This window comes from Podarcis tiliguerta (assembly GCF_965153285.1).
Source record: "Podarcis tiliguerta genome assembly, chromosome: 14".
Lineage (NCBI taxonomy): Eukaryota > Metazoa > Chordata > Lepidosauria > Squamata > Lacertidae > Podarcis > Podarcis tiliguerta.
The window spans coordinates 570,557-635,919 of NC_139547.1; the positions used below are offsets into that span (position 1 = coordinate 570,557).

General features: G+C 44.4%; 2 protein-coding genes across 6 annotated transcripts; one reads left to right on the forward strand and one right to left on the reverse strand.

The window, feature by feature from the left end:
- The first annotated feature begins 25,519 nt into the window (after window positions 1-25,519).
- SKIC8 (SKI8 subunit of superkiller complex) lies at window positions 25,520-42,044 on the forward strand. 4 transcript variants are annotated; one of them, XM_083412844.1, is made up of 11 exons: window positions 25,520-26,090; window positions 26,789-26,834; window positions 26,919-26,946; window positions 28,295-28,400; window positions 29,006-29,178; window positions 32,486-32,634; window positions 34,252-34,345; window positions 34,594-34,687; window positions 38,017-38,109; window positions 40,904-40,982; window positions 41,782-42,044. In XM_083412844.1, exons 2-11 carry the CDS (start codon window positions 26,823-26,825, stop codon window positions 41,869-41,871), a joined length of 918 nt encoding a protein of 305 aa, XP_083268970.1. In that variant the 5' UTR covers window positions 25,520-26,090; window positions 26,789-26,822; the 3' UTR covers window positions 41,872-42,044. The 4 variants fall into 4 exon arrangements, with proteins under 4 accessions (XP_083268970.1, XP_083268971.1, XP_083268972.1 ...); XM_083412845.1 differs by having other exon boundaries at window positions 25,879-26,090; window positions 26,919-27,010; XM_083412846.1 differs by having other exon boundaries at window positions 25,879-26,090; window positions 26,924-27,010.
- A 356-nt stretch (window positions 42,045-42,400) lies between these two features.
- Window positions 42,401-60,279, reverse strand: DNAJA4 (DnaJ heat shock protein family (Hsp40) member A4). 2 transcript variants are annotated; one of them, XM_083412808.1, is made up of 9 exons: window positions 60,077-60,279; window positions 58,291-58,473; window positions 51,895-52,035; window positions 50,936-51,116; window positions 49,504-49,608; window positions 47,017-47,244; window positions 45,641-45,871; window positions 43,712-43,812; window positions 42,401-42,958 (listed from the first exon to the last, which is right to left on the reverse strand). In XM_083412808.1, exons 2-9 carry the CDS (start codon window positions 58,447-58,449, stop codon window positions 42,743-42,745), a joined length of 1,362 nt encoding a protein of 453 aa, XP_083268934.1. In that variant the 5' UTR covers window positions 58,450-58,473; window positions 60,077-60,279; the 3' UTR covers window positions 42,401-42,742. The 2 variants fall into 2 exon arrangements, with proteins under 2 accessions (XP_083268934.1, XP_083268933.1); XM_083412807.1 differs by lacking the exons at window positions 58,291-58,473; window positions 60,077-60,279 and adding an exon at window positions 54,115-54,375.
- Window positions 60,280-65,363: the final 5,084 nt, after the last annotated feature.

Genomic DNA, 65,363 nt, shown 5'->3' on the forward strand with positions numbered 1-65,363 from the left:
CTGTTCATGCAGAACGCAAAAGCCGTTGACTGTGAAATTACCATTAATTAAATAGGACATCCTCTGAAAGTCAGAATATATGCAGAGATGATGGTGGCAGCGGCGGCTGGGATAGAGCAGAGCAACGCACAGGAAAAGGCAGTAATGAAGTCAGCAGGCAAGAAACATGTGCCAATCAGGCCTGGATCCATGACAGAGGGGAGACGTTAGTTGCTGACCCACAGCCAAATCTCCATGCTCTGTTCCACAGTGTTACAGGCCTCTCCTTTCTTTGGACCAATGCAGCAGCAACTGTCCAAACAACCTCCCAGTGCTAATGACTTCCAGAAGCTTGGTTTCTCTTAGGTTTTCTTCCCAGCTGGATTACTACAATGCACTCTTCCTGGGGCTGCCCTTGAAGAGCATTTTTTATAACATACTTAGATTTTCCTCATTGTAAACCTCTTCAAGATCTGTGGGTAGTAAGTATGAAAAGAAAGAAAGAAAGAAAGAAAGAAAGAAAGAAAGAAAGAAAGAAACTTTAGCCATAGCGGTTGATACCATTGTGCTGTCAATCAAGGATGGAACCGCTCCTCCCCCTTGGAAGTTTTGGCACAGAGAGCAGCTTTCTCCCTGCACCAACACTAGAAATGAGTAAAGCTGACAATTTTGCGTTCTCTCTGTTTCTCATGTATGAAATCTTAAGTTTGGTTCACATTTCCACATGAGCTTTTTTAAGTTCACTTGAAAATTCATCATCATTTTAGTGCAAATTTCTCTTGATTGCAGGTTTTTGTATGCGGTTCTGCCTACTATATGTATTTTTGCAAGGCATATTTACCTAACAATTAGTAAAGGTAAAGGTACCCCTGCCCATACGGGCCAGTCGTGTCCGACTCTAGGGTTGCGCGCTCATCTCGCTCAAGAGGCCGGGAGCCAACGCCGTCCGAAGACACTTCCGGGTCACGTGGCCAGCTGACGAAGCTGCAGCTGGCGAGCCAGCACCAGTGCAGCACACGGAAACACCATTTACCTTCCCACTATAAAGCGGTACCTATTTATCTACTTGCACTTAATGGTGCTTTCGAACTGCTAGGTGGGCAGAAGCAGGGACCGAACAACGGGAGCTCACCCCGTTCTCAGGATTTGAACCGCCGACCATACGATCGGCAAGTCCTAGGCACTGAGGTTTTACCCACAGCGCCACCCACGTCCCTAACAGTTATAACAGTACCTAACAGTTATATGTCCCCTAATATAATGATTGTCTCTCTATTATTTTCACTAAAAGGGCCCACTTTTACCCCTAGTATATGCATTTTTATACTCATTACTTGGCTGGAGATTTTGCAGGATTTTGTTTGGGAAGGTGCAAATTAGGTTGATTTGCTTTTATATGTGAACTGGATCAAGTTCCTTTCTCACTACTCCCCCCACCTCTAACCAATGCATTGAGCCATTCTTCAGGAGCATGAGGACATTTATCTAATTTTTAGCTATATCTTTATCAAGATGCCCACTGTTGGATACTGGTCTCTCTGAGGGCCACCAAATGGCCTCCCTTCCACTTTCCCTAGGAACACTCTGCTTTCCACAAATTATCCCTTCCCTGCCATTCTTTATTCACCTGAATCCCCTCAGGCCATCCTTTTCCTCCACAGATGGATCTCATCCATCTTCCCAAAAGTGTCTCAAAGACAAAGGAAAGGAGCATATGTACAGATGGAGCCAGGGACACTCCATCATCCCTCCAAATCAGCGGCCAATAATGGGACCCCAAGTATCCCCCTGTGTCTATTGACTGACCATCCCAGAACTGCCTAAGATGGCTGTGTGCCCGTGTGTGTGCGTGCAGGAAGGGGAGGCAGGGTCAGAAGAAAACAGCATGTGTAAGTTATTAAGGTGCAAAGGCTGCCGGGGGTGGGGTTTCTGGAGGAGAATTTTAATAAATAGCCTGTGACACAAATAAATTATACATCTGGAAAGCAAATGGCTGTTGTAAATTTAGCTGCCAAATTAAATTGACGGTGGGTCTCCCTACGTGACAATGGGTGAAATGTAACCCGATGGGAGAGGAAGGAAGAGCATAGCCACACTCATGCTTCATATGGTCTATTAGACACTCATTAAAATGTCACCGCATCATTAGGTTTTGCATTTGGGGCATCAGCAGAGCAGGGGGCCCTGCGCTCAAAGCACCAGAGAAAGCGTTAGCCGACCCCGCCCAGAATCTGCGAATCTTCTTATGTGTGATCTTGTAAAGGTGATAATAATAAATAAATAAATAAATTGCAATGCTTCTGCATATATTTTATTCATCAGGAATGTTTTGTTCATCTGTTAAAAATGGCGCAACAGAAACTAAATTGGGGGAGAAGAAATCTCAGAGCGAGGGAGGCAGACCCTACTTTTTCATTTGGCTCAGATGATGCCAAATATGGTAATGCCCCTGCCCCCACCTTCCCATCTCCTCTTCCCGTAAGGAAAGAAGTCACCCCAGTATTCCTAAAACAAATCCATGAGGAAATGGGACCATTCTGCTGCCTCCTTCAGGGCTGGGGGAACATAAAGGACACTGTCTATGTTTAAACGGAACTGACTACCCTTAATGCTGTGTCTTGAGACTTCCCAAAATTGACTGGAAGGTTGCAGGCAAGGAGGAGGGGAGGAGGAAGGAAGGTGACTCGTCTCTCTCTTTTCCAATGTGCAACATCCTTCTCTGATCTTGCATATGGTTCACTGGTCACAAAACATACAGGGGACATCTGTGGAAAAGAACATCACCCAAATGCCCCAGTTTCCCCCTTTGGTTTGCAAAGCACATTTCCCCATTCTTATTTTCTGTTTGTTTGTTTGTTTGTTTGTTTGTTTGTTTTATTTTCATTATTAACCCTCCCATTTGATGTCATAAATAACCACACAGAGAAAAAGAGAGAGAAAACAAAAAAGAACAAATCACATCCTCTCGTTTCCAGATTCGCAACACAATCCTATGCATGTTTATTCAGGGGCTAAGTCCCACCGTGTTCATTGAGGCTTTCATCCAGGAACATGTACAGAGGACGGCAGCCTTGGAGTGGGATTCCATTTGCCTCTTTCCAGCAGTTCACCAGGCCAAAGCTTGACATGAGCCAACAGTGTGACGCGGCAGCTAAAAAAGCCAATGCAATTCTGGGCTGCATCAATAGGAATATAGCATCTAGATCAAGGGAAGTAATAGTGCCACTGTATTCTGCTCTGGTCAGACCTCACCTGGAGTACTGTGCCCAGTTCTGGGCACCACAGTTCAAGAAGGACACTGACAAACTGGAACGTGTCCAGAGGAGGGCAACCAAAATGGTCAAAGGCCTGGAAACGATGCCTTATGAGGAACGGCTAAGGGAGCTGGGCATGTTTAGCCTGGAGAAGAGGAGGCTAAGGGGTGATATGATAGCCATGTTCAAATATATAAAAGGATGTCACATAGAGGAGGGAGAAAGGTTGTTTTCTGCTGCTCCAGAGAAGCGGACACGGAGCAATGGATCCAAACTACAAGAAAGAAGATTCCACCTAAACATTAGGAAGAACTTCCTGACAGTAAGAGCTGTTCGACAGTGGAATTTGCTGCCAAGGAGTGTGGTGGAGTCTCCTTCTTTGGAGGTCTTTAAGCAGAGGCTTGACAACCATATGTCAGGAGTGCTCTGATGGTGTTTCCTGCTTGGCAGGGGGTTGGACTCGATGGCCCTTGTGGTCTCTTCCAACTCTATGATTCTATGAGTCTATTCTATGAAAGCTCTGGGCTTTGAGCGGGCCATTTAGGCTGCAGCATTGCCTGGCTGAGCATGCTGCCAGCTGACCCTCCCATAGGAACAAAAAATGAACCTAGACTACTAGCAGGTGGTGGAGAAATGTGAATAAGTTTGCATCCAAAGGCCAACCTACCTAATCCATACGTTCAGAAAAAGACATGCAGACTACAGCACATACATACATCAAACCTCATACTCCTCTGAATTTTGTGTGTACAAAAATGCTCAGACTAGGTGTGCATGAAAATGCATATATTTGAGAAGATAACATTTGGGAAGATAAAGATTACAGTTGGGGAAATAGCTTTGCTATTTGGACAAATATAGCTTCACTATTTTAGACAAATCTGCATATAAAAGCATGTAGATTACAGGAAGTTAGCACTAAAATGCTGATGAATTTTCATGAGTGCTTTTAATGAGGATGAGGGTGATAATGATAATAATGAACCCAAACTGATTTGGAAATGTGGGGAAGGAAGGCTTAAGATTAGGAAAATGAGAAATGGTGAGAAACTGGAAGGGGCTGATCATCCATCCATGCAGACCATCCCTGGACTCTGGACTGTGTGAAAGGAAGCGTGATCTTGCACTCTCTGGAAATATGAATAAGTGCTAACAAAAAACCTAAGTTCCCCGAGAATGAGGTGGAAACATGGAATCCACTTTTCTAGGGGAAGAAAAATTTGCAGACTATGCTAGGACAGGTTTCTTCAAGGAGCTCCAGGTGGTGTACAGGCAAGGCTAAGAAGCAGCGACTGGCCCAAGTTCACCTCAAGTGAGCTTCCTTGCTGAGTAGGGATTCGAATCCTGGTCTCCCAGGTCAAAGCCCAACACTCTAACCATTATACTGCACTTCTTCCTTCAATATCCCTGAAGACGTTTAGTTAAGTAGGTAGGAGCAGCACTGCACGGGTGAGTGGTCTCCTTAGGGGGCTGCTAAGAGGCAAAGGGGTAGCAGGAGGGCTGGAGGTATAAATGACTACCAGGCTTTGAAAAGCTGGTGTCACTGGGGCAAGTTCATCAGGGTTTTTTTTAATTAATTCAACTGAATAGATTTATTTGGATTTTGAATCAATATGCAATTGTTAGTGTTTGGAATTTCATGATGTTATTATGTTCCTTAGTGGGTCATGCAACATGCTATTCTGGTTCATGTTTTTTATAGGATAGGGGAGTGGGCACAGGGATTGAGTTTATGGAACCAAAGGAGGAGTGGCCCCAAAATATTTGAGAACAACTGAAGGTCAAACAACCACCTTTATACCATAGTATTATTTACTGAATTTATATACCACCCTATACGCATAGGTCTCAGGGTGGTTCACAACGTAAAGTACAATGCAAAAAGGACAAGGTACATAATAAAAATAATTAAAACAGTTAACAATACTAATATATACAAAAACCCCCAAAACCATTCCCCAGCAAAGCCCCTAAATAACAATACCCCACCCCACAAATACCAGGCTCTCCAAGTCTCCCTGTTTTCCAGGGACGGCCCTGATTTAGAGAAGCAGTCCCGGTTTCTGATTTGATCCTGGAATGTCCCACTTTTCCTTAGGATGTCCTTATTTTTATTGGAGAAATGTTGGAGGGTATGGAGTTATCTGACCTCCAAGCTGTCTAGGGAAGTTTTTAAAAAATGTTTAATGTGAAATCCAGATACAAAATCCAAATTAACATATAACATTTAACAACAATTTAAAACAACCCATCCCCAATAAAACAACACCCCCCATCCCACCCCCAAAGGGCAGCCCCCAAAGGGACGACTCCTTCGGGGCAGCCCCAACCTTGGGCAGGCAGGCAGGTGTTTCCAATGCTGGCTGCCCGCCCAGGGTGTTGGTTCCTGCCCTACCTGCCCAGCTGCAGGCAGGTGCTGGTCTGGAAGTCCACTTGAGGCCACAGGTCCAGCAGGTGGGGGGGGGGGGGCGGAGATCAGATCAAGTGCTGGAAATCTTTGCAGGCCCTCTTGGAGGAAACCGATTTTCTAGATGCATTTCAATCAGGATTTAGGTCCAGTTTTAGTGCAGAAACTGCTTTGGTCATCCTATTTGGTGACCTTTGTCAGGAGAGAAAGAGGGGAAATGTGCCCTTGTTAATTCTCCTTGAGCTCTCAGTGGCTTTCAATACCATCGACCATGGTATCCTTCTGGAGTGACACTCCAAACTAGGGGTGGGTGCCTTTAGGTGCCAGGCAAAAACATTCCTCTTCTCCCAGACTTTTGGCTAATTAAGCAATCTATGGCATTTTAAACTGGGGAGGGGGCATTGTTTTTGTTTGTTACTATGTTGTGCATTTTTCTGTTATTATATTGTAAACTGTGCTGTGATCCTCGGATGAAGGGTGGTATGGAAATTTAATAAATATTAACAAATAATAATTTTGTCTTCTGGAGCCCAGGCACAAACAGAATGCAGATGTGAAACAGGATAATCTACTATAAAAAGCAGATCTAATGCCAAGTGCCCCTTCATGTTTGAGCTCCATAAATGAGGTTTGTCAGTGAAAGGTTAGCTGATTGTCCCATCCTAATTAGAAACCACATCAGCCAATTATCTCAATTATCGTGCATTTGGAAAGATCTGCTGCATCCCCACAGGGAGGGCAGGAATGTCTTAAAAATTAATAATAATAACCCAACCAACTCAGTTGTTAGAAGCAATTTGAATTACACAGATTTAAGCATCCATGTTCAGTGCGTAATAAGACAAGCGCGATGGGGCACTCCTCTGTAAACTCAGCATGATTTGCAATTTTAAAAAATTCCATTGATCATGACAATCAGGAAATGGGTAGAACTATGTGGGGGGAAAAGCTGACATTTGGATTTGAGAATTGAAGGTAATGGTTTCTAGAAAGTAGCTTTATTAGGTGTTATACTGGAGAGGGTGAAGTGAATAATGTTTATATATAGCAGACAGATGAAGAATTGGAAGTTCTTTAGCTTCTTAACTTTTTTCTCTACCCCCCCCCTTTTCTCTTCTCTCTCTCTCTCTCTCTCTCCCTCCTTCTACTTTTTCTTTCTATTCGCTTTCCTTTATCTCTTCCTCTTTCCTTCTTTCTTTGCCCCCCGACTTTCTCTATCTTTTTTGCTTCTTGATTTTACTTTATACATTCTAATAAAATTCATTTTTTAAAAAAGAAATGGGTAGAACTGAATTTCAGATTGGAAGAATGAAAACCTGAAAGAAACCAAAATTGACACATTTGTCCATCTCTAATCCCCGTTTTATATTTTTTACTGTAATTATTGGTATCTTTTAAACACATTTTATATAGGGACGCGGGTGGCGCTGTGGGTTAAACCACAGAGCCTAGGGCTTGCCAATCAGAAGGTCGGCGGTTCGAATCCCTGCGATGGGGTAAGCTCCTGTTGCTCGGTCCCTGCTCCTGCCCACCTAGCAGTTCGAAAGCATGTCAAAGTGCAAGTAGATAAACGGGTACTGCTCTGGCAGGAAGGTAAACGGCGTTTCTGTGTGCTGCTCTGGTTCACCAGAAGTGGCTTAGTCATGCTGGCCACATGACCTGGAAGCTGTCTGAGGACAAATGGCAGCTCCCTCGGCCTATAGAGCAAGATGAGCGCTGCAACCCCAGAGTCGTCCGCGACTGGACTTAATGATCAGGGGTACCTTTACCTTTATAGATGTATATAGTTTTCATTCTATCAAAGTTTAATTGTATTTTAATGATTGATTTTTCTATACTTTTCTAACAGGTCTTGTTCTTATCTATAAGCTACCTTGTGTCCCATCAGGAAAAATGCAGAGTATAAACCAACCAACCAACCAACCAACCAACCAACCAACCAACCAATGAGTGGTTTCCAATATCAAAGAGGCTGCAATATTCTGAAAAGAGCAATTTTGACAGGGTTCCTCCTACATTCTGATGTCTAATGCCCTTTCGAGTGGGACACAGGAAATCAAGAGTCGCCTGTTTGTACTTGCAGGACTTTTTATTATTGTTATTTTAAAGTTTTTAAAAGTTTGTGCAAAATATAATGAAAGAAGAGAGAAGAAGGTACAATATATGCTGATGTATATATGATTCTTATATATGCTAATGCCTATATAATAACCAACTGTATTCTGCAAAAGAGCTGTGGGTAGAGCTGTGGTCTAAACCACTGGTTAAGAATCATAGAATCATAGAATCATAGAATCGGAATAGACCACAAGGGCCATCGAGTCCAACCCCCTGCCAAGCAGGAAACACCATCAGAGCACTCCTGACATATGGTTGTCAAGCCTCTGCTTAAAGACCTCCAAAGAAGGAGACTCCACCACACTCCTTGGCAGCAAATTCCACTGTCGAACAGCTCTTACTGTCAGGAAGTTCTTCCTAATGTTTAGGTGGAATCTTCTTTCTTGTAGTTTGGATCCATTGCTCCGTGTCCGCTTCTCTGGAGCAGCAGAAAACAACCTTTCTCCCTCCTCTATGTGACATCCTTTTATATATTTGAACATGGCTATCATATCACCCCTTAGCCTCCTCTTCTCCAGGCTAAACATGCCCAGCTCCCTTAGCCGTTCCTCATAAGGCATCGTTTCCAGGCCTTTGACCATTTTGGTTGCCCTCCTCTGGACACGTTCCAGTTTGTCAGTGTCCTTCTTGAACTGTGGTGCCCAGAACTGGGCACAGTACTCCAGGTGAGGTCTGACCAGAGCAGAATACAGTGGCACTATTACTTCCTCTGATCTAGATGCTATACTCCTATTGATGCAGCCCAGAATTGCATTGGCTTTTTTAGCTGCCGCGTCACACTGTTGGCTCATGTCAAGTTTGTGGTCAACCAAGACTCCTAGATCCTTTTCACATGTACTGCTCTCAAGCCAGGTGTCACCCATCTTGTATTGGTGTCTCTCTTTTTTTTTTTGCCCAAGTGCAATACTTTACATTTCTCCCTGTTAAAGTTCATCTTGTTTGTTTTGGCCCAGTTCTCTAATCTGTCAAGGTCATTTTGATGTGTGATCCTGTCCTCTGGGGTGTTAGCCACCCCTCCCAGTTTGGTGTCATCTGCAAATTTGATCAGGATGCCCTTGAGTCCATCATCCAAGTCGCTGATAAAGATGTTGAATAAGACCGGGCCCAAGACAGAACCCTGTGGCACCCCACTAGTCACTCTTCTCCAGGATGAAGAGGAACCATTGATGAGCACCCTTTGGGTCCGGTCAGTCAGCCAGTTACAAATCCACTGAGTGGTAGCATAGTCAAGACCGCATTTTACCAGCTTCTTTACAAGAATATCATGGGGCACCTTGTCAAATGCCTTGCTGAAATCAAGGTAGGCTACATCCACTGCGTTCCCTTCATCTACCAGGCTTGTAATTCTGTCAAAAAATGAGATCAGGTTAGTCTGACATGACTTATTTTTCAGAAATCCATGCTGACTATTGGTGATCACAGCATTCCTTTCTAGGTGCTCACAGGCTGTTTGCTTAACGATCTGCTCCAGAATCTTCCCTGGTATTGATGTCAGACTGACTGGGCGATAATTATTTGGGTCCTCTCTTTTCCCCTTTTTGAAAATAGGGACAACATTTGCCCTCCTCCAGTCTGCCGGGACTTCGCCTGTTCTCCAGGAATTCTCAAAGATGATTGCCAGTGGTTCTGAGATCACATCTGCCAGTTCTTTTAATACTCTTGGATGCAGTTCATCTGGCCCTGGAGACTTGAATACATCTAAACTAGCCAAGTCTTCTTGTACTATCTCCTTAGTTATTCTGGGCTGTGTTTCCTCTGCTGAATCATTTGCTCCAAATTCTTCAGGTCGGGCATTGTTTTCTTTATCGAAGAAGACTGAGGCAAAGAAGGCATTGAGGAGTTCAGCCCTTTCTGTGTCCCCTGTTTGCATTTCACCATCTTCTCCTCTGAGTGACCCCACTGTTTCTTTGTTCTTCCTTTTGCTACGAACATACCCATAAAAGCCCTTTTTGTTGCTTTTAACCTCTCTAGCAAGCCTGAGTTCATTCTGTGCTTTAGCTTTTCTGACTTTGTGTCTACATGTGCTGGCTATTTGTTTGAATTCCTCTTTGGTGGTTTCCCCCCTTTTCCATTTTTTGTACACATCCTTTTTTAATCTTAACTCAGTTAAAAGTTCTTCAGATAGCCACCCTGGCTTCTTTAGGCACCTTCCATGTTTCCGTCTCATTGGTATTGCCTGAAGTTGTGCTTTTACTATCTCCCTCTTAACAAACTCCCAGCCATCATGAACTCCCTTTCCTTTTAGTATTACTGTCCATGGGATCTCACCCAGCACTTCCCTAAGTTTTATGAAGTCGGCTTTCTTAAAGTCAAGAAATTGAGTCCTAGTATGCTTGGCTGCTCCTTTCCGCTGTGTAGTAAACTTCAGAAGAGCATGATCACTCACGCCTAATGATCCTTCCACTTCTACCCCACTAACCAGGTCATCAACATTGGTTAGGACCAGATCTAAAATGGCTGTTCCTCTTGTTGCTTCTCCCACTTTCTGGACAATGAAGTTGTCTGCAAGGCCAGTGAAGAATCTGTTTGACCTTATGCTCTTGGCTGAGTTTGACATCCAACAAATATCCGGGTAATTGAAGTCCCCCATTACTACTATCTCCCTTCCTTTTGCATCTTCCTTTCCAGGAAGGCATCATCTATGTCCTCCGTTTGGCTTCGGGATCTATAGTAAACTCCTACAATGAGGTCTCTGTTATTCTTCTCTCCCTTAATTTTGACCCAAATGCTCTCACTTTGGCTTTGAGGTTCTAAATCTTGGATCTCTTCACAGGTATACACATCCCTGACATATAACGCCACTCCTCCTCCTTTCTTGTCTGGTCTGTTTCTCTGAAATAGATTGTATCCCTCCATTATTACATTCCAATCGTGGGACTTATCCCACCAGGTTTCAGTGATGCCTATTATGTCATATTTAGTTTGCTGTACCAAGAGCTCAAGCTCATCTTGTTTATTTCCCATGCTTTGCGCATTAGTGTACAGACATTGAAGTCCATTAATCATTCCCCCGTGTCTCTTATTTAAGGATTTTTTCCTCCCACCACTAGGTCTGCGTGCTGTTTGCTCCATTTGGTCTATGACATTTGGATGATCATCTTCATCAATTGATAGACTCCTACCTTCAGGAGCACTGAAGTTAAAAGGGAATCATAGTTTTCTACTTCCAGTTCATCAGTACCAGGCTTTTGGCTACAGTTAGGGTACATAGAATCCATTTTTGTTGTTCTGTTTCCAATTTCCATATAATAGGTATATAATTCAAAATAATATTTTCCTCTGAAACATTTAAGTTTTCCCATACACTCAGATTTATACAATCCAACACTTTCTCCCAAAACCTGGTGAGAATAGGACACTCTAAGAACATATGTTTCAAAGAGACATTATCCTTATTCCATCTCCAACAAAGAGCTACATACACCAGACACTAATTTTTTATACAAACATAATGGAATCAAATAGATTCTCAATATTATTTTCTGTTGCATAAGTCTTAGTTTTAGATCCATTTAATATCTCTGCTATCGAAGCTGAGACAGTGTCCCACTGCCAAGGTAGTATTGTTGTTGTTTAGTCGTTTAGTCGTTTCCTACTCTTTGTGACCCCATGGACCAGAGGTCACAAAGAGGCGGACACGAATAACGACTAAGCAACAACAAACAACAACAATACTACCTTGGCAGTGGGTCACTGTCTCAGGTACTCTAGGAACAACCAATTCTTCATTCCAATCATTTTGCAAAGTCTGCATATCAAACTAATTTATTAATAACAAATATCTATAAAAACGATAGTTGGTTTTTTGGTTCAAAATGATTTTATCAATTGTTCTAATATATCTGGTGTCTCAGAGGCTGAAAAAGCTGCCAGTCCAGACATTGTTGTTACAACATGTTGTAACTGCAGATATTGTCATTGGGATGCATCTGATAGATAGTTGTCTCTTAAACCACTCTGCGTATAAAATTCATCTTCTCATTTTGCCCCGCTTGCATCCAATTTTTAAATATTCCCATCTTTTCCTAATTTTTAAAGTTGAGTTTCCCCAGAAAGCCAATTTAGCATGTGAAAATGGATCACATTTTTTCTTAGACATATTCCATAAAAGACCCAGGGCTTGGCTATGCCTGTTTATTTTTATTTTATTTATTTCATAAAATTTATATACCGCTTGAGTATTTTTTTTAATTTAACCCCCCCCCCAAAGCAGTTTGCAAAATGAAGAAAACAATAAAACTATTAGTGAAAACAATTAAAACATTCAGAATAGTAAAACCAGCAATAAACTGTTCTGGGTCAGCTCATCTAAACAGGCATTGAGAAGAACACAGCAATGTCATTAGGCAGGGAGTTCCAAAGCACAGGTATCACCATACTAAAATATTGATTTCTTACAAATGCAGCTGTGTCACTTCAGCTGAGAGGGCCTGTGTGGGGCAAGGGGGTCTCACAGGTGAACTGGTCCCCAGTTGTTAAGGGCTTGGTATGCAAGTAGCAACACTTTGAACTTGGCATTGCAGGGAAGACCCTTTAGTCACCTTCCAACTATACAATTCTCTTATTCTCTGATTCATGGCCCTTCCTTCTGGCCCAGAGAGCAGAACATGGGGCAGTCTGTGGTCCACAGGACCGTTGAGGTGCATGAAATTGCAGGAGAGCAAAGAACAATGAAATGGTCACATATGTCTCCCCCCCCCCCCCAGAGGAAGCCAGAGGACTTCAGCTGCAACTTCATTGAAGCCAAGACCGACCACGGTCGCCATGGGACCGTCTTCATCCAGCAAGAATGGCTTCTTGTAATAACCTCTTGTGTTCAGCTGCTTCATGAGGGCTGCAGCGGCTGCTGTGACTCTTGTCAATGACAATTAATGAACAGCTCGTTAATGCTCGTTTTTGGAGACGGCCCTGCTATTATCATGAATGACTACAATTAGCCACTGGAAATGGAGCAGCTGTGCTGGGTGGGTGGGAGAAAGGGAGAGGAGCAACAAAGAGATGCAAAGTAGCTTATCTGGTTAGCAGGCCTCCTACAGAGCTTTTGCCCCTGGCTATACAAAAACAGGATCCGGATGCATCCTCCAGCCTGGAAGTGGAGGAAAAGAGGCACCATTATCCTGGATGACTTGATTAAGGCGCTCAGAATGTAGAATTTAGTCTGAAGCTGGTCCTTGTCTCTTTCCCTGCAATCGGGGGGGGGGGGGGGGCATGCCTGACATTTAGATGCACAAACTCTACACTTCTGAATTATTTTGCATAGCTTTATTTTGACCTCAGAAATGGTAAGATGCCTCCCATAGGGAGGCTTAGTCACTAATGGGAACACGGGAAGCTGTCTAAGACTATTAATCAGCCTATCTAGTCCAGCATTGTCTACACTGACTGGCAGTGGCACTCCAGGGTTCAGGCAGAAGCCTTTTCCAGTCCTACCTGGAGATGCTGGAACTTGAACCTGGGACCTTCTGTGTGGACAGCAAGCCCTCAACCATTGAGCTTCAGTCCTTCCTGAAGGCACAGAGCTTGAATGAAGCCAGGAGTTTTCTGTGGCTGTTCTGTCCTTGCTTAAGAGAGAAAAGTTCTTGTCTCTACTTACTGGTGTGTCCTATAAGACTTTCCTTCGTTCAAAAGCCAAACCATTTAAAGTAGAGCTCTGTGAGTGTTCTGTGAGCTCTCAAGGAAGTCAAAGTCAAGAGGAGAGCATGCAGGTGCAGGACCTTGGACAGCTCAAAGGGACCCTGCCAGAGGCATCTGCCAGAGCTGTTTCTTCTGCAGTGATCTAGAGGCAACAAAAGCCTTGAGCGCACTGTCCAGACCTAGAGGGGCTGGACTCCACCGTCCTGGAAGAGCTGCCTAGGTGGCAATGTTGGAGAGAGAGGCTTGGAAGACAGATCCCTACTCTCCATTTGCAGAGTTAAGCACAATGGTGATTGCTCCAAGCATTTGAAAACTTAGATTTACATCTGCCCTCACCCACCCTGAAACTAATGTTCCCCATGAAAATACTTGGGCTAGAATACACATCACAGACACTTAGTTTTGCAAATAAGTGAATGCTTTAATCAGATAGTTTCCAGAAGTTACAGCAAACAAGTCTCCATCTGCTGGCAGTATAACAAGGATGGAAACAGGTTCTAAATGACTTAAAAAGAAAAGTTTGGTTTCCTTACAAAAAGGATCATGCCATCTTCAGGTTGGCAAAGATACAGGCTTTAAAATCTCCATTTGGGGAGTTCTGTTCACTTGGATTTTCTTGCAGCTGGGAGTCATTGGCTGCCTGACTCCTTGCTTGTTCTAGGAAGCACAAACAGGGGAAAAGGGCAAAGAGGTAAAAGCTACTGGAAACCAGTTAGGCCACCCTCACTAGCAGCATGAACTCAGGGTTCAGGTTAAGTCTGTTTATGCAGGCAAGTAGGAGTCAGTTACCGCATATTACACCAGGCTAAAGGGTCTTCACATCATTTTGCAGTCTTTGGCTTTGCAAGGCTGGAGAGACTGAGGTACTCCAGGGGACTCATCCTCTAATTCACCCACCAACCTAACCATTTTATTTGTATGTCACTTCCCCACAAAACAAACATGCTCAAAGCTGCTTACAACAAAGAAAAGGGGGGCATTTCAAAACCATTCAATGGCAGAATGATAGAAATGCAGATACTGGCTACCACAGCAGCTCAACACATCTGGCCATTTCCGATGCAAGAGGTAGCTACATCATCTACATCACAGTAATGAACTTGCCCTGAGTCTTGGACTTATAGCCAGACAGGTCATTGGCCCAGTTCCCTGTTACATTCAAGCTTGAGGAACTGTGGCTTGTTCCAACCATAATTTGTTAACAAACTAGAATATCACACTATGGTTTGATCCTAGCTTGTTTTAAATAATCACAGTTCCTTGAAATATGATGTAACAGGGTATGGTGGTTAGTTCAAAAGCAGAATGTTCCAATCTTTTTCTTGCATACTTGAAGTGTCTAAGCTCACATTAGCTTGTTTTTACAATGGAAAACCAGTGTAAAGTGAGCCATTAGCTGGGGAATGGGATGAAATGAAAGCAAATGCATCCAGATTATCTTTCTGACACTGCTGAAAATTCAGGTGTTGAAGCATATTCAAATGGTGGAAGAAATAATTTTCCATATGATTTCATTCCTTCAAGGGAAGAGATGGCTCTGGCAGAGCATGCAGCAACTCTGGGACTTGTCGCATCAGGTTGGATGGCAACGTCATAATGTGACATGACTCAGAAAGGAAAATGCCGTCTGTTGCCTCCTAAAGCAAGGTCTGCTCCAACACATTAAGCAGAAATAGAAATGTAAGTTTGCTGTGCAAAGCTGCCTACCTTGCTGAGGCATAGAAAGTGAATGGATGGATTATTTTCAGGTAGCAACAAAGGGGGCTGGCTTAAACTGAGCCACACCATTGCCCCACCCAACTCTGTATCGTCTACACTGACTGGCAGCATCTCTCCAGGGTCTCAGGAAAGGGACAGTTCCAGACCTACCTGAAGATGCCAAAGATTGAACATGGGAGCTTGTGCAGGCAAAGCAAGTGCTCTTCCAGAGACATCACATTTTATTCACCTCTCGCCAGAGGCAGGCCGTGTGGTGCCCTCTCATTCTCCCTGGTCCCAGGCTGACTGGGGCTGATGAAAGTGATGGTCCACCAACATCTGAAGGGCCTCCTCCCAATTCCCAACTTATTTACAAGGAACGTCACCTGAGTTTAGTAGTATGCGAACAATGAATGACCCTTTGCTCGGCTCCCCTCTCTGCTCTCTTTCCCACCTGACTTGGAAGGGGAGTTTGGAAGGTTTGGGGTTTGCTTTCCCTTAAATGCATCTTGTCATTTTCATCCAAACTGGGGATCATCATTTAACAGGAGCTTTGGGTAGTTTCAAAACAAGCCAGTTTCAAATCAGGCATCATGGAGCTGACTTGGTGAAACTAGCTATAGTTATTGCTAAACTATGGAACCCATTGCATGCAAACCAACCTTGATTCTTAGATTTCAAGCTTCCTTTCTTCTTCTTTGTGCAAGGAGGGAATCAACAGCTCACACTCCTGAGTTTGAACTAACCACAGTTCCTTGTTATGTCAAACTCAAGGAACTGTGGTTTAGATGAAACAAAAGTAAAGACAAGCACATTCCAGAAGATGGCTGGGCAAATAGACATTGTTACAAAGTCTACTGGTAATTTTCCACTGTAACATCTTATTGCAACTTCTTATCGGACTGTCTGTTAGTGTCACAAGCCCAGCTGCAGCTGCAGCCTGACTGTGGCAAAGTTTATCTTATGGCTGAGAAAGAGAGTTATCAGGAAAAGACGACAAGATCAGGCAAATCCTTTCTCCCAGGAAGAAGAGGATCTTTAGACCCTACAGGAGGTACTGCCCCACAACAGAAGGGGAAAGGAATGTCGAGCACAGATGAACTGATAAGTTCTGGCTTTGCAAGGCTACAAGGGGCCATCGATAAACTTACAGCGGAGGTGTCAGGGACGAAAAAGGAGATCTCAGAAATTAAAAATCAGGTGGTAGAAACGAACAAAGGGATTGCAGAAGCATCTTCTAAAATAGATCAAAATACACTGAGCATCCGGCAAAATACAGCTGCAATTCAGAAATTACTGGACGACTCTGACAAAACGCGAAAGATTGCAGAAGAAGCTCGACAGGCTGCAGCAGCTACGGAGGAGAAATTACCATCTATGACCAGACAGTTGGAGGACTATAAGGCTAAGTTTTCCTTAATTGACTTGAAAGAACGAGAGGCAAATCTTAGGATCAGAGGCTTGCCTGAAATTGAGAAGGAGAGCCTGCAGGACTACCTGACACAAGAATTTGTGAAATTTTGGGAATTAGATCCTGAAAAGGAAGAAATAAAAATTTTGAGTGCCTTTCGACTGGGAAGAGCAAGTAAAAAGATCAAAATCAGAGACTGTCTGATCGCATTAAGATCCAAGGAGGAAAGGGATAAGATCCTAGGACTGCATTTTCACAAACCTTTGATAGTTCACCAATCGAGAGCAGAAATTTTTAAAGACATCCCCAAACATTTGCTCGATCTCAGAGCCAGATATAAAGATCTGGTGACTTTGTTGAGGAGAAATAGTATCATCTTCAGGTGGGAATTCCCAGAAGGACTCTCCTTTAATTTCAAAGGACGAAAGATTAAAATAAAGTCAGTGGAAGACAGAGACAGCTTTTTGGAGGCCTGCGGGGAGGACCTACAGAAAGGGACAGTAGACCTACTAGAGGAAAGAAGAAAGAAGACAGCAGAGGCAATATCGAACTTAAATTTGGATGGAAAGGCTCCACCGGGAGCAGAAGAAGACAAGTTATCAGAAGCAACGGGAGGAACAGAATAACAATAATACAACATGTCTCTGCAACTTTTGAGTTAGAATTGTAATGGTTTGAACACTTGTCAGAGGAGGAAATCCATTTTTCACATATTAAAAAAAGAACAGTGGATTTGATTTGCCTGCAAGAAACACATGTGACCAGGCTTCATAGAAAAATTTTAATTAATAAAAAGTTGGGACAAGAATTTATTTCATCGGACAAAGTTAAAAAAAGAGGAGTTGTAATCTATGCTAAAGAAGGCCTGGCACCAAAGTTTATCTTTAAAGACGAGCAAGGAAGATATTTGGCTATTGAAATACAGTACCATGGACAGAAATATTTGATGGTGGGCATATATGCGCCTAATGAAGGGAAATCAGAATTTTTTAAAAGACTGCATGAGACATTGCTGGATTATATGGAGTACAATGTGATTTTAATGGGAGATATGAACGGAGTAGTCTCGACAAATATGGATAAGGCACAAAGACAGGTAGTCACTAAAGATGGGAGACTACCGAAAACTTTTTTTGAAATGACTGATAATCTGGACTTGATTGACATTTGGAGAACAAAGCATCCCCTGGAAAGAGAGGGAACCTTCTTTTCTGAAGCCCAAAAGACCTGGACTAGAATTGACCAAATTTGGACCACTAGAGAACTGGCTCCAAAGATAAAAAAGGTTGAAATCTGCCCAAAGACTTGCTCCGACCACAACGCTGTTAAGATGGTAATGAACCTACAACCAACTGGATCCTTTAGATGGAGGATGAATGACTCTCTTTTTAGAGATGAGGAATTTGTAAGGAAAGCCCAGAAAACTCTGAAAGATTATTTTGAAATAAATTTGAACACTACGGTGGAGAAAAGAATTATATGGGACGCAAGTAAGGCGGTTATGAGAGGATTTCTGATCCAACAAAATGCACTCAAGAGAAGATCACAACAGGAAAAAAGAGAAAAGATCTTGGACAAAATTAAGGAAGGTGAAAAGAGACTGAGAACAAATCCAAAATCACAGGAAATTTTAAGAGAGATAAAGCTGCATCAAGTACAGCACATGCAACTGATAAACCAAGAGATCGAATGGAAAATCAGACAGATGAGACAAAGAACATTCGAATCGGCTAATAAGTCTGGAAAGTTATTGGCATGGCAAATAAAGAAGAGGCAAAAAATGAACACTATTACAAATCTGGAAGTTGAAGGAAGAATGCTGCAACACCCTAATGAGATTAGGAGTGCTTTTCAAAAATACTTTAAAAAGCTTTACTCTCAACAACCACAGAAAGAAACAGAGATAGAAGAATTCCTGAAAGTGAATGGGCTACCAAAAATATCGCAGGAAAGTAAACTGAAACTGAGCTGTAGGATAACAGAACAAGAGGTAGAGAGCGCCGTCCAGAACATGCAATTGGGCAAAGCTCCGGGACCTGATGGGCTGACTGCAAGATATTACAAATCATTGAAAGACTGGCTAACTCAACCCTTAAAGGAAATATGTAATGAAATACTTCAGGGGAAAAAGGCCCCAGAATCGTGGAAAGAAGCTTTCGTGACTCTTATTCCAAAGACAGACACTGAAAAACATCAACTTAGGAACTACCGGCCTATATCATTGTTAAATGTGGATTATAAAATATTTGCAGATATCTTGGCGAGAAGACTGAAGAAGGTATTAACAGAGGAGATTCATAAAGATCAAGCAGGCTTTCTCCCAGGCAGACACTTATCAGAGAACGTAAGAAATATAATTGACATTTTGGAACTGTTACAGGAAAATATAAATACAAAAGCGGCGTTGATATTTGTGGACGCCGAGAAAGCCTTTGACAATACCTCTTGGAGCTTTATGAAGAAGAATCTCCAAGGTATGGGGGTAGGCCAAGAATTTGAAAATGGTATAGGGGCAATCTACTCTGAACAAAAAGCTAAATTAATTGTAAACAATGTTTTGACAGAAGAATTCAGAATAGAAAAAGGAACACGACAAGGGTGCCCAATTTCCCCTTTACTTTTTATATCGGTCCTGGAGGTGTTGCTGAATATGATCAGAAAGGACCAATTGGTTAAAGGGATACAGGTCGGAGCTAAACAATATAAATTAAGAGCATTTGCAGATGACCTGGTTTTGACGTTGCAGGAACCAGAATCTAGTGGGGAAAAAGCTCTAGAACTGATTCAAGAATTTGGTCAATTGGCAGGCTTTAAATTAAATAAGACAAAAACTAAGGTTTTGACAAAAAATTTGTCAGAAACTGAAAACGAAAGGTTTCAGAAAGAAACAGGTTTAACAGTGGTGAAGAAAGTAAAATATTTGGGAATAACTATGACAGCAAAAAACGGGAACCTATTTAAAGATAACTATGAGAAATGCTGGACGGAGATAAAAAAGGATTTAGATATATGGTCTAACTTGAAACTCTCACTACTTGGACGTATCGCTGTAATCAAGATGAATGTATTGCCAAGAATGCTATTTTTGTTTCAGACATTGCAGATTATTGATAAAATTGACTGTTTCAAGAAGTGGCAAAAAGACCTTTCTAAATTTGTCTGGCAGGGCAAAAAGCCAAGGATAAAATTTAAAATACTAACAGACGTTAAAGAAAGAGGGGGCTTTGCCCTGCCAGACTTAAAACTCTATTATGAAGCAGCAGCGTTTTGCTGGTTGAAAGAATGACTACTTCTTGAAAATACAGATATATTGGATTTAGAAGGGTTTAATAATGCATTTGGTTGGCATGCATATTTATGGTATGACAAAGTTAAAGTGCATAGAATGTTTAAAATTCACATTGTCAGAAAAGCACTGTTCAATGTTTGGAGCAGATATAAAGATCTTTTGGAAAATAAAACCCCAAGGTGGGTGTCTCCAATGGAAGCTAAAGCAGTAAAAAGACTCAATATGGAGGCCAATTGGCCAAAGTATTGGGAGATTTTAGAACAGGATGGTGACAAATTGAAATTGCAGAGTTTTGACAAACTAAAAAGTAAAGTCCGAGATTGGCTTCATTATTATCAAATAATGGAGGCATTTAAAATGGACAGAAAAATTGGCTTCCAGGTGGAAAAATCAAAATTGGAAACAGAACTGTTAGAACCCAAAACAAAAATATTGTCTAGAATGTACAATTTGCTGCTGAAATGGAACACACAGGATGAGGAAGTGAAATCGGCTATGATTAAATGGGCTCAAGATGTTGGTCATAATATAATGTTTGCTGACTGGGAAAGGTTGTGGACCACTGGAATAAAGTTTACGGCATGTAATGCCTTAAGAGAGAATATAATGAAAATGATTTATAGGTGGTACATGACACCAGTCAAGCTTGCAAAAATGTATCATATGTCTGATAACAAATGCTGGAAATGTAAAGAAGCAGAAGGTACCTTTTTTCACCTTTGGTGGACGTGCCCAAGGATTAAGGTTTTCTGGGAAATGATTTATAATGAATTGAAAAAAATATTTAAATACACATTTAGAAAGACCCCAGAAGCCTTTCTCCTGGGTATGGTAAACCAACAGGTTCAAGTGAAGGACAGAACTTTCTTTATGTACGCTACAACAGCAGCAAGAATACTCATCGCGCAATACTGGAAGACGCAAGATCTACCCACGCTGGAAGAATGGCAAATGAAGCTCATCGACTATATGGAACTTGCAGAAATGACTGGCAGAATCAGAAACCAGGGAGAAGAGATGGTGAAGGAAGATTGGAGGAAATTCAAAGACTATTTACAGAAGCATTATAAAATTATGAACGTTTGAGGTTATCAGATTGAATGTAAAAGAATGTTATTATAAAAATGACAATGTTAAAGAAAGTATATTTAATAAGACATAGGGAAATGTAAGGATAAATAAGACAATAATATTAATCTGAACCAAAGATACGCCAAAGGGAAAGAGCTTACTACCAGAATATAAGACCTAGAATACAGAGTGGGAAGGCATGGGGAAGTCGCAGACCTAAGTTAATGCTGAAGAATACAATGACACAATATTTGTTTTTAATTCTTTTATTCTTACCGTTTTCATTTTTCTTTTTGTCTTTGTACAATGTATGTATTGTTTTTCTTTTGCTTTTTTCTTTTTGATGTGTTTGTCGATTTGTTCTTTTTTGTTTATTGAATGTGGAAAATAAAATATTATTTAAAAAAAAAAACCAGAAGATGGCTGGGCAACTGATACCACACCAAGGGTTAGCTGTTGGGCAGCAGACTTCCACTAGAGTAACTGTTACATTGGATTCCTATGTCATGAACCAAGAACTCCAGATACGGCCTAGCATTTCTCAGCCTAATCTACCTTGCAGGGTTGTTGTGAGTATTTTAGCAGGGCAGGGAAGAGGAATGTCTGCTGCCCGGAGGTCCTTGGAGAAAGCATGGGGAAAAAGTAATAAATGACATTTGGGGTGTGGGGAGAAGGAGTAAGTCTTCTAAAAATGGTTCTCTTACTCTTGAGGATAACATTGCGTGCATTTCTGAGAGGTTGCAAAAGTTCACTGTTGATTTTTCTGCTTAGAGGTTGTCTATTTTTGTTTTGCTTTCATGCCAAAGGAGGCTTGATGCATGGCTTATTTTGGATCCTTTGGCTTCTGAAAATCCCCAGGTGTCATCCCAGCGAGGTCGCTCTGCATGGCTTCATGCAGCCTCTGCAAAGTCTGCGGCTGAGGGAAACTGGGTCATGTTGACAAACTCATAAGAACATAACAGCACAAAAAGAGCCTGCTGGAACCAGCCAGTGGCCCATCTAGTCCAGCCTCCTGTTCTTGCAGTGGCCAGCCAGATACCCCAATGGGACCCCCTGGGCACAAGAGCACTCTCACCCATGCCATGGTTTCCAGCAACTGAAATTCAGAAGCATTGATGCTTCCAACATTGGAAGCAGAGCAGAGCCATCCTGGCTAGTGGCCATCAATAGCCCTCTTGTCAGCCATGAATTGGTCTAATTCTCCTTTAAAGCTAGGTTTAAGGTTGGTGGCCGCCCCTGCCTCCTGGGGAGTAAGTTCCCTCGTTTAGTTATGTGCTGCATGAAGAAGGGCTTCCTTCTATGTGTCCTGAATCTCCAAACATTCAGCTTCAAAACTCAGCAGTACCTTCCCCCCTATTCAGCCACAGCAAACAATTTTAGCTGTGATCCTAAACATGTTGACTAGGAAGCAAGCTCCATTCTGCTCAGGGAGACCAATTTCTGAGCAAACATGTGTAGGATTTTGCTGCTTGTCTGAGGAACACCACAAGGAACAGCCACCCACCCAGGATCATGAGTGCCCTCATAACTTGGAATAGAGGAGCTGTAAACTGCAGACACCACACCATGTTATTTGTTTGGGATACAAGCACCCCCCCCCCACCACTCACACAGGGGTCACATTCTGGGCCCCCAAGCAGAAGCAAAAATCATGTAGGTGGGGAGCACCCTCTAAAAAGCCTCCAAACACCCATTTTAACCCTGCTCTCCAGCTCTCTCCCCTGCTCTCTCTCCACACAACTGGAGTTGAAGCTCTGGAGTCGGCTGGAGGATGTGCAGGAAAAGGGCCGCTGTGGCTGCTGCGCTATGCTGTACATCAGCTGTTAGGCTGTTAAGGGTGCGGAGCATTCTTGTTGTTGTTGTTTAGTCGTTTAGTCGTGTCCGACTCTTCGTGACCCCATGGACCAGAGCACGCCAGGCACTCCTATCTTCCACTGCCTCCCGCAGTTTGGTCAGACTCATGTTTGTGGCTTCGAGAACACTGTCCAACCATCTCGTCTTCCAGCGTCATAACTTTCATATGCCTGTTGTCTTTGTCCATGGAGTTTTCTTGGCAGGGATACTGGAGTGGCTTGCCGGTTCCTGCTCCAGGTGGATCACGTTTGGTCAAAACTCTCCACTATGACCTGTCCATCTTGGGTGGCCCTGCATGGCATAGCTCACAGCTTCTCTGAGTTATTCAAGCCCCTTCGCTACGGCAAGGCAGTGATCTATGAAGGGGCAGAGCATTCTTAGGAAGCCCCTATTCCCTCTCCCAGAGCTGCCATTCCCTAGTAAGAGAGATTGATGGTTAAACAGCTCTGTGAGAGGGAATAGGGGCTTCCTAAGAAGGGATGCAGGTGGTGCTGTGGATTAAACCACAGAGCCTAGGACTTGCCGATCAGAAGGTTGGCGGTTCGAATCCCTGTGATGGGGTGAGCTCCCATTGCTCGGTCCCTGCTCCTTCCAACTTAGCAGTTTGAAAGCACGTCAAAGTGCAAGTAGATAAATAGGTACCGCTCCGGCGGGAAGGTAAACGGTGTTTCCATGTGCTGCTCTAGTTCGCCAGAAGCGGCTTACTCATGCTGGCCACATGACCCGGAAGCTGTACACCGCCCCCTTGGCCAATAAAGCGAGATGAGCGCTGCAACCCCTGAGTCAGCCACGACTGGACCTAATGGACAGGGGTCCCTTTACCTTTAAGAACGTTCAGAATCTTTAACAAACTGCGGCTCCCAGAATTCTCTGGGGGAAGCCCTGACTGTTTAAAGTGGCATCATAGTGCTTTTGGTGCCTGGTGTGGATGCAGCCAATGTACCTGCTTTCAGAACCGCAAGGGTAGTGCCTCCTGATTCCTAGCTGGGCCTTCTTTGGATGTGTTGAAATGACCTGGAAAAGTGGAGCTAAATGCTTCTGGGGCTTTTCCACACGGCGACAGCTTTGCCTTCTACAGCAGCTTGTCCTGGGGGTATATCAGGCCTGCTCAAGCGCAGGACTCCCCCCCCCCCCCGCTTCAGAGGCTCAGCCTTGGCCTATCAAGCCTCACACAGGTTCCTTGGAGAGGATGTGGTCGGCCACTGCGAGAGCCGGATGCTGGAGTCGAGGGGCTGAGCTCTGCTTGCTTGAGCCAAGGCCCTGCAAAACGCCCTTCCTTGTTCCCAGTTCATGTCCTCCAGGTCTGATCCACTGCACAAGGAGGAAGCAACCCATCCTAAGTGAGGCCCTCAATCCAGTGATCCCGTATTGCTCTTAGCACAGAAGGTTTCAGACAGAGGATATCCCCAGCCTTACTGGGAGACGCAGGGATTGCGCCTTCTGTGTGCAGAGCAGATGCTTGGCCCCTGAGACGCTGCCTCCCCCTGCCTGGCACCTCGCTGCCCTCTGGGTGGGATGAAATTAAGCCTGGCTTCTCAGGAACTCTGAAAGATGAACTGAGTCATAAAAGATGTAGGAACTGGCCTCCGCTCTCACTCAGCACATCCCAAAACACAATGATGAACTTCTTTTAAGGCTAAAGTTTCCATAGGGGAAAACAAAACACCAAACAAAGACTGATGACAGCAAGTGTGTTAGTGTGTGTGCACATAGGGTGAAGTCAAGCCAGTACATCATTTAAAAAGATATCAAAGCGGTTTACAGTAATATAAGCATAAAAGCATACAATACAACCTACAAACAGTTAAAAGCAGACATCAATTAACTATTGTGGAAGGATGTATTTGTAATTCTCTGCATGGGTGTGGCAGAATAAAAAAAGTTTTCAGCAAGCATTTTAAAGTTAGCACAGAAAGCACCTACTGAATCTCTAGTGGCAGAGAGTTCCACAGGACTGGGCCAGTGACACTAAAGGCTCAGTTTTTTGATGTTGTCAAAGGAGCCTCACCAACTTGGGAAATGACCAAAGAAGCTTCTGCAGATGTCCTCAGTGACTGAGCTGGAGTATCAGTCTGCACTCTGTTGGGCTTCCCACTTGCAGCGTCCAGGGAAGAGCTAAACTGTGACAGGGTTAGCAAGTTCACAAGTATACACACAGAAACATATATCCAAATTAAACGCACTTCTTCAGTGCCTTGATTTAAATGGTTTTACTCGGAGTATGTCTTCATTTAGGGGCAGGAAAACTCTGGCCCTCTCGATGTTGTTGGAGCCCAGTGTCCATCCGCCTCTGCCAGCATGTCCACTGCTTAGGGACAAGAGGAGTTGGGGTCTAACAGCATTGGGAGGGGAGCAGGTTGCCCCTCCCCGACGTAGTTGGCTATCACTCATATATTTTGTGGGGAGAATTGCCAGTCCTGTATTAGGAGCCCTCTTTCTTTCTCCTAAGAAAAATAAGATATGAATTGATTTGTTAATAAGACAATACTTACGCCTTCAGGAAATCACAGCAACTGACATTAAGGGCAGATCACAACTGTACATTTAATGCACACCCAACAAACAGTTAAGCCATATGATCCCCACCCCCAATAATCTTGAGAACTGTCTTTGGTTAAGGGTGCTGAGATTTGTAGCTCTGAGAGGGAAACATGTGACTTTCTCCAAAGAATCCTGGGAACCATAGTTCCCTCGGCAGCTTTGTGGGCTTTTTAGCACGAGGGCTGCAGAAACACCACCCTTGGCAAACTACAGTTCCCAGCATTCATTTTTGGGAGGGGGGGCATGCACGAGAAGTGGGTGAAGCTACAGAACATGCAGTGTTTGGAAATAAAGTAGGACGCTTGTCCCCCAAACCTTTTCAGCTTAGCGGTTGCGCAGAAAAGAAAGGAAAAGAGTGGCTGATGGTTGGAGTTTTGGAAGTTCCCAGGAAGGCAATGAAACGAAAGGAGGGTGAAAACCACGTCTGATGGTCTTAGCAAAGTCAGTGCAAAAGGATATGGGACGTGTGAGGCCCCCTTTTTGTGTTTGCAAACCGCGCTGCCCCCCCCCCCCGCCAAGAGTTGCTTGGCGACGGAGCCCCCGCGCGCCCCGGGGCGCCAGCAGCCCGACGCCCTCTCCGCAGCCACAAGGGGCAGCAGCGAGCGGAAAGCGCAAAGGACGCCGCCCGGCAAACGGCCTCCTGCCCACCAGGTGGCGGCAGAGAAGCCCCTCTCGGGGCCTGCCAGGACTTCCCCGCCCTCCTCCACGACCTCCTGGCGGCGGGCGGCGCGTCATCGTCTGCGTCACCAGGAGGCGCCGGAAGTGCTGCGGGGAGCCTTGGAGACGGATTGAACTATCGCTATATCCGTCGAGACAAAGATCTCTGAATTAGAGGCGAGCACTGCGCGCGGGGAAGGCGAGGGAGGGGGCGGCGGCCGTGGGGCGCGGGGTTTGCTAGGCCGCGTTTCCATAGCAACATCCCTTTCGCCTCCCTCGGCGGCTCCCTCTGCAGAGCGAGGAAGGGGGTCTCCCCCCCCCTCAGGGTGGGCCTCTTGCCCGGGGAGGCGCTGGATGCGGCCGCCCTTGCGCTGCTGCCTCGGGCGCCTTGGGGCAAACTTTGGGCCATTGGCTGGGATGGGAAGCCGAGGGGAAAGGCCTCCCCTTCCGCCACCTCGGCGGCGGCTCCCTCGGCTGCTATTTTTATATTTCTTTGGACTCGCTTTTTTTCCATGACAGGAACTCCAGGCGGCTTACAGATAAAATAGAAACAGCTGAAAATAAAGAGGGGTGGGTGGGAAGAGCCATTAAAAGGCAATTAAACAATAAAAGTGAAGCTATCTATCTCTCTATCTGATATATGAGAACATACAGATCATTATAGTAAAAACATCACAGCACCAACCTTTTAGGACTTGGAAATCATGACCTAGTGAATTTATGGCAGAGGTGAAATTAGAACATGTAGCTTGTTTTCTTGCTCTCTACATTGTTTATTATTTTATTGCTTTCCTTGTAACTTGATCTTACGCACATTTATTTTTTCACTGGGAATGTTTCTACCTTGGTTTGACTACCCCTCTTTCCTTCCCCAGACCAATTCTGTGTGTCCTCAGTTTGTATGAAGAAATGACTACGCAAGTAAGTGTATCAGAGCCACAACCTTTAATTTTATGATTTAAATTTTATTACTTTATAACAGGGATATTCCTTTTTCTCCCCTAGTACAGTATTCTCTTCAAGCAAGAACAAGGTGAGGAAATAATCCTACTTTGTGTCTGATTAACAAAAGCTGGCAAATTGAATGTATGAGAAAGGTATAGACTTTTAACATAAGTTATGAATTCCATCTTAACTGTTCAAAGAAAGAAAGAAAAAAAGAATTTATGAAAGAAATGTTCTAGTTGTCGTGATTTCTGGTATGTTTGAAATATGAAGACACAAAATTAAGGACCAGAAAAGGGAAAATTGTGAAAAATGAATCCAATTTGTATCCAGCTGTCATAATTTCTGATACCATAGGGATAGGGTACCTTTGGCACATCACATGTTCTTGGGCTCCAATTCCCTTCAGTCCCAGTCAGCATGGTCACTGGTCAGGATGATGGGATTTGTAGTCTCTAGGTTGGAGAAATTATGTACAGTCTTGAGAAGAGACAAACGGGGTGGTGGGAGAGACATCCTAACACTCTTCAAATGGCTTCCTAAATAAAAGCTGGCAAAGGCTTAAACTCTGCTGTTCAAGAGGACATGATTAGATCTAATGGGCTTAAATTGCAGGAGAGTAGATTTTGGTTGTACCGTTCTTGAGAACGAGCAGTTTGACAATGGAACCAGTTTCCTAGAGCAATGATAGTGTGTCAGACCTAGTCACTTTGGATATCATCATCAACCTTTATTACAGTCCAGAGACTCAACAAATCGTTACAAGGCAATACACAATTCATACAGCCTACCTCCAAGTTAAACAAGCATTTTGTTCATAATATAGGGATCATTGGTTCTTGCAACCACCGATAAAAACTTTGCCACTGCTAATGTTCTAGCATTTGTCCGGTCTTCCAATAGGAACCTGATATAGTAAGCCTCTGATTTTCCCAGGAAGGGTACCAGCAAGGGTAATATCAGTTCAGCCCTGGCTTGCTCATATTTTGCACAGTGCAACAAAATATGTTTTATGGAATTGATGTCTTGAGCACACGAGCAAAGTCTGTCCTGGTAGGGAACTCCTCTCAACCTGCCATCCAACACTGCAGAAGGAAAGACGTTTAGTCTGGCTTTGGTGAAAAGCCTTCGATAATTTGGTACTATCAGGTTTTTAATGTGAGATGTTAACTTAAAGACACTTTGGATATGGAGCCAGATTTTCTGTTACTCCATTCACCCCTACCCCACCTCACTAGCTGAGTAAAACAAAGGAGAAATATATCTACTTCTAAAATTGTGTCCAGAGTGGACTAATGGATATTAGGGCAGAATTGATACTATCTGTGACACCTTGCTGTTATCCAGTAAAACTTAAGATAACCACAGCTGTTAAACTGCATTCCTTTTTGGAATCATCTTGCATTCATCTTTCAATCAGTTATTTTCTTTCCCAGCACATGACGATGCCATCTGGTCAGTGGCCTGGGGGAAGAATAGAAACGATGGCTCAGAAACAGTCATCTCAGGCTCTTTGGATGACATGGTGAAAGTCTGGAAATGGTGAGTTCCAAAAAAGAAAGAAAGAAAAAGAATTGGTTAAACTGAATTCTCGAGAAGCCAGGAGCATGATGTAAACATGTGCTGGTCTGTTTGGCATCATAACTAGTTGCTGCTGATATAACTTCTGTGAACTTGTCTAATCCTTTTTATTTTAGCTCTGATATAATTTGGTTTCCTGTGTATACACGCTGTAGTTCAACACAAATTCAGATTTGATTTTTAAGCTGTGCTTTGATTTACCCAAGCAAGCCTTGCAAAAAATTGTTTTCATTGTGCTGTTAGTAACTTGTGGTTTCGAAAGTGTTGACAGAGGGTTTCAGACAAGGGTGTTTCTTTCCTGGAAATGCCAGGGATTGAATGTGGGATCCTTGCCACTGAGCTAAGGCCTTTCCCATTGACTTTCTTGGGACTTCTATGTGCATAATTATTTCATCTCCTTTTCATGTGGAAGACTGAAATTTGGGGAGGGCAATGGATTGTGAAAACCAAAATTAATATGGAAATGGAAAAATATGCAGAACAGAATTTCAGAATGTGGTGATAAGTGTGCCATATGAAGAAACATGTATTGTTTTTAAATTTTTGTTTCCTTTTATTTTGCAAAGGAACGGAGAGAAGCTGGATCTCAAGTGGACATTAGAAGGTCATCAGCTGGGTGTAGTTTCGGTGGATATTAGTCACACGGGTACCATTGCTGCGTCAAGTTCTTTAGATGCTCACATTCGTATTTGGGATTTAGACACTGGCAAACAGATCAAGTCAATAGATGCTGGACCTGGTAAAGTTCAAAAGTTCTCTGACTACTAAGAATATACGGTTCAAGGGCTGCAAGTGTTCTAATGAGTAGTTAATATTTATTTTTAGCATACTGTTTCTAGTATTTGTGTTATGAAATTTATATGAGAGTTATACATTGCTCTGAACCCTTTGAGAGGAAGGTAATTAATAGGTGTTTCAACAACAGAATACCAGATAAAGATATTTGGCCACTAACTTGGTGAGCTCCTGGTCATTCTCCAATAGTAGAAAGTGTATGACCACTGACTCTGGTTTCTATTTGGGGATGCAGAGTTGCTCTAAGAATTGCTGGTGGAGATCAGCATATAGTTTACATTTAAGAACCATATAAGTAAGAGTTTCCACCAGGTGGTCATCACATGGGCAGATTCTACCTCACTCCACCTTGCCCGAGAACGTTTCTCCAAAGGAGGTTTGATGGGTTTGAGTTGAACCTGGCCAGCGAAAATGCCCTTCTTTCTTGAGGGTTAAACAAAAATTTGAGATAGTTGTGGTTAGTTTCATGTGCCCAAGAAAGTAAAGAGGGGAGCATGTTTTTTGTGCTGCTACTGTTAGATCTGGCTTTCATTGTCCCACAACCTAGCCTTGGCAGATGGTAGGGACATTGAACGCAGAAGTTCCATTGACAGCCCAAGTTGCTGTACCTTTGTGTTAAACTGTTGTAGCCCTGGGGGAAGAAAGGGATCTAGCAACACTTCACTAGGGAGAGGATCTCTATCTGTTGTGAGGCAGATGTTTAACCAGCATAGAGGAAATCTCGTCCAGGCTATGGTCTCTACCTTGTGTTGACCTCCCTCTAGACACAAGGCTGCATAGGGTACACAGCGTGGGACAGCAAAAATCTTAAAAAGGAAAGCTGCCTGCACTTGTTCAACCATCTGGGTAAACCCTGGCAGCCAGATTGGAATTCCATAGAGCAATTGAGCTATAATTTTGGTGTTGAAGACCTTAAGGGTCATATGTTCCATAAAAATCTAGTCACAACTAACTGCAATCATATGCATGCTGACTGTAGTTCATCACATTAAACTCTTCAGGACTGACTTCTGAATAACTTGACACAGTATCAGGCTGTGGATCCCATAGAAGTCAATGGGGAGTTAGTTAGTAATTTGTGCCATTAGGAAGTAGAGCTCTGCATGTTTGCTCAGATGGTTTGTTCATTGGGACAGTTCCAAGGTGACTGAGCTGGTGATGATTCAGTAAGGGGCCCCAGTTTTAACCTTGTCACTGTGATAAAGTTCACTAGCTGAATTTCAGGTAAGCCACTTCTTCTCAGCTTCTTTTTCTCCATCTGCAGAATGGAGGATAGTAATCCTGACTAGTGATGTGAGGTGAGAATATTCTCCGGAGAATATTATCGAGAATGAGAATACAGTGGTACCTTGGGTTAAAGACGCTTCAGGTTACAGACTCCGCTAACCCAGAAATATTACCTTGGGTTAAGAACTTTGCTTCAGGATGAGAACAGAAGTCATGCTGCGGCGGCAGCAGGAGGCCCCATTAGCTAAAGTGGTGCTTCAGGTTAAGAACGGACCTCCGGAATGAATTAAGTACTTAACCCAAGGTACCACTGTATTCTCTGCTAGAAAATTCTCTGGAGAATATTCTCCTCAAATTATAAATTTGAATGTAAGAACCAGTTTTACAACCCACATTTAAAAAATCTAGTAAATAGTCAAGCCAGTGTAAGTAATGAATAATGATTTTTTTGATCCAGTTACATTACTGGGCATTGTGTCATTCACCACTGGCAGTTCTGAAATGTGAGCATTTTTTATTTATTTTTTAGTTTTAAAAATGCTATTCATTTAATCTGATGTGCATTTTAATTCGCATGCATTTCAACTACATGTAATAGCCTTTTTTCTATTTTGGTGTGACCTTATTCTTAACAATTCTGTACCCTTGGCCATACAGTGCTATTTTTTTTACAGAAAGTAGCTTTAATGCTTTATACACTTAAAAGTACCTAGGCTTATACAATTATGTGTAACAGCATGTGAGGTGGCTTTGATTTAAACAGTTGGTGTTTCTATATTTTTATTTAGTGCCAGTAACTGGTTTTTGCAGTGCCATTCAATGGTACAAGGTGCCATTTAGCAGGGATTGACATACTGAAATATATTATCATTTTTATATGTATGCATATAGTTTTGTTTATCAAGCTGTGTTTTAGTCACCAAAACAGTTATTAAGTGTTAGAGCTATTAGAAGCACAAGATAGCCTATTACTGAATTTACTTGTATCAGACCTTAACATGCCAATTGGATTTTTTGACTAGTCCTGTAACATATACAATACGTGTTCTAATGGAAGAATAAAATATGATTTAACTACTGAGTTTCCTTATGCCAAACCTTAACATGACCATTAGTGGTGCCATCAGCTTAGAGTGGTTTAACTTTAATTATAATGAATATTCTATTTTAAATGAAAATTCTCATTAATAAAGAATATTCTCAAGAATATTCTCCAAAAGATTATTCTCAAGAATTTAGCATCACTAATCCTGACTCACCTTATTGGATTGTTTGTAAGGATTACAAGCTCCATCTGGTACGCAGGCTGAGACCCTACCTGCCTGTGGACTGTCTTGCCAGAGTGGTGCATGCTCTAGTTATCTCCCGCTTGGACTACTACAAATGTGCTCTACATGGGGCTACCTTTGAAGGTGACTCGGAAACCGCAATTAATCCAGAATGCGGCTAGACTGGTGACTGGGAGTGGCCAACAAGACCACATAACACTGGTCCTGAAAGACCTGTATTGGTTCCCAGTCGTTCCGAGCAGAATTCAAAGTGTTGGTGCTGACCTTTAAAGCTCTAAATGGCCTTGGTCCTGTATCCCTGTCTCCTTCTGCCTGGACACTGAGGTCCAGCTCCCAGGGCCTTCTGGTGGTTCCCGCCTTGCAAGAAGTGAGGTTATAGGAAACCAGGCAGAGGGCCTTCTCGGTAGTGGCGCCGGCCCTGTGGAACGCCCTCCTGTCAGATGTCAAGAAAGTGAGCAACTACAGTGGTACCTCTAGTTGCGTGCACCTCTGGATACGAATCCTAGGGTTACGCACATAGCAAACCCAGAAGTATTTCCCCAGGTTTCGCCATGTGCACATGCACAGAGCAGGCACCTCCGGTTGTGAAAACCTCAGGATCCAACTGGAGCTCCGGAACACATCCTGTCCGCAACTGGAGGTACCACTGTATCTTACTTTTAAAAGGCATCTGAAGGCATCCCTGTTTAAGGAAGTTTTTAATGTTTTAACTTTTCCCTCCTTCTCCTCTCACAGTGGATGCCTGGTCACTCGCTTTTTCGCCTGACTCCCAGTATGTTGCAACAGGAAGCCACATAGGGAAAGTGAACATTTTTGGTGTCGAGACTGGAAAAAAAGAATATTCCTTGGATACAAGAGGCAAATTCATCCTGAGTATTGCATATGTAAGAATCCTGTGTGTTAATTGACCTTTGGTGCAATCTCTTTTACTATCTCCACCACTTACTAATTTGTCCTGAATGCCCTGTGTTTTGCTAGCATTTAAAAAGTGGTGCCAAGGGAGAGATGAGCAGGCCCCAGACCCCTGCTGTGCTAGGTCATTAATGGTTTCAAAATGCTGATCAATAAGTGCTGCTTAAGAAGATTTTCAAATCCAGCACCTCTTACTCCGTTTTCTTCTTCCCAAGGCTGTGTGTGCAAATCTAAACCAGATAAAATGCTATGCTTTCACACTATATGGGGCCCACAGTAGGAAAAGTGTATGGGTGCCCAGAGACATTAAAACACAGGCCCAGATAAATTGAATGTGACAAGAATATAACTGTGTACTTGTCAACAATCAGTGTTTGTTTTTTCATGGGATTTATAGGTGTGTCCCCACTAGCTGATCCTAGAATGTGTTCTTGATAAGGATCTGGCCCATACCACCAAAAAGGTTCACCACCCTTGTGATATAGCCTGAAATCAGAAGTTGGCACATTTTATGCCCCGGACCAATTGGTGCACTTGATTAGGGATTAGGGATCCACCTCTGGGTTTTCTTGCAGGAAAATCAGAGCCTTGTTGAAGTGAGACTGATATCCTCTGGTGGAGTGTAGACCAGTACTGCAAAGCATCTAGTGCTCTGCAGACTTGCCTAATGCTGCCAAACTAGCCCCAAGCAGGATGATTTGTAAGAGACCTGCAATGTCAAGCTGCAGCTTGAAGCCTTTCCCATCACTGGATCTGCTTGATATACCCACAGGCATATTTAATCTTCGTGCAGAGAGGGCTGCCTTTCTCATCTTTGTCCCAGAAAGAAATTGGCTGATGTTGGCGAGGCTTAGGTATAGCTGACTTTTTCTGGGTTCCACAACCTCTGGTCTGAATCCCTGTTGCTGGGGAGAGTGCTGCTGCTCTCGGGCTTCCCATAGGCACCTGATGGGCCATTGTCAGAACAAGATGCTGGACTTGATTAGACTGTGGCCTGATGCAACTGTGCTCTTTTGACGTAATGTTCTTATAACGTGACCACAGTATTCAAGGCATTGGTGACTTCAAGGTTGGATTACTGCAAAGAACTTGGGGCAGGGGGTCCTTGCCATTGGTTTGAATACTGCAGTTGTTGAGAGCAGCATATTATAGCTCAAGATTTGCACTGGGTGCCAGTTTGTTACTCAGACAAGTTCAAGGTTTACTCTTATTACATAAAGCTGTTGAGAACTTCAGACCAGTTTACATGAAAGATCACCTTACCCCTTGCATGCGTACTTGACCACTTTGATCTGTGGAACTTGCACTTTCACAAAATGCCACATCATGTTCATTCCTCATCTGTTTGGACTCATCCAGTCTATGCTTTGGAGCAACCTTCCTAACATTAATACAGGCAGGCATCTTTTCTATGCTGTTGTAGATGCTTTCAAAAAACTTTTTATTTCAACTTAGTGCTGGTTGTTTTGATTAGGTGGTCTGTAAATTTCTCTAAATAGAATATGTTTTCCCTTTATGCCTGCTTGCACTTGGGGATGGAGGAAGATAGTACTTTTTTAAAAAAATAGCAAATTCTCTGTTATTTGCAGAGCCCGGATGGAAAATATCTTGCCAGTGGAGCTATAGATGGAATTATCAATATCTTTGATATTGCGACTGGAAAACTTCTTCACACGTTGGAAGGTAAGGCTTGGAATGCTTGCAGCAGATTGCTCTCCATCTCTGGGAAGCGGTCTGAAGCCTCCAAATATAGAGGCTGTGCTTTGCTTTCTTCCCTCGTTTTCAGGTTCCCAGCAGAGCTTCTCCTGCCCATGCTTCCAGAAACAGTTCAGGAAAGGAGCTGGTCAAACAGGGTTGCAGGGGTGGGGGCAGTACAAGATGTGATATCTTCAGGCCTTCATGGATGAAAGTGGGATTCTTTTATATTTCAGGGCACGCTATGCCAATCCGTTCCTTGACATTCTCCCCAGACTCCCAATTACTTGTCACAGCTTCAGATGATGGCTACATCAAGATTTATGACGTGTAAGTGCTAATCCTTCTCTGTCCAGAGCATGGCAATGTCTCTCAAAACTGATTCAGTGGTAATGTAATGGTAAAATCTTACCTTTTGGAGATAAAAAAGTCAATTTTCCCTTGACTCTTGTAAACCTTTCTACCTCCTTGTATCTCCTCTTAACTGCTCCTCAGTTTCCCAAACCAACAGGAAGTTTCCAAACTTGCCAGGATGTATGTTGATAGCATGTCCTTCAGAGGTTGTTGGACTCCAATTCCTGTGTCAGCGCCAGCCTGCAAGGCCAATGGTCAGGACCGGTGGGAGTTGTAATCCAACATCTGGAAGGCCCCAGGATGAGGAAGGCTGTCTGAATCACTTACGTCAGTGACAAACTTTGGCTTTCATAGAAAAGAGCAAACAGCCCCAGAAGACAACCCTAATCTAGTGTTACCAGTTTCTTACAGTGGCCAACAGAGTTAGAAACTCAGATATACAAACTAGGCATCACATGGCACCTTAAGCCTAGGTTATGGTCAAAACAATGGAAAGTCTAGCCACCCCCCCCCCCCATTACAAAGCTGAAAATGAATTGTGTATATCATCAAGCAGAATCAAATTTAACAGTGGTGGTTCCCCACCTTTTTGCTGCTGTTTTGATTCCTTTGGGTTATTCCAGGTGTCTTTTGTGGCCTTTTGAACATTGGAAGCAATTAACCATTCTAAAAAGAAAGCATCAAAAATAAAATGAGCACCCCAGACCATACCTTTGTGTTTTGGGCAAATAAATCCAGAGTAACTACCATTTCCTGATTCTGTTCTAACCAACAACACCACTTACTACAGCCTACGCAACTGATGGCAGAGAGGCCCAATGCATGCATGTGCATGTATTGCTTGCTAGCTTTTTAATCCAATGGATTCACAAGTTAGTTTACAATTGAGACAAACAATTATAAGTGAGCCAGAACATCATCAGAAAAACTACCAAATAAAACAAGTATCAATAGAATCGATATGGAAGCGGGCCATTTTTCAGATTGTTAGATGGCAATGGCAATGGCAAGGAAATCTGCATCCTTCCCATGGCTTCCTCCACTAAAGAAAGGCTGTGTTAAATTTTCACCTACAAAGCTGGCCAGGCCAAATTTAGGGTGCAGAAAAGTCAAAAAGAAAGAAAGAAAAACGAAATAGGCCATCACCATGATAGGGTAGGTTTGGTGGCCTAGATTTGAAAGAAAATGGGAAGGATCTTACAAGAGTTGGGGAGATGAGGGGGGGGGGGAAAGGGGCCATTGCATTTTAAGATAAAGGAGGAAGGAAGGAGGAGAGCAGAATGGAGCCTGCAGAGACAGGATTCAAACACAGAACACTGTCCCTTTAGAAGGGGTCTGGGTGGTCAGAAGGGAAGAAATGGGGGAAATATCCAGACAATGAAAAGGAAAATGATCCGGTGGGGCGGAGGGAGGAAGAGGTCATGAGAAAGCTGGGATTCCTCCCCATAGGCAGAAACGGTGGGGTGGTGAGTGGGCAAGATAAACTGCAGGAGGCAGTAGAGTGAACATGGTATACTTTAAAACATACACAACCCCTAGCCGGCCAGGCAGCACTGACCCTGGAGGAGACGTTACCTTCATATGTTCACTCCAGCCTTAACAGTCACACACGGCTTCAGCCATTCAAGCACAGGCAACCCATGCACGTTTTACTTTGGAAGAAGCCCCATGGAGCTCTGTTGCAAGTAGAAGACAAACACCAGAACAGGGATGGAAACAACCCTTTTCTCCAAATGGCACACACATGCATACCTCTTCTCCCTCCCTCCCTCTGCCGTCGGAGAGATCTCAACCTCCATCCCTCCTCCCACAGTGGTGGCTCCTTCCCTCCCAGCACTCAAGACAGGCTCTCTGAAGTGCAGATTTAATCCTGAATAAAAGCCTCACCTATGGCACCCTCCCACCCTTGCTTGTTCTTTTTCAGCCTCCTGTGTCTGGTGGAGAAACACACTCAAATGCAGCTGAGCAGCAGAGACACACCAGCAGCAGGCAGCCGCCTTCTCTCTAGAGAGCCAGTGTGGCGTAGTGGTTAAGAGCGGTAGTCTCGTAATCTGGTGAACCAGGTTCGCGTCTCCGCTCCTCCACATGCAGCTGCTGGGTGACCTTGGGCCAGTCACACTTTGTTGAAGTCTCTCAGCCCCACTCACCTCACAGAGTGTTTGTTGTGGGGGAGGAAGGGAAAGGAGAATGTTAGCTGATTTGAGACTCCTTCGGGTAGTGATAAAGCAAGATATCAAATCCAAACTCCTTCTCTTCTTCTTTCTTCTTTCTTTCTTCTTCTTTCTCATGTCTTTCTAATGTAGGTGAATTTAGCATTCACGTGTGCAAGTAGATCCAAGCGGCAGCCAGCAACAGGCAACAGCCTCTTAGAAGCGCCAGCAATTTAAATTAGTTGCAGTACACGGCGACAAGACATAAGAAATTCCTCACAATCAGCCTATTCTCTGTTACAGGAGGTGCTTGGTGCCCAGTTAGTTTCAAACACTGGTGGCCACCCAGATGCCTTTGGGTATTCTGCAAGAGCGGCCTTCTATGTCTGAATGGAAGTTCTATTAGGTTGACATGTCTAATAGCTACAAAAAACCTCTTTTTCCTTGGATTTGTTTTGTTCCCATCCGGCCATCAGCCCCTAGGAAGCTGCCTTTATACCAGGTGGTATTGGTTCATCGAGCCCATTTTCCCCCTGGACCACCATAAAAATATTTACCTTCATCCATTTGGCTTCTGCAAAGAAGCATCTTTTGATGTTGTTTGGCCCCTTCCTTTGGAAGACGAAGGTTGTAATTAATGTGACTGATAAAGGCAGCCTTCCTCAGCCTCTTGCCCTCCAGCGGCTGTTGAACCCCATCTCCCATCAGCCCCGGGCTGCATGGCAACTAGTTGGAGATGATGGGGGTTGGAGCCAGACATCTGGAGGGCACCAGGTTGGGGAAGGTTGAATTAAGTCATATCCTGCTAAGTGATGATGTTGTTTGTGTTTCCATGAAGTGTGAACCCTTTCACATGGCAGGAAATATGGGATGCAGTCTAGCACATACATTTTATTCTTTCGGAACGCTAATCTCTTGGACCTTGAATGAAGAATGTGGTAAAACGGACCCATCACTCCCAGGTAGCTGAGAATTGCAAGGAAGATTCATGAGAAGCAACCGTGTTGTCACACATGTCCACAATTGCTCCAACTTTTCATTGAGAATCCTCTGATAAACATCTGAAGAAACTCAGAAGTTCCCTGGAATATTATTTTGAAGAGCCTGTTGTTGAGGGTGTATTTCTAAACTGGAGTCTGTTTTTGAATTCTGCAGGCAGCATGCGAACCTGGCAGGCACCCTGAGCGGCCACGCATCTTGGGTGCTAAATGTAGCGTTTTGTCCTGACGACACCCATTTCGTTTCTAGGTATGTAGAATGTTGACATGACCTGATTTGGTTGGGTTATGCGTTACATGTTCATCTTGCACTTTCTTCATGGAACTCTAGAAAGAAGTATGTCACTGGTGGGTTCATTGTTGAGCAGCACTTAGCCTAATTTCATGTGGGTAGCAAGGAGAGGGGGAAATGGAGGGGAAAGGAGGTGTTGCAGAGAGAGAAAGTGGTGACCCACACTGGGCTTTGACCTTTCCATGCATGCCTGTTGCTTGTATGTGGCCCCCAGCAGAGGGAATGGTTGCCTGCTGCAGGCCTATGCTGGGTTTACTCTCTTCTGCCTCCCCCAAGCCATTCTTTTTAAATCACTAATTTTATAAGGGGCAAGACTACAAACACATCCCCAGAATTACAACAGAGGTAAGTAGAGCACCCTTGTAAAGCAGGCCAGGCTGAGATAGACTCTGGTCCCTCGTCATCTGGTGAACTTCAAGGCTCAGTGTGGATTTGAACTTGCCCCCTGAACCTATGACATTACAGCATGTGGAGAGGAAGGCCTGTTTATAAATGGAGCTTCATAGAGTAAAATTCACATAGTTGTAAAACTGAGTGCATGATTTTCTTAGTTGGGCAGAACTAAGAATTAGCAGCCTTATTTTCAAAAGGTGCCAAGTAGCTGTAGGATTGTATTCAACTAACTTATACTCAGATAGACTCCTTAAAAATTATGGACCTAAGTCATGGCCAGTTAATTACAATCATAGGTCTACTATTGAGTAAAAGTTGGTTGAATACAACCTATGCAACTGCTTCCCCTATTTTTAAGAGGAGTTTTTCACAAATGAATATACTGTATTGGGGGGGGGGGTTGCCCAGAGTTGTTCAGCTTTTTGGGGGCGGGGGGTTGCCAACAATCGCTCCCCCGCCTGACCAACACTCCCAATTGCCAGCAGCCACCAATCACCCACCCAATCGCCACTGACAATCTCCTACTCGCACCTGCAACCAATTGCCCATCCCCCCCTCTGTGTTTAAGACGACCCACTAAAAAAAATAATCGTCTACACGGAAAAATATGTGTTGACGTTAAAAGAAGTCTGATTAAGAGTGTATTGGGATAAATGACAAAGAATTCCTAAGGAAAAATTCTCAAATGGGGTCCGCTGCCCAGAGAAACGTGTATGAGGCATTCCGTTTCTTTACCTTGCTGATCTTGCTCTACTGAGTGTGGGTTTGCTCTACTCTGCTGCAATGTGCTTCAGTGTGTGGCTTTCCCCATAAACAGCAAGGTGTTAGCAGCATGCCTAAGCTCTTGCCCTTGTTCTACTGGGTTTGTTTGTGTGAGTGGAAGATAACTGTTTGTGACATCTTCAAGCATGGCAAAATGAGGGGCATCTATTGCAGGGGTATGAGCCGTGCAGAATTTTTCTGACAGCTGCATTGAGCCACACTTGCCTTGCGGGGTTGTGCAGGACAAAGGAATTGCCTTACGCTGACTCACACCATTGATCTTAGCTTAGGGTTCCCTACACTGACTGGCAGCGGATTTCTGCAAGTGCTGGGGATTGAACTCAGATGCCACACTACTGAGCAAGGTTCTGCATTAGACACAGTTGCAAGCTGTGGGCTCACTTTCTTGCATGTTGTTTGGTAACTGGATAGCTGCTGGTCATCAAGTGTACAGCGAGTGGAATGTGTGAACTGCATTTTGCTGTGGTGAAGGAACATGGATGCTTGAACTTTCAGCTGCCTTGTTGGGTCAGACCAGTGAGTTCTGCAAGTTTGGTCTTGGTTGGAAACTAAATGCACTGTAGTCTATAATCTTGTATTGCTAAGGTCAGTTAGTTACTCTTTACTCATCTGCTTAGTTTTTGTGGTGCTGTGGTGTAAACCACTGAGCCTTGGGCTTGCCGATCAGAAGGTCGGCAGTTCAAATCCTCACAACAGGGTGAGCTCCCGTTGCTCGGTCCCTGCTCCTGCCAACCTTGCAGTTCGAAAGCACGTCAAAGTGCAAGTAGATAAATAGGTACTGCTGTGGTGGGAAGGTAAACAGCGTTTCTGTGCACTGCTGTGGTTTCACCAGAAGTGACTTAGTCATGCTGGCCACATGACCCGGAAAAACTGTCTGCGGACGAATGTCGGCTCCCTCGGCCAGTAAAGCAAGATGAGTGCCACAACCCCAGAGTCATTCGCAACTGGACTTAACTGTCAGGGGTCCTTTATCTTTATTTAGCATGACAGCTTCTGCTTTGTGCTGTCTTGCACAACACATGGACTGAACATTATGCATGGCAAATAAACACTTAGGGGAACAAAAACAATTCTAATGCCAGTCTTCAGATTTTCTGCAGAGTCCCTGCTCCAAGCATCTTCTTTAGTATGCTACACTCTTAAAAGAGGACCTTTTCTGTGTCCGCTCAAGGGACACATCTGGTGCCAACAATGGCACCTTTTTCAATACCAGGGGAAGACCTTTTTGCCCAGACAATTCAGATGGTGGTTTTGTTTTTTTGCTTGCTCTGTTCTGCTTTTCTTTGGGGTTGGAGATGTTAGTCACACTTTTGTACACCAGGCCTGGAACTTTCCAATGAAATATCCTAAATAAACATGACAAAATAGTGAGTACCGTGGCTTCAGGATAGATGAAGTGAGAGATGTGACTTGCAATTTTTTAATTCCCCAAAGAGGGAAGGGTGAGCTCAGGGTTGGAGGCTCACACCAGTGGACTGCACAAATGGTGATGATTCCAGGAAGCAGAGGCCATTTCCTATTTCTGGTGGGTTGGTATTAACAGGGAACAAAATTGTTGATCATTGTTCTTTTCCAGTTCATCAGACAAAACTGTGAAAGTGTGGGATGTACCTTCCAAGACCTGTGCTCATACCTTCTTTGATCATCAAGATCAGGTATATAGAACTTTGTGGCTGTCGGTTGTGGCAGCCTAGGGAACTTTCCTTACATTAAAACCTTTAGTTCAGGCTGCATAGAACTAGTCTTGAGACGTTCCAAAATTTGAAGGGTTACTTCCTGCTATATTTGTGAAGTTTTCTTACAAAAGTAGTATATAAATTTTGTTCCATAAAATAAATGTGAAAGTGTGTCCAATTAATTGTCTATTAGTGCTGTCTACTGAGTTCTCTTAACACCTGAAACGGAAGATTTCCACCCACCCCCAAATAAAACTGGCATTTTAATTCAAGATGCTTGAACCACTCAGCTTGCCTCTGTGCAAAGTGCTGGTAACAGGGGTGTGAGAGACTGAAAGTACAATCCCATTGGCATGCCTTTTTAGCAGAATGAGTGTGCTTTTGGTGGCAGAGGGGCCATAGCTTGGTGGCAGTATATGCCTGGCAAGCAAAGAATGCAGGTCCAATGCTTGGCATCTCCACATCAAGGAGCAAGCGATGGGTAAGCTCTGCCTCAGACTATGAGTTGCTGCTACTCAATATGAGGCAGCTTCTTGTGTTTCAGTTTTACGATTGTCACTGTTTGACTCCTATCAGCCATAGTCAGGCACAGTGGAGTTGCAGCCCAACATCTGAGGGCCCATTGGGTTGGTTTTCTCTTGTGCAGTGGGCGGTACACAGCATATATAAGTTACCTTTAAAGAAATGGACTTGTGATCATTATAATTTTTTTAATGTCTGTTATAAGCTATTGCCTAACTATGCAATCAATCTTAACAGATTTTTGGTTTGTTCACAGGTCTGGGGAGTGCAATACAACGGAAATGGTTCTAAAATTGTATCAGTTGGTGATGATCAAGAAATCCATATTTATGACTGTCCAATTTAAATGTACCTAAATCAATTTGGGTTCCTTTTGAAAGCTGTGGAACTTTCAAAAGGTGTCAAGAAAACCTTTAGATTTTGACAAATGCAAATAATCAATATATATCTAAGTTTGTATGAATTTTGCTATTTATGTTTATAAATGTATTTGTTACTTTAAATTACTTAATTTGCCAACTGGGCTACTGGAGTATCATTTCCCCTATTAGACATTTTTCTGTTTTTGGGGTGGCAGTGCTTGTCATGGACGGCACAGGTGTGACTACAAACAAGAATAAAGGCTGTGCATGTGCTCAGGGGAGCCCTGCAATTTGCAAATAAATGCAATATACAAAGAGTTTCTTTCCAGCAGGGGGCACCCAAGCATAAAAAAATCAGAAAAAGATGCTGCTTGCATGCAAGTTCTTAAGCTTTTAGCTGGTGAATTTCTGTTGTATGTCCTAGCTCCCTAAGCCAAGAAAGCATTTAGTTCCCATTCCAGAGGGATGGGGTGAGAGAGTTGCCCTCTTGGTTAAGAGTCCTCACACCACATAGAATGGTCCTGTTTTATTTGAAGCAATAATTCAGTTTTACAGCAAACAGGTTCAGAGAACAGCCCATTAAGCTGAAACTATAGCTGTTTTATGTAAATAGTGTTCTGAAAATTATTTCTACATTAGGGATTTTTAGAGAAACTGGAAGTGCTTATTCAACCAAGTTGCAGTATACTCAAGTCTTGCTACAGAGGGATTTTTTTGGTGTGGGTTTTTTTTTTGCATGAACGCTTAAATATATAGTTACAAAAATGATACTCAGCATTTCTGTGCTGAACATGACAAGTGGCTTCAAAAGCCAATTTTTGAATCTGTCACTAGCAGTCCAGTTACACCTCCAGTTCAAGATGTCTGACACTGCACACCAGTTCTAGGACCTTCGTCATCCTCCTCATAGGCTTCCCCATGATTACGGAAAGCTCGCTCTCTTGGATCAAATTCAACAAGATCAACTTGATCCATGTCTTCTGAAATCATTACTTCTTCTCTTGGAGGAAGCAGAGCTTCTAACAAGGGTAGCTGTTCCTTGGAAAGCCACTGATGCTCTGGGAATGCAACCTATAATAAAAAGGCAGCATTAATGTAACTAGTGTGGAGCTAGGCTCACATCCTGCATTTGGAACAGCAGCTCCTTGAACACAAGCAAATACCTTAAGGCTGATTTTGTTAGCTACCATCAGGAATTATTGCCACTGTCTTGCATAGATGGCAGGGTAGGCAATCTGGTGTGTGGAGGGGTCAGACAAAATCCAGCACTCACTCTCTCGTTTTTCCCCTCAGCTGCTTTCTACCAAGATGACACACAGCTTGGCTTTCTCAAGATAGCTTACAATATAAAACAAGCCAGCAATCCCAAAATAAGAACAGATTAAGTGGCAGAGCTAGGTGAAAACTTTGCTAAAAAGCTATTCAAAGGATCCCAGATGCCATTAAAACAAGAAAACAGGGTGATGCTCATTTGACACTGAACAATGAGTAGTTTTTAGATAACATTGCTGGAGAGGGAATTCCTTTTTGCACCTCCCTACCTCACCTGGAACAACACATTTTGGCACATCCCTCCCATTTTTACAAATCTTCTACTGCTTCATGTGCACAAACCCTGAAGCAGGAAGCAGTAAGGGACAGTTGAGGTGCCTCATGAGCTTGCAGTTCAGTGTGTTTCAAGAACGCTTTGCTGCTTGTGTGGCACCTACAGGGCACAGCCCATGTTGCTGACTTTACAACTGCCCATTCAGTTGGAAATGCACTTCATCCAGCTTGTAGGCAGATAGATTCAAACAACTGTTTAAAAGCAACTAACTTACTTACCAAGAACTGAATTATTAGGGAACCTTTTTCCAATGGTGACTTGTAAATTGGCATTCCCTCATTTATGATGCATTTGACATCTCCATGCTTTATCACTTCACCTGTTTGAATAGCGATTACACACAGTTAAGTTCATTAGCTTTCTGAAACCCCTTTTTCCTTGCAGAGAGGTTCCCAACAGCAAAATGATACATGAAACCCTACTGGATCAGACAAGGGTCTCTATCTCGGTGGTGAGGAACCTGAGGCCCACTGGCCTAATTAGGTAGAATCATAGAATCATAGAGTTGTAAGAGACCACAAGGGCCATCGAGTCCAACCCCCTGCCAAGCAGGAAACACCATCAGAGCACTCCTGACATGGTTGTCAAGCCTCTGCTTAAAGACCTCCAAAGAAGGAGACTTCACCACACTCCTTGGCAGCAAATTCCACTGTCGAACAGCTCTTACTGTCAGGAAGTTCTTCCTAATGTTTAGGTGGAATCTTCTTTCTTGTAGTTTGGATCCATTGCTCCGTGTCCGCTTCTCTGGAGCAGCAGAAAACAACCTTTCTCCCTCCTCTATGTGACATCCTTTTATATATTTGAACATGGCTATCATATCACCCCTTAGCCTCCTCTTCTCCAGGCTAAACATGCCCAGCTCCCTTAGCCGTTCCTCATAAGGCATCGTTTCCAGGCCTTTGACCATTTTGGTTGCCCTCCTCTGGACACGTTCCAGTTTGTCAGTGTCCTCCTTGAACTGTGGTGCCCAGAACTGGACACAGTACTCCAGGTGAGGTCTGACCAGAGCAGAATACAGTGGCACTATTACTTCCCTTGATCTAGATGCTATACTCCTATTGATGCAGCCCAGAATTGCATTGGCTTTTTTAGCTGCCGCGTCACACTGTTGGCTCATGTCAAGTTTGTGGTCAACCAAGACTCCTAGATCCTTTTCACATGTACTGCTCTCAAGCCAGGTGTCACCTATCTTGTATTTGTGCCTCTCATTTTTTATTTTATTTTTTTGCCCAAGGTAGGTTCTGTCTCAGCTCAAAGTGTGTTGCAGGCTTTGAGCCTTTCAAAGCTCTGTAGGGAATAACGTTTTGAAAAGGGCTTCTGACAATCTGGACAAAACAAAAAAAAACGGGCAAGATGTCATTGTGACATCAGGTACCTGAGAGGTGATTGACTCTGCTCTCCTGTCCAACTTTGCTCAAGATGGGTGGGTAGGGGAGATAATTTGGCCCTTTGGGCTAAAAAGCTCAGCGTGGTTCAGCATTCTACTTCCACACAGCCAATCAGATATTTGGAAAGATCAAAAGTAGAAAATGAAGTATATTTATACAATATATGCAAGAACACTGTAAACATCTGAAAATGTTTGTAGGTTTGAGTTAAATTATTTTGTAATGCTAATATTTGGAGCTGGTTTACAATAAATAAGGTAAGTTTTAATAAGATAGAAAGAAGGTAAATAGGTGGTTATAGAAATGCAAAGATGTTAAGTGAATATGAAAGCCAGAGAGTGGGATGGGGGGGGGGGGGAGTCGAAGCTCAGTTTGAGAAATGTTTTTGGTGATGAGATTATTTAATGGATTGTGATCATGGTAAAATGTAAACTTAATAAAAATTATTTTAAAAAACCACAAAAAAGCAAAAGCAGAACATGAGGAGCTATAGCCCTTTCCCACTGTTGTTCCCTGCAATGGGTTCTGATAGACAATCCCTTTTAAAGCCATCTAAGTTTGTGGGCATTACATCTCATGGAAACCAGCTCGTCTTTTTATCCATCCTCTGTCTCCAATCATCAGCTCCAGTGGATGATCTAAACTGGTTTGCAGCAGAAACTCATTAAAATCAGTATCTTAATGGAAACATGCAAGCTGCTAATTAAATAGCATTTGCTAAGCATTTTTTTCTTTTAACAAGGTAGATGCAACACCTACCTGCTTTGGAAGTTATTACAAGGACTCTGTCATCCAAGGTATCAATTGTCTTTTTGAAGCCACACAAGGCTTCCGTGAGCTGAATTTTCATTTTCATAATTAAGTCGTTGCCTCTTCTCTGAAACACTGGGTGGTCTTTCTGATCTAGCACAATGATGACATCTCCAGGCTCCAAATCAGGTTCCTGGTCACCTTCTCCGTGAAATACTATTTTCTGACCATCTTTCATACCTATGAAGCAACACATACACACACATAAAAGAAATCACATTCAGAAGATTTGTCAAAACAGTGCCAGCAACCTGATTAATGGATATCCTGTAACCTCTAGCCTATGGCAAGTTAGGAATACTTCCAAAAGTTCCAAATTATGTGGCCTTATTTCCAAAGTAAAACTGATGCATTAGGAATGCTTTTTAAGTTTCTGACCAAGGGTTTCAAGAGCCTTGTCCTTTTGCTTCTTTTCCCTTATAACAAATCATACGTATTGATAAAAACCACTACAATCCTAGCACAATCACAATGCAATGTTAAGTATGATTGCATGAAGACTGCTTACTCTGCAGTGTGTTTATAAATGTGTGTGAGGAAGAGGGTGTGCTGCAAATTAACTCTAAAATGCAGCCTACTATATACACTGGGATTAATTATCCTAGTTAAGTTGTAACTTAAGCAACAAAGCACAGCAAAGCTTCAAAATGTGGAGGAACAGGGAAAATCCATCCATCGCTTAGTGCCATGCTACTCTACTACTGCCTTCTGAAACAACTGAAACATACTGTATAGGATCAAAATTCCAAAACTGACAATTTTGAAAGTATCTCTAATATTTGAAACAAAATTTCCTTCCAGTAGGCACCTTAGAGACCAACTAAGTTTGTCATTGGTATGAGCTTTTGTGTTCATGCACACTTCAGCTATCTTCAGATACACGAAAGTTCATACCAATGACAAACTTAGTTGTTCTCTAAGGTGCTACTGAAGGATTTTTGCTTGTTTGTTTAAACTACGGCAGACCAACACGGCTACCTACCTGTATCTAATATTTGAGATACTGTTTATGACTTATTTTAATCTGCTGTGGGTTCCCTACGGGGCAAACAGCAAGATAAAAATTATTGCATGCCTATGTGTTTGCCTTCCTTTCATCACTATGTGATTACTTGAGCAATGAAATTCCAGTCCTCAAAGATCACTAGGATACCTTAGTGCCTTGTGGCAGTGAAGCCTTGCCATGAATGTCGTGCTTGAAAAAGGAAGCAATGGGCATGTGCAGGAGGGCCAGGCTTTGGGTATGAGCAAAGAGAGATTCCCTCGTGAGCTGCCAATTTGGGTAGCTAGCTGCCTGGGAAGGTTGGGTGTGATGAAATCCTTACCTTTGTCAATGTGTATTTCTATTATTTTTTTCTCTCTAACCACCTTGTTGCCATTGCAGGTGGTGCATCTGTCTTTGGGATTTATTCGTTCCCCTTGGCCTTTACAGTCTGAACAAACAGTCTGGATTTGCTGCACCATTCCAGGTGCGATCTGCTGAACAAGCACCTGAACTCCTCTTCCTTTGCATGTAGGACACTTTTCCACAGCACCTTTCTTTCCACCGAGGCCTTGGAAGGAAATACATAAGCACACACACAGTAACTCCTAAAGTTCCCTCATGGCAGACAGCAACTCACCAAGCTCTCATTACCAGTCTCAACATCCGTGTATAGCTCTTGTACCAAGCAAACAGGGCTTTGACTACATCTTATTTACGAATTCAGTGCCAAACATCTCTGAGCTCTGCGTCTCCCTGGGTCTGGCATAATTATTCAAAATAATGAACAAGTCTAGGCATTTTTATGTACAGTTTGGACAACAGCAAGGAAACTATTTGATTAAGTCCGCAAACATTGCTAGGCTGCTCAACAGTTTCCAGTGCACTCTTTGAACAGAACAATCTGTTCACTTCTCATGACTTTTCATAAGACTGCCAAATATTTGACAATAGCCTTGAGAAGTGGAGATCAGTTGGAATCCCATCAGTTCACAATTTATGTGATATACACTTATCAATCCACAACTGACCTGTATCATCGACCAGAGATGAACACCTTTTTAAAAAGGATCATGGCCACTTTTACTATGGACTCATTTTTTTTTATAGCAATCATTCTTGTTTTGTCATTAAAAAGAATGTTTGCTGTTAAGAAAATTAGCCGTTTGCCTGTTTCAGAGGCAAATACGTCTGAACAGAAAGTTTCCCGTTTCACCCCTTTGTGGATTGAGATTTTGGATCTTAAGTTCCCTTGGGGAGTGAATTTAACTTGGCAGCTTGTAGAAGAATACAAGCTTCCTAATTAGGTAAAGTATATTTTTCTCCATTCCCATCCTCAGAAGTTTGTCCCAAAAGTGATTTCTAGAGACAGAGTCAAATGCTCCTTTAAGGTCAAGAAAAGGGAAATTCTAGAAAATACCACTTGTAGAAAGACTATGCCTCTGTGCACAAACAGAATCCGCTGCACATAATCGGTTGGCTGTTAGTAGGGAGTGGTATTCACATGGATTTAATGTAGCCTTCTTTATGTTTACTCAGGATGGGGATAAGATGGAGATAGTAGCCAGGTTTCTGCACCATGCAATGAGGACTCATGAATGCTTATACAGTGGTACCTTGGGTTAAATACGCTTCAGGTTACAGACTCCACTAACCCAGAAATAGTACCTCAGGTTAAGAACTTTGCTTCAGGATGAGAACAGAAATTGTGCTCTGGTGGCGCAGCGGTAGCAGGAGGCCCCATTAGCTAAAGTGGTGCTTCAGGTTAAGAACAGTTTCTGGTTAAGAACAGACCTCCGGAACAAATTAAGTACCGTATTTTTTGCTCTATAGGACACACCCGACCATAGGATGCACCTTGTTTTAGAGGGGGGAGAACAAGAAAAAAAAATCTCCCGCTCTCTGCCCAGCGCCCCTCCAGCGAAGCGGCAGGAGGCGCTGCGCAGAGAGGAGAATTTCCCCTTGTTTTCCCCCTCTAAAACAAGGTGTCATTCAAGGTGCATTCAGCCACCTTCAGGCGGCTACCTTGGAAGCCTGGAGAGCAAGAGGGGTCGGGGTGCACCGACCCCTCTCGCTCTGCAGGCTTCAGGTTGCTTTCGACCTGCTCTTTGGGGCTGGCGGGGGGAAGCCCACCGCCAGCCCCAAAGAGCAGGTTGGGGAGCAGCGGAAAGGCGCGCAGCCTTCCCGTTGCTCCGTGATCTTCTCGGGGCTGCCGAGGAAGCCCAGGGCTATGGCTTCTTTAGCCCTGCGCATCCTCTCCCGGCTGGTGAGGTGGTGCGCGGCTATGGCAATACCCCCCTCCTGAGGAAAAGCCCGCAAGAGCCGCGCGGAGCTTATGTGCGGCTTTTGGGGGCTTTTCCTGCCTGCCTCCCCCCTGCATTCACTCCATAGGACGCACACACATTTCCCCTTCATTTTTAGAGGGGGGAAAGTGTCCTATAGAGCGAAAAATTCGGTACTTAACCCGAGGGACCACTGTACAATGTTAACTCAAGTGTTAGATGCAGGTTTCTGATGAGTGATTTTATTGTACTGAACCATACTGGAATCTTGTGTAAATGTCAATAAAGGTTTGTGAATTTGAAAGAACGTAATGGCACATTCTTGATTTTAGATTTAAGAATGGTTTGGTGAGCACCGCAAGTACTTCCTGAGTAATCACACCCACAAAATGATTCTGTGTCTGACTTTAATGTATTCAAGGCAGCTGGTGCCTTCAAATATCCCTGCATGTAATGTTCAGCATTTTCACTTGAGGTTACAGGAATGGCCTTTAGAACGCTTTTTGGGCACAGTCCAACTTCTATATTCAAGTTCACTGAGTCATTACCTTTGCACTTATCACAAATTACATTCTTCTGAAGCGCCAGCTTTCTTGTGGCTCCATTGTACAAGTCTTCAAGGGATATACTCAACTGATGGACAACGTTCTTTCCTTAATGAAAATGAAGGTCAGATGCTTAACACAAGATCCCCATTTCCAATGTTCATTTTAAGCTTTTTATCCTACCTCCCTGCAATTCTAACAATCCTCCAGAATGGAATGTGTACCTTTTACTAAGAGGAAACTGCTTCTGGAACACAACAGCTCTGTTTCTGCAATACGGCTTAGCTTTTCAGAATTTTGTAAAGTTAGCTTCCTATATAGCTATTTTTTTTAAACTTATCTGTAATGCCACACATGGACAAAACCAAGATGAAATTCCCCTCATCTGGCTTTATCATATAGCATCCTAGGCAAAGAAGGCCATGGCAGTTCCTCCCTCTCAAAGGCAATTTTCTTGAAAAAACAGCCAGGGCTGCCAGCAACCATGGCAAGATATAATTTAAAAAATTGTACTTGGGAAGGTTGAGCAGAGGCTATTGACCAGAATAAAGTTGGTCATTTGGACAACTTACCTCTATCCACTTCCTTGTTTAGACACTACTGGGCAGTGCTGAAAAATGTATCCCTAAACCAACCAGTTTTCAAATGCATTGTATTAATAGTTATAGCCCTCAAATTCTAAACACTATTCTAAGTGCAGAACAAACCCTCCCCCCCCAAAAAAAAAACCCCAAGGGGAAACTCTCAAAATTAGTATGTTTCCTGGATATGAAACCAAAGAACTGATTAAACTATCCTGGTTTGAATTTTGCATTTTTTTTGTTCAACCCCACCCCCCAAATTATTTGGTTCTGAGGTCTATCACCTGAATCTAAGCATTTCCAAAGATAACCTCAGTTACAGTGCTTCAGATAAACCACACTGCCATTTCTGCAGTAAAAGATATTGTTGCCATATTCCCAGAATGGAAAAAACAGGTGCAACAGGGCCAACAAAAGTCAATCATTAATAATAGTAGCTTTGCCTTACAGTAAGGCCAAGAGAGCTGCCTGATGAATGAAACCTTCAGTTGCAGTTCCCATTGGTAACTACAGTGGAACCTTGGTTCTCCAATGCCTAGGTACTCAAACATTTCAGCTCCCAAACGCCGACAGCCCGGAAGTAAGTGTTCTGGTTTTTGAACTCTTTTTCGGAAGCCGAACATCAGATGCGGCTGTCAGCTATTGTTTTCAGGGCACCCACGCCAATCAGAAGCAAAGCCTTGGTTTTCGAATGTTTCGGAAGTTGAACAGACTTCCGGAATGGATTACATTCGAGAACCAAGGTACCAGTGTAAGTATTTTACGCTTTGGACACAATACTACAGTAGCATTCTACATTTTGGTCTCACACACTAGAATTTAACTGATGCAGTATTTAAAACACACATGCATACCTCTTCTTTCTCTATTCATTCTGCCTCCACCACCAAAGAACATGTCAAAGATGTCCATGGGTGAAGAGAAATTGCCGCCACTTAGGCCTCCTTCTTTAATAGCTTGCTCCCCACCCTGGTCATAGAGGTCTCTTTTCTTTGGGTCTGACAGAACTTCATAAGCCTGGGATATGAGTTTAAACTAAGAAGAGAAAGAGACCCTCTAAATAGCTGGCTAGCAGACAACAATAGTTAAGTTTCATACAAGTGATTAAGAAAACTCCTGAACATCCATCAAGAGACTATTCAGTAAATATATACCCAGCAAAAGCAGTCGTCCACCTATTTTAGAGTATTTTCCCCCCTGCAGTGGTTAATATAAGAAAAAGCCAGGCCAAAATAAATGCTGTAAAGGAAATTATATCAATATAATATATCGATCAGCATAAGAAATGTTCACAGTATGCCACGGAAAATAAAACAGATATACAGCATTACTCACTGAGGAAAATGCTCTATTGCCTGCAAGACTTCCCATTCCTGGGTTCAGATGGAACCCAAGAAATTACTAGCAAAATGCCAATCATTTTGATGGATAAAATGTAATCTATATTGCAAGGATCTCCGGAATACAGTGTGTGTGTGTGTGTGTGGATACTCTGTATGGACACCCACTGTAGTCCTGTGCATAGAGTACCTGTTTTAGGACTGTTGTTTAGTCGTTTAGTTGTGCCCGACTCTTTGTGACCCCATGGACCAGAGCACTCCTGTCTTCATTTTAGGACTACTAAGTGTCAAATGTTGGTCATTCCCACTACAATAACTAAGCACAGTGGTTTACTTCCTTCTGCAAAAGACCAGCCACTTGCTTTCATGAACTAAAAAATAAAACATGTGCCTCCTAGCTGGTGTCTCAACTGGCCCACCTGCAGTTGCCTCCCTAAGACCCCCACTTCACCCTCTCCAACCGAAGTCCATACCCGCTCGCCCTCGCTGGGATTCTTGTCCGGATGAAACTTCAGGGCTAACTTGCGGTAGGCCCGCTTGATCTCATCCGAGGTGGCACTTGGCTTCACCCCCAGCGTATCATAGTAGCCCGTTTCCTTCACCATGGCAGCAGCCTGAGAGGATGAAAGAAAAAGAAGGAATGAAGACAGCACTCAGGTTTTTCTTCATCAAATTTCCCTCATTTTGCTAAAGAATTTCCCATCCTGGAATGCAGGTTGTCATCAAATATGTTTGAAGGCACTAAGAAAGCTTTGTATATGGTAAAAACCAGAACTGGATACTGCCAATTAATCAAATGTTCCCTTTTTAAGCTGGGGTTTAAGACAGAAGAACTTGTAAAAATACAAATGGCAAGAACCATTTTAGAAGAGGTATGCTCTTTCCTTACACACAAGGTAATGCTTCATTATTTTCTACATACATTTCATTGTCTAAACACAAAACATGCTTTCTTCAGAACTACTGTATTATGTAAATGTATACTTTAACAAGTTAATCCAAAATGAACGCAATTGAATGAACACATTAAACAAGCACAAAAATTGTCCCAGACAGTCCTTACTTTCTTCAATTATCAGAACAGATATCCTCTGGTACAACAGGATTCACCCTTCCACTCCTCCTCCCTGCAGCCCCCCCAAACTCTGCTTAGGATGGTAGGAGAACCTCTGCAGCAGGTTTGAGGATGGTGGGGGAACAGAGAAGGGGAAGTCCACTGACAGGGTTATTGGCTGTTGATATGCGACTATGCATTTTGCATGCGGTTTTCAGTCACGTTAAAAATATTTCGGCATCTTCATCTAATGCATTATTTCATTTCATCTACTTGAGGGAACTGGAAATTTTTTCTTCAAACATTGATAAGAGAACATAATAGCAACACAGCACAGATTTTTAAAGTTTTGTTTATAGGTTAAATAACTATGGAAAAACAAATTCCCATCAACTTAGAGCAGAAAAAATCCAACAGAAGGCCCACACCACTAGACACAGAAACTACCTAAATATGACAAAATCAGTTTGCTGCTCTCCTTTTTTTTCTAAGACACTGAGGCCTTTAGCTCAATGACAGAGCACTTGTTTTTGCCTGCAGAGTCCTTAATTCTCCAACCCTGGGCATCTCCAGCTGGTGTTATGGAAAGACTGCCGTCTGAAACCCTGGAAAACTGATGCCAGTCAATGTGCTGCCCTAGATGGACCCATGGGCTGACTTGCTGCAAGGCAGCTTCTTCAGATCAGGTCTCAGCCTGGAGTTTTCTAGAAGGCCTTAGATGAGACACTTGGCTTCAGCCACTTCACTCAACCTGCAAATGGGGACGACAATGCTGGCCTCGCTTGCACAGAGAACTGCAAGGCCGTAAGCTAAAATAAATTATGACATGGTAACAAAAATGAAGCACTCTTGAACATTAGAAATGGGCCACGGTTGTTCTCCATCTCCTAGAGATGGGAGATAAAAACGGAAGGTCTCCAGTTTGACTATCCCTATAGCCACCAGTTCGTTCTTCCTCAGTCCCCATTTGTCACATTAGTGCTGACCTACCTCGCTGGGTTGTCAAATATATATATATCTCTGATGTAAATGCAAGGCGATACCAAGACCGCTCCAGGTGTCCTCTTTTAACCCCAGTGCCGCCACACGAGGTTAACAGCGTGGACCCCCCACCTCACAGGGTTTGCCTTAACTACTACAAGGCAACTTATAGAAAACCCTCGGGACACTCAAAAACACAACGGAAACACTATGTTCCCCCAACATTTCCAAAATGCATATTAGAAATTATCGTATTGTACCAATAACAAGCTCTACTTGAAGCAATTCTTGTTTCTTCATTCATCTCTATTTTTATAATACTCTTCCCCACGAAAAACAGTGTTTGCGCCTATTGGCCTCCACAACGCAAACAAATGCCTTGCTTAAGCCGTTTCCCTTCCCCCTCTCCGTTTCCAGCACAGAGCGACGCCTGAGGAGGCCGGGGCAAGAGGCCCCGCCGACCCCTTCGCGGCAGCCCCGGCGCCAGGGGAGCCAGAGCAGGGCACCGCCGAGGGCGTGGAAGGGCCCCCAGGGATCATCCAGCCCACCCCCGGTCCCACGGCTGCGCCTGCAGCTCTGAAGGCGGCGGCGAGTCCTTCCTCGGGAGCCGCGTCGGCCTCGGCCGCCCTCCGCCCCCATCTTCATCCCGCGCCCTCACCTCAGCCTCGCCGGCGCTTCTCCCGCGTCTCCCGCGCGCGCTCCGACCCGGCGAGCGACGCCTCGACCGAGAGCCTTTTATAGGCGCCGCCGCCGCGAACTTTCTGGAACGAAGCCGCCGCGACGTCACGACTAAAGCCTCGACAAACCTAGCGGGACCAATCGGCGAGCGCCGGGAGGGCGGAGGCTCCGCCCCCTCCTTTCCGCGCCCATTCAGAGGGGAGACGAGGAGGGAAAGGGCGCCTCGGCCGCGCGGGGTTGCTAAGCGACGGCCGCCGCAATCGGGCCGGCGCTGTGCGCGAGGAGGGCGGAGCATGAGGCCCCGCCCCTTGCCTTATAGGGCAGCCGGCGGCCGAGCGCCTCCCGGATTCTGCCGCTTTCTGGTTGCTTCGCGAGAGTCTCCGCCCAGGAGGAGGGCGGCAGCGCTGCTCTAGGGAGTTCCTGCTTTGCACAGCTGCCTTGCGATGCGTCCTTCTCTTTGCGCCTCCCCCCGCGGGGTCCCTTCCGATCCCACCAAGCCGTGATTCCTCTCGGAGGAGCTGAAGCCCCGGGGCCTCCCGCGTGGGACTGGCTGGAGCGGGAACCTGCTCCGGCGGGGCGCGCCCGGCTGGCCCCCGGGGCTCCGGGCGGGAGACTGCCCCGCTTATTTCTTACCATTTATTTATGAAATGTATTAGTCTCCTGTTATGGCCCTAGGCTCACGTGGTTGACCTGCAACCTCTGGCAGGTGTCAATCACCTGGTGTCATAATTACATCAGAAGATGTAATCGTCCCACTCGCTTGCTAAAGCGTCACCCCACCCCCACCCCCCTACTGCAGGAGGTGAGGACAGGTGCCCCACCTAGGCCCGAAGTCACCCCCCCTCAAATCAGGCCTCAAGATTTTTTCCAAAATTACTTTCTCAGTAGTTAGAAGCATTTCGCTCTGCTGTAACAAAGGTAGCTGAATAGAACAATGCCTTTTTGCTTCTCAGGCTAGCTGACCTTGCCAAAAAGTACATTCAACTTGCAACTTTTCTTTCCGGGAACTGTGCCAATAGAGCAAGAGCAAAGAAACATATCTTGGACACGCTGAACGCAAGGCTTCTCGTCCCCTTTTCCTGGGAAGGGCGCCAAGAGTCCAAAAGAGACAAGACAGGAGCTTTCTGTTCATGCTCAGGAAACTCAACATGGGGCAGCACTCCGGAGGAGGGAACTGAAGGGGAATATATGCTCTGTGCAAATGGCTGTGAACTCATGCTTGCTTTGTGAATCTATCACACTTGCTCCTTCTACCAGCCCGGATGGTAGAAATAAAGCTTTTTCTCTGAAACTTCCTTGAGTGTCTGTTGACTCCCATTTCCCCGTCCCGGGCGCAAAGCTCTTCTCACCCGAGGCTAAAAAGGATCTGGAAAGCCAGGCCAAAAAAATTGCTGGTTGGTTTATTTTAATGCATTTATCTTGCCCCTTTTTTCTCCATGGTCCTCCCCTCCTCATTTAATCCCCACAACAACCCTGTGAGGTAGGCTAGGCTGAGAAGCAGCCCAAGGTCACCCATAGCTGGGGGGGGGGGGTTCTCCCAGGTCCTCACCTGACACTCTCACCACCCCACATAGGTCAGATATAGAATTGCATGGATAACAAGGGGTGGATAAAACCAAATTCCAATCCCCACTCAGCTGTGATACTTGCTCGGAGAGCTTGGGTCACTCTCTGCCTCTCAGCTTAGTCTGCCTCACAGCCCTGTGGTTGTGAAGATAAAATTGGGAAGGGAGTACCATGTAGGCCACCTTGGAGAAAGGGTCAGATACAAACATAATAAATAAGCAAATTAAAACAAAATTCGAGATGAGAGTCAACTCCATTGAGCTCCATGAGATGCAATTCCAAGCAAACATTCATATTTTAAAATGTATTAAACATTTGTTCTCTATTGGATATATTGATATATCCAATATTTTGTTGGATATCTCAACAAGAGATATCCAAGGAAGCTGACCATTGAAAATAAATAAATAGGTAAAACAGTTAAAAAACAAACAAACACCCCCCCTCCCGCAGTTACTTAGGAGTACGTCTTGTGAAGTTAAGCAAGGCTTATGACTGAGTAAGCCTGAAAAGGGTTGATTAATGATCTGCCCTTTACCTGAAGGTTCCAGAGTGGAAATATATACACTTCAGAATAATAAAACTAAAAATATCCATGATACAAAATAAAGGTTTCCTTGAAAGCATCAGTGGCCAAAACTACAAATCAGCAATACACATCACCCCCCCCTTCTTTTGCAATGCAATTATAGATGTGTTTAATCAGAAGCAAGCCCCATTGAGAAAGGACTGCAGCCTTACAATGCAATCCTACCCATGCCTACTCAGAAGTAATTCCCATCAGGTTTGATGGACAAGTGAGAGCATAGGACTGCAGTTTAAAGCTGGACCCCCTTGCACACAGAAGGCTTTTTTGAGCATTGTTCTGGGCATCTTCCCAGTTTTCAGGGCTGAGTGAGGACTGTCACTTCTGAGCCACCTCAAGAAGGCAATGGGGCAAGAAGGTCACTGCCCTGAACAGAAGGGGTCAGATCAGTGGACGAAAACCAATGGAAAGGTTTTGTGCATGCAGCACCAAATGCATGTAAATCCAAAGCTCATGACACACAATTGGGAAACAAATTGCATTGTTAGGACGAGCCTTCATCAACTTGGTGCCCTCCAGATGTTTTGGGACAACAGCTGGAGCTGATGGCTGATTAAGCCATCTACAGCCTTTAAGATGTGTTTGCAGGGAGGGGAATTGCTTTTTTGTTATGATTTAATCGCAGTGCCTGGAGACAATCGGTCAGGCTGCGCATCCACAGCAGGGACTAGAGGAGGAATGAGCGCTGGGAGGAGTGCAGAGAGAAGAAGAAGTGCCAAGGTGCATCTGCAGCAGCCTTCCTCTTCCCCAGCTGCAACAAAACCTGTCTCCTCCTCTATAGCCACAGCAGGCACTGTAACTCTCCATTGGTTTGACTTTAGCTCTGAAAATGCAGTCCTCCATTGTCTCCCGAGACAGATGGATGCCAACAACAGTTTTTAATTTTTGTTTTATGTTGTAATCTGCCCCGTGATCTTTGGATGGGCAGTATATGAATTTAATAGTTAAAATAAATGGGGGTTGTACTCAAAATATCTGCAGGGCGTTAGTGGTGTGTTGAGGGGGGAGGCTGACTGAATGTTATGTGTGCAAATCCTTCAGAAATGTTGGGATGTCTCCAAAGTCAGTCGTACTCCGAGCAGACCCCTTGAAATCAATGAACATGACTAATTTCAAAATTGCCACTGTAGGCTCCTTTGGGAAGAATGTAAACTAAATAAAAATTATTCAGGTACATTGATTTCAATGGGTCTACTCTGAGTAACACTTTGCCGGATACAACCTACTGGGGTACATTGTTCTGCTAGTGGAAGCCAGCACAAGGACTGCTGGTGGTGCAACTCTCCTGCCCCCTTCCCATGTGTCCCATGTGTCTTCCCCAGGCCTGCTCTGGGGGGTCAAGAGAGCCCCCAAAACAGTGCATGGGAGGGAGTAGGAGAGGGGAGATGGTTCTGTTTAGTCCAAAGAAATGCTTGCAGTGATGAAGCCATCTCAGAGCCACATTGCATTCCTGCCATTACATCCGCACACGGCTCTCCAGTGGTGAGCTTGGAGATAGGATCCATGTGCCCGGGTGACAGGCAGCCTGATGAGGTCCGTTCAAACTGGCCCAGTAAGCAGAGAGCAAGAATGCACAGATCTGAAATTTAGGAAAGGCTTCCACGAGGGAGTGAAATGCAATTCATATCAAACATCTAGAGAGCTTTGTGCTAGAATGACCTGGCAGTTTAGAAGTAGTTTTCTGAAAGTGTGCTGACATGTTATAAAATAGTATCATAGAATCATAGAGTTGGAAGAGACCACAAGGGCCATCGAGTCCAACCCCCTGCCAAGCAGGAAACACCATCAGAGCACTCCTGACATATGGTTGTCAAGCCTCTGCTTAAAGACCTCCAAAGAAGGAGACTCCACCACACTCCTTGGCAGCAAATTCCACTGTCGAACAGCTCTTACTGTCAGGAAGTTCTTCCTAATGTTTAGGTGGAATCTTCTTTCTTGTAGTTATCTTGGATAACTTTGATTTAAAGGAAGGAATATGCATGGAATATAAGGAGGTTGTCTTACTGCATTTCCATCAGCTTGTTTGTCCTCGGTTGCTTGTCCATCCACTTGCTGCTTCTCTGCAGAATTGGCACTGGATGCCTTGTCCTCTGCTGGCTGCCCATTAGCCTTCTTCTCCTCTGAGGGCTGCCCGTTGGGTTTTTTGTCCTCTTTAGGCTCCATTTCAGGTTCCTTTGTTTAGATATGCTGAAGTAGATTGGGAAAAACATTCAGAAATGATGAGATATGAAAGTACCTATTCCCCAAATGCAAATTGCAAGTGTGTCCCCCTTGCCCATGATCCATTTTGGGAACACAGTACACATAAACCTTTAAAAAAAACACTTTAAAAACCCATCCTCCACATCAGGGTCCCAATCTGGATCAGCACCACTATTCCTGCTGACAATTTGTGGAAACAAAAACAACAACCTTGCACTTCAGGACACAGATTCATAGCTAACATAACACATACTTGGATCTTCGCTGTCAAATAAGTGCACAGTTCTTTGCAATCTTAAAGCAAAATTATGCATGTTTCCTCTGTGTTTCCCATGGAGGTCAGTTGCACATACCCTTGGGGTAGTGGGTGTAGGATTTCAGGCCTAAAGTCAAGCCTGTTTTCTCAGAAGTAAGTCCCATTCAATTCAATGGGACTAACTCCCAGGAAAGCATGCACAGGGTTGCATTCCTCCCTCTGCATTCCTTTTTCTTTGTCTTTTAATATATGTAGAGTGCATAGAAAAAATAAGGTGCTTTAGGAGTGTTAAATAATATTAATATACACACTTATATGGGATCAAGTCCTATCATGTGTTCCTAAATTCTTCTCTGGCTTGGATTCAAATCTGCGCCCAGGAAGAATTGTCAGCTGATTCATCTTTCATTCATCATACTGCACTGATAGCACAAAAAGGCACCTGAGTAATGTAGCTTTCCTAAGATGTACTTCCAAAAGAAGACTGGACTCAAAAATACACCAAACTTCTTTTGGGACGAGGGGGATTTCTGAGCTACTCCAACCTAGACTGAAGGGAAAGTGAGTTGCCCACCACTAGTGCTTGCACTGAGCATCATTTACCATCATTTTGTCGAGTTGGAAGAGACTCCAAGGGTCATCTAGTCCAACCCCCTTCAATTCAGGAATCTCAGCTAAGGCATTCATGACAGGTGGCCATCCAACCTCTGGTTGAAAACCTGCAAGGAAGGAGAGTCCACCACCTTCCATGGGAGTCTGTTCCACTGTCGGACAGCTCTTATAATCAGACTGTTTAGTTGGAATCTCCTTTATTGTAATCTGAATCTATTAGTTCAGATCCCACCCTCTGGAGCAGCAGAAAATGAGTTTGCTCCATCTTCCATCAGCCCTTCAGATATTTGAAGATGGCTTTCATATCCTCTTCTCCAGGCTAAACCTACCCAACTCCTTCAACTGCTTCTCATCAGGCTTGGCTTCCAGACCCTTTTATCACCTTAGTCACCCTCCTTTGCACACTTTCCAGCTTGAACACTGACTGAGCATTGACTTGTAATCTGAAATGTCCTTTAAAATGTCCAGTTTTTAAGTATAGGGACTGAATCAGGGGTGCCAACCTGAATAAAATATTGGGGGGGGGCAGGTAAGCCCCACCCCGCATAATCAATCACATGACATGGCACACCCACACCATATGAATGACAATGCCCATGAACTTTGGGGGGCTGAAGGGACCTCAGTGCTAGGAGGTGGCTCCTATGGACTGAATTATTATTATTATAACAATCATGAGCTGTAATCTTTTGTTGAAGAGGTGCCCAGGATAGGACATACCTGTATTTACGTACGAATTCATCTAACAAATGTGATGCTTGAAGACATCTTGTCCAAATGTGCAGATGGGAGATTCAGCTGTGGCAGGTGTAAACAACGGAAGATCTGCTTGAGAAAAACAAAAACAACAGAGAGCTTAGAAACATCCCGTCCTTTCAGATACCACTGAACAATACCACCAGCAGCCTTTCCTCTGGCCAACTGTCAAATGGAATGAATGGAATGTTTCCCCCCTTTGACCTTTATGGTCGCTTAGGAACACAGTTGCTCCTGATTTGCTGCTTCCTTTACCCTCTAAAAATATGTGTGTTTGTGTGTGTGTACATGGACTTTTTAAAAGAGTGAGGTCTGTTTTATGTGTTTAAAATATTTCCATACTGCCTTGTCTAGTGACTTAATGCAGAACAAATTACTCTGCCACAGCAAACGTGTCCCCCCCCAAAAAAAGTCTATGTAGCAAAGCCACAATTTATTAAAACAACTTCAATAGTAAAAATGCCCGTGCAAGTGATGAGAGAGAGAGTGATTTGGGGGGAGATGGAGATGCAAATTTGGGCCACAGAAATTTGAACTGGCCCAAGACACTTGGACACCTGAGGCAAACCACGAAATGATGCCCTCTCCCCACCAGGGAAGAAGGGGTGAGTTATGATCTACAGCGGGAACAGGGAGTGGGGTCGGGAATAAAAATCTATGTTGGGAACAACAGTGGGAAGAGACCAGCAGCACCTCAATTTGACCTCCAGCAAGCGCATTGCAGCTGTTGCTGCCACAGCAGCAGTGGTGATGCATTGCTTGGAGGTCAGATCTGCTGCCCCTGTGGATCCTGCCACCTGCGGTGGTTGCCTCCCCTTGCCTCATGAGTGGGCCAGCATGGGTGTGAAGTCCCTATGGAACACCGGACAAGGCCACTGCAATGGTTTGAGACCCTGGCTGGGTTGGCTCCAGATCATTTCAGGTCCCCACTCTCATGTGCTGGATTGGGCCCCAAATCAGATTGAGGGGGGCACACACCATTCTAATACAGACTTGGAATAGAATCCTAAACACCCTTATCTGGGAGTAAATCCCAGTGAGCCTTGTGGGGCTTGCTTCCAAGAAGACATGCACAGAATTAAAGCCTTGGAGCAGGAACGGGTTTCTCCGTCCTCCACCAGTCGCGGACTGTGGGCCGGGGGTGGGGAGGGTTGGCATTATTAATCCGGGAAGATTGTCCTTTCAGGGCTCTACCATCGCCATCGATCCCCGGCATTGAATGTGTTGGCCTAGTGTGGGGCTCCGAGGTGAGCTTGGCTGTCTGGCTGGTGTACCGGCCACCTAGCGCACCAGCAGCCACCCTGTCAGGCCTATTGGAGGCGGTGGCCGGCTGGGCCTTGGAGTTCCCTAACCTATTGGTATTGGGGGACTTCAACATCCATGCTGATGCCACTCCCTCCTCACAGGCTCTGGACCTGGTGTCTTCCATGGCGACACTAGGGCTCTCCCAGTTTGTTTCGGGCCCCACACATCAAGCAGGCCACACGCTGGATTTGATCTTTGGCGTAGGTATAGATGTGATCATGTCTCCTTCGATGAAGGTACCATGGTCTGATCACTACGCTCTGAAAGCCAGGATTGACTTTCCACCCCCACCCTGCTTAGGTGGCGAGCCGATTTGGGCTCGCCCGCAGAGGCTGATGGACCCTGATAGATTCCGCCAAGCCTTGCGGGGCCTTGCTCCCCCTGGCGACTCATTGACTGAGCTTGTTGAGGGCTGGAATATCCAGCTCCTGGCAGCCATCGATGAGATCGCACCTAAGCGCCCTCTGCGACCCCGCAGAAACCGGGCTCCCTGGTTTACCGAGGAGCTCCGGAAAATGAAACGGGACCTCAGACGGCTAGAGCGAGTATGGCGGGGTGTCCGTGACGGAGCCTCAAGAACATCTTATAGGGCTTTTATGAAAACCTACGAGATGGCGGTGAAGGCTGCTAAGAAGTCTTACTTCTCGGCCTCCATTGCATCCGCTAGCTCTCGCCCGGCGCAATTATTTAGTATAATCAGGTCTTTAACGTCCCTTGAGGGACAGCCAAATTTAAATAACAATTTGACACACAGCTGTGAGGCATTTGCGAGCTTTTTTGCGGAGAAGGTCTTGTTGCTCCGCCATGACCTCCCTGCCAATTTGGATACAATAAAGGAACTGGAGGCCCCTCGACTGTCCTCAGGTCCAGTATTGGACCACTTCAACCGGATATCCCCAGCCGATGTGGACAGACTCCTCCGAGCTGGAAAGCCCACCACCTGTCCTCTCGACCCGTGCCCGTCTTGGCTGATTAGAGCGTGTCCAGACGAGGTGCGGGCCCTCCTGGGGGATATCATCAATTTGTCTCTTGGCACGGGGATATTCCCAGGGGAATTGAAGGAGGCAGTGGTGCGCCCGCTCTTAAAGAAAACATCATTAGATCCTTTAGATCTATCCAATTACTGCCCAGTTTCGAATCTTCCGTTCCTGGGTAAGGTGATTGAGAGAGCGGTCGCTGAACAGCTTGGTGGGTTTCTGGATGAAACATCGGCTCTCGATCCATTCCAGTCCGGCTCCCGTGCTGGTCATGGGACCAAGACGGCTCTGGTTGCCCTAACAGATGATCTTCGTAGACAGCTGGATCGAGGTGGGTCGGGGCTGCAGATTCTTCTAGATCTGTCAGCAGCTTTCGACATGGTCGATCACGAACCTTTGGACCACCGCCTTGCCGACGTGGGGGTCCAGGGCACAGTCCTTCAATGGCTGTGCTCGTTTCTCTCTGGTCGGGGACAGAGGGTGGCGCTTGGGGGGGAATTGTCATCGCGCCACTCCTTGGTGTGTGGAGTACCTCAGGGTGCGATACTCTCCCCGATGCTTTTCAACATCTTTATGCGCCCCCTCGCCCAGCTTGTCCGGAGTTTTGGGCTGGGTTGCCATCAGTATGCTGATGACACCCAACTCTATCTGTTGATGGATGGCCATCCTGACTCCGCCCCAGACACACTGGTTTGGAAGCTGTGGCTGGATGGTTACATGGGAGCCGGTTGAAGCTAAATCCTTCGAAGACAGAGGTCCTGTGGCTGGGACGGGATGATATGGGATTGGGGAGGCAACTCCCATCTCTTACGGGGGCGCAATTAGTGCCAGCACCGTCCGTTAAGAGTTTGGGTGTAATCTTCGACACCTCCCTTTCCATGGAGGCGCAGATTGCAGCTACAACAAAGGCGGCATTTTTCCATCTCCGCCAAGCTAAGCAGTTGGCTCCTTACCTCTCTCGCCCTGACCTAGCCACTGTGATCCACGCGACGGTCACCTCCAGACTGGATTATTGTAACTCGCTCTACGTGGGGCTGCCCTTGAGACTGACCCAGAAACTCCAGCGGGTGCAGAATGCTGCAGCGAGATTCCTTACGGGGTCTTCGCTGCGAGATCACATTCACCCGGTGCTATACCAGCTGCACTGGCTCCCGGTGGAGTACAGGATCAGGTTTAAGGTGCTGGTTTTAACCTTTAAAGCCCTATATGGCCTAGGACCCTCGTACCTACGGGACCGCCTCTCCTGGTATGCCCCACAGAGGAACTTACGGTCTGCAAATAAAAACATCTTTAAGGTTCCAGGCCACAGAGAAGTTAGGCTGGCCTCAACTAGAGCCAGGGCTTTTTCGGCCGTGGCTCCGATCTGGTGGAATGCTCTGTCACAAGAGACCAGGGCCCTGCGGGACTTGACATGTTTCCGCAGGGCCTGCAAGACAGAACTGTTCCACCAGGCCTTTGGCCAGGGCACAGCCTGACTCCCTCCCTCCGTTATCTTCGCAGAGCTCTGGCCCAATGGTTGCCAGTGGCTTGAATTAATTAATTTTATAATGAATGATTTTAGAGTGTTGTTTGTACTGTACTTTTGTACTGTTTTCTTGTTGTTAGCCGCCCTGAGCCCGGCTTCGGCTGGGGAGGGCGGGATATAAATAAAATTTATTATTATTATTATTATTATTATTATTATTATTATTATTATTAACAGCCATCCTGGAGCCCTCCAGATTCTGTTGGAATGCAACTCCCATCTGTCATGGGCCAGAAGTTGGCTTCACCTGAAGGAGCAGAAGATGAAGTGGCTCTACCTGCTGCTGATCAACCTTCTTGCTCCTGATGAGAACCAGCTGGCTCCAGCTTTCTTAAGCAGGGTTTCCAGTCTCAGTGAGTTGCTGAAACAACATTCATAATTCCTGACCAGACTCTTGCTGCTTCATGCTTCTTGTGACGTTGGACCCTCGGCTTTCTTGACCCCCGGATCGTCTGACTATGTGAACTGAGATACTCCTGAACTTAGGACTGGACCTTGTACAGTGGTACCTCGGTTTATGAACTTAATCCATTCCAGAAGTCTGTTCTTAAACCAAAGCCATTCTTAAACCGAGGTGTGCTTTCCCTAATGAGGCCTCCCACCACAGGTGCCCCTTCCACTGTTCGGCTTCCGTTCGTAGACTGAGGTAAAGTTTGCTAACCGGAACACTACTTCCGGTTTTGCGGAGTTCATATACCAAATAGTTCATAAACAGGGCTGTTCTTAAACTGAGGTCCCATTGTATATGGACTCTGCTGTCAGACTGTTAGGATATTTCCGTTCCACCTTAAAAGGGAGCAGGATGTTTGTGTCACAGCCTGCGTATTTCCTGTTTCACAGGAAGTTTATGTTGTGTCTTTGCTTTCGTTTCTCTCTCTGTGCCAGAGACACTGTAGCAGTCAGTCATGTTTTCTCTTTGTTCTGAATAAACTTGTAAATAATGCTCTCCTGAGTGCATCTTTCACTGTGCATTATCTGCTGATAGAGCGTGCATCAGTTCTGGAATGTGGCAAGCTATTTCTGGAGCTCGTGTCGCTAATTGCTGATACTGCGTGTCTACGGGAGATCGATGGACGTCCGGAGACGACATGGAGTCATGATGGACTTTGTCTCCCTGGCAGTATCCCAACACAGGCAACCTCTCCCCTGAGACTCGGCTGGTTGGCTGGCTTCTCCCCCCACTGAGCTCTGCCGTGGCCGGCAGCACAGGACTACCACCCCATCTCTGCTGACTGTTGGCTGTAGCTAACAACATCTGGGCAATTCCATATGGGCTATCTCAGGCCCTCCAAGTGTCCCTGTTTTCCAGGGAAAGCCCCAGATTTACAAAAGCTGTCCTGGATTCTGATTTGATCCTGGAATATCCTGCTTTTCCTTAGGATGTCCCTATTTTCATCAGAGGAATGTTGAAGACAGTGCTATTTTTCCAAAAAAAGAGATGTCA

Excerpts from the sequence above, each read along its gene's own strand:
- SKIC8 (XM_083412844.1), top strand. Across the intron at positions 32,635-34,251 it reads TCATCCTGAGTATTGCATAT|AGCCCGGATGGAAAATATCT; the intron begins GTAAGAATCCTG and ends TGTTATTTGCAG. Across the intron at positions 34,346-34,593 it reads ACTTCTTCACACGTTGGAAG|GGCACGCTATGCCAATCCGT; the intron begins GTAAGGCTTGGA and ends TTTATATTTCAG.
- DNAJA4 (XM_083412808.1), bottom strand. The coding sequence starts at position 58,449 with ATGGAGCCTAAAGAGGACAAAAAACCCAACGGGCAGCCCTCAGAGGAG. Across the intron at positions 47,245-49,503 it reads AATTTGTGATAAGTGCAAAG|GCCTCGGTGGAAAGAAAGGT; the intron begins GTAATGACTCAG and ends TTTCCTTCCAAG. Across the intron at positions 43,813-45,640 it reads TGTAATAACTTCCAAAGCAG|GTGAAGTGATAAAGCATGGA; the intron begins GTAGGTGTTGCA and ends CTATTCAAACAG.